At 48.5% G+C, this 72,089-nt stretch overlaps 1 protein-coding gene across 1 annotated transcript; it reads left to right on the top strand.

Moving 5' to 3' along the window:
• The first annotated feature begins 31,299 nt into the window (after window positions 1–31,299).
• On the top strand, window positions 31,300–50,990 carry Noc (zinc finger protein no ocelli). Its single transcript, XM_077686148.1, has 2 exons — window positions 31,300–31,645; window positions 46,519–50,990. The coding sequence occupies exons 1-2, from the start codon at window positions 31,586–31,588 to the stop codon at window positions 47,896–47,898; spliced, it is 1,440 nt and encodes a 479-aa protein (XP_077542274.1). The 5' UTR covers window positions 31,300–31,585; the 3' UTR covers window positions 47,899–50,990.
• The last annotated feature ends 21,099 nt before the right edge of the window (window positions 50,991–72,089 follow it).

The raw sequence follows: 72,089 nt of genomic DNA, 5'->3' as shown, positions 1-72,089 counted from the left end.
TCCCGAAAGCGCTGTTGGCTACAGCAGCATGCTGCCATTAACAGTTACTCTTCACAGTACATGCTTTAAGGGGACGTAAAGACAAAATACAGGTTTGGTTCATTAAAGAGACTGCTTTGTGTCAATATCAATGATTGTTAATGCAGACTTCAAACGCATGATCTAGATATTAGGGAAAACACAGGCAGCAACGGCGATTCGCCAGCCACTTTCTAGCCGGGACTTCGCGAAGTCATTGAGACTTGTTTGTGCGAATTGTGGTTGCGGACCAAGGCCACCTCCAAGAAGCGTAACTGTGGGATTGTAATGGTGCCTCATCTCTATGTTCTATTTGATCGTATGACTTGAACGCTAACGTGCAGTAAACATACCAATAACTGTTTTTTTAGTATTGTCCATATTACACCATTCGTGAGGTCGTGTAGAACTAAATTTGAAAGCTATTCAATATTTCGCATCTTATTATGTATGTATGTATGTATGTATGTATGTATGTATGTATGTATGTATGTATGTATGTATGTATGTATGTATGTATGTATGTATGTATGTATGTATGTATGTATGTATTGTTCGTTAGAAAGGGAAGATCCACCAACAGGCGTAAACTGTCTCGCCTAGGGGGCAGACACCCGAACGGCTGCTGGTGTAGGGGAGGGGACAGGGAGGAAAGAATACATAGGAATAGGAGGATAGGGGGGGAAGGTTGACATTATAATGCATATAACACACTGGGCAAGTTGACAAGGATAAATATAAAACACAAAATAAAAAAAGGAGTTAAACATTGCGGAAATCGGCATTACATAGAAACACTACAGATATAGACAACACGTGAAACTACAGAGAACACTGTTTAACACATCTAAAAGGGGACACACACACACGCACACACACGTAGAGAAGCTGCTTCAGCAGCAGCACTCCACTACAATCTGGGCAGTTAGGTGGAGTTGTAGTGGAGTGCACTGTACAGCCCCGAAGCCCGAAGGTATGTACCCAGAGCCTCGAGCACTTGGTCCCGCTCCCTAGCACTGCCCGGGGGCCAAAGCAGCTCCTCAAGTGGCCGCACTCTTATTTCGGCTAAAAAAACGCATTTCGGGGTTGGAATGATGTTGAGTGAGCTACCAAAAACCACTTCCTCGCAGTTAAACAAGCTGCCCTTTGTCTCCATGGCCTCCTTTAAAAAGCTCAGCCACGAAAATGACACGAATGTCGAGGATTGCGCTGGTGCTTATACGTCCGTAGGTGATAAATGATTTGCTTATGGTATAGAGGATTAAAAATCTTCCGAATGCAGTAATAATCAATCAATCAATCATTTATTAACGATCCGGGAACAGCAGGGGGCCTTTGTGCTGGTGCACGAAAAAAAAACGCGGCGTACGAACACATACCTCCCAAGTAATGCAATTTGGGGCAGCGGTGCTTGCACAGAAAATATTACACACTGTCTTACACCCAAATGTACAGGCTACACACAAACACGCACATACATGCACAGAAACACTATTACAGCACCTTGCAGTAAGGCATTAGACACACGTACTCATATACTATTACACAATTATACATACTTGATAACAATGTGAAGTTGTGCGAAAACGGAGTCACTTAAGATAGCTGATATCCGAGGGGCACAGTGTATAACGAATGTAAATGTGGAGAAGACCAGACATTGAATAATAATAATAATAATAATAATAATAATAATAATAATAATAATAATAATAATAATAATAATAATAATCAATCAATCAATCAAACAATCAATCAATCATGTTTATTTACGTGCCCAGGAACAGCCAGAGGCCTGGGTGCTGGCGCACGGATAGTTACATGAAAACAAAATACAAGAAACATATTGAAAGAAACAAACAAGCGACAACACACACACATTGAAGTAGCGAAAATTACAGAAATAAAGCACAGGCGGAGCCTGGGTACAGGTAAAAAAGAAAAAGAAGATGCCTTTGTGGCTCAGCTTATTGTAATGAATACACAACAAGCAGAGAACAAAGTTTAACAGTAAGACGACAAGAACAATGACAAAGTATAGAGACAAATGATAAGACAACCATGATAAGTAAACAGTTTCAAAAACAGGCAACTATATTGGTTAAACAGAACCACAGAGAAACCAAATTTCAGCAATAAAAAAAAGAAAAACGAACGACAGAGATATCATAGATGTTTAACATACTGTGTTCAACAAAGCAGTACGGTAAATTGTAAAGGAGCTTTGAAAGATGTCAAGGCGTTCAGAGAAGCGGTTGTAGCAATTCTGTATTCTGCGCACAGGAGAATGATTGGAGTTGCGCGCAGCGGTCAAGAAAGGGCGATGCGACCTGGTGGGCTTCTGTGGAACACTAAACTCTAAACAGTTAAGCAGGTCTGCGCAAGAAAGGTCACCATGAACAATTTTGTGAAGAAATGTAAGGTCTGCACGCATACGTCTGCAGGTCAACGAAGGAATGGAAGGAACTATGGGTAAGTCAGAATCAGGACTCGAACTGTGATTGTGATGACGGTGCTTAAATATGGATAAAAACTTCTTCTGCACACGTTCTATTAATTCACTACTAGATTTGGAGATGCCGTTCCAGGCAACAGAAGCATATTCTAACTGGGGGATACATATTGCATTGTATAGCATTAGAAATGGATCTGGAGAAGAGAATTCCTTTGTAATCCGACACACATTTCCAAGACTTCGGAGCGCTCGCCGGGTGATGAGCCTAATATGAGAAGAAAAAGAGAGGGTACTGTCGAAAAGAACCCCGAGGTCCCTAATCTCCTCAACCCTTTGCAACGGAGCTCCCGCTATACTGTAGGAAAACAGTAGACGATGGGTTTTCCGGCTGTACGTGACAACCTTTGTTTTAGCTGGATTTAAAATTAGACAGTTTTTGCTACACCAGACCGATAATTACGACACATCCCTCTGCAAGGCACAGCAGTCCTGAAAACTGCTAATGTGCCTAAATAGTTTGACATCATCAGCATAGAGAAGAAATGAAGATTTTGTTAACACTGTTGACACATCATTGATAAAGATAGAAAACAATAGTGGACCCAGCACATAACCCTGAGGTACACCACTCGTTGCAGTGTAAACACTAGATCTTTTGAAGTTTACATCTACGTAAAAGGACCGGTCAAGGAGATCGTTGGACAACAAGGCAACAAGACTTGCATCAACAACGGACATAGTAAGCTTGTTAATTAATAATTTATGGTTCACTACATCAAACGCCTTACTGAGGTCAAAATAAATTACATCCAACTGGCCGTTTTCACAAACTGCAACCGAAGCCTGAGTCATGAAGCTTGCAAGATTTGTAACCGTCGATCGACCCGAGAAAAAGCCGTGCTGATTTGGTATCAGAACGTTCTTGACGCAGGCAGCAAGAACGTTGTGCAGAGCTGACTCAAAGAGTTTTGAGGCGACACAAATGAGTGAGATTGGGCGATAGTTGGTAACGGCTGACTTATCACCAGACTTAAATATTGGAAAAATTCGAGCAATCTTCCATGCACGAGGAAATTTGCCGAAAAGCAAACAGTTATTATAAATGGAAGTTAAGACAGGCACAAAAAATGTTGCCGTAAGCCTTCATGAGGGCTGCTGGAATTCCGTCTGCACCACAGGAAAATGACGGTTTCATCCGTTTAAGGCTATCATTGACAAGTTTTTCATCGAACATAAGTGTACTAAAATTAGACATATTATTAAACGATAGGCGTTCGTCGGGACCATCTGGCAGTTGAAAGACAGAATGAAAGTACTGAGCAAAGCTCGTGGCGACATCCTCAACCTGTTCCCCATCGGAATTAATCAGACTAATGTGTTCTTTAGACGCCTTAGAACGGCCGCGTACATACCTCCAGAAGTCAGCCGGTTTCTGAGACGCAGAAGCCTCTAACGACTCTATATAGCGCTGGTGGTCACGCCGGTAGAGGCTTTTACAAAGTGAGCGATACCGACTAAAATCCGCTTTCCACTTGTCAAGCCCAGACCGCTTGGCCTTTTTGTGGGCACTGTCCTTAAGTTTAAGCGAACTTCGAAGTTCTTTAGAGAACCAGTGGGGAAATTTGGAATGAACAGGCTTATAAAAAGGGATGTACTTTTCCATGCCACTCCTGACAATTTCGGTAAAACGTCGGACCTGTTCGTCAACATCATTGACATCAAAAACACTAGACCATTCAGCAGATGAATAAAAGTGATAGATAATAATAATAATAATAATAATAATCAATCATGTTTATTTACGTGCCCAGGAACAGCCAGAGGCCTGAGCGCTGGCGCACGGATAGTTACATAAAAACAAAATACAAGAAACATATTGCAAAAAACAAACAAGCGACAAGACACACACAAATTGAAGTAGTGAAAATGACAGAAATAAAGCACAGGCGGAGCCTGGGTACAGGTAAAAAGATAAAAAAAGAAGATACCTTTGTTGCTCTGCTTGTTGTAAAGACCACACAACAAGCAGAGCAACAAAGTTTGACAGTAATACAACAAAAACAACGGCAAGAGCGTAGAGACAAATGATAAGACGAACAAATAACAGTAAACAGTTTGAAAAATAGGCAACTATCAGTTGGTTAGACACAACCGCAGAGAAACCGAATTCCAGGAAAAAAAATATAAAAAAAAAACGAACGACAGAGAGATGTTTAACTTGCTATATTCAACAGCGCAGTGCGGTAAATTGTAAAGGATTTTTGAAAAATGTCAAGGCGTTCAAAGAAGCGGTTGTAATAATAATAATAATAGTCAATGTTTATTAGATTGCCCAGGAACAGCCGAGGCCTTGGTTCTGGCGCACTGAGGAAGACAAAATGCGGCACTAATATACAGCAGAAGCTCACAATATAAACAGTCAACGAGAAGGACGAGCGAAAAAAAAAGCAATAAAAATACACCCGAAGGATAATAACAAGGTATTCCAACCAAAATTAGTCGATTAAGAAACTCTAATGGTGGATCAATGGCAAAAGTATGTGGAACAATGGTCACAGCAGTTGGGTGAAGCAAGCAGACATAAAAACATATTCGCAGATATACGCGAAAACACGAAGCTTCAATTAAACATGAATATATGAAACAAAATACAGGAACTGATTTGTGAAATTACAGCAACAGAAGATAAGAAGTACCAGACACATCACTGTGGCTCCTCGCGGCACAATAAATCGTGCGCGATGGAAGGCAAGTGGCATACCGTAATATATGACAAGTCAATGAAGCAATTACAGCCACAAAGTCCCGAACATGCAGGAATTACAAACAAGAAACAAGAGCTATGAAGCCATTGCACACATAATAACGACATAAAAACAAACAAAATAAAAAAATAGAAATAAACTGTGCCGAAAAGAAGAGTAATTATGGTATCGCAGCTAACAACCCAGTCAAAAACTCCCGAAGGGGGCGTTGAAATATATCAAGTTTCCCAGAATGACAGTTATAGAGACGCTGCACTCTTTGGAGGGGGGAATGGGTGTTGAGTGCTGTAGCATTATGGAAAGGGGGGTAAACGTTGTTGTTTTTTGCGAAACACGAAGGCTGACTAGTGCAAGTAATAATAATAATAATCAATCAATCAATCAATCAATCAATCAATCATGTTTATTTACGTGCCCAGGAACAGCCAGAGGCCTGAGTGCTGGCGCACGGATAGTTACATGAAAACAAAATACAAGAAACATATAGCAAGAAACAAACAAGCGACAAGACACACACAAATTGAAGTAGTGAAAATGACAGAAATAAAGCACAGGCGGAGCCTGGGTACTGGTAAAAAATAAAAAAAGAAGATGCCTATGTTGCTCTGCCCGTCGTAAAGGCCACACGACAGACAGAGAAACAAAGTTTGACAGTAATACAACAAAAACAACGGCAAGAGTGTAGAGACAAATGAAAAAACGAACAAATGACAGTTAACAGTTTCAAAAATAGGCAACTATCAGTTGGATAGACACAACCACAGAGAAATCAAATTCCAGAAAAAAAAGAACGACAGACATATCATAGGTGTTTAACATACTGTATTCAACAGCGTAGTACGGTAAACTGTAAAGGATTTCTGAAAGATGTCAAGGCGTTCAAAGAAGCGGTTGCAACAATTCTGTATTCTGCGCACAGGAGAATGATTGGAGTTGCGCGCAGCGGTCAAGAACGGGCGATGCGACCTGGTGGGCCTTTGTGGTACACTAAACTCTAAACAGTTAAAGGGGCACTGACACAAAATTTTGAAGGCAAGATAACGTCCGAGATAGATTGGTGGGAACACATATACATCATCTGCAAAATATCAGCGGCGAATACAGCCTAGAACATATTTAAAATCAATTTTGAAGTGTGCGAAACGCAACCGAGCAGCCAGCAGAGGACCACGCGCAATTGTAAATAAACAACATCCAAACACGTCACGAGTTTGTGTTTGCCGCTTCCGCACTACCGGCGTTTTACGCGGGCTCGCCCGGCTCGCCGCTCCAATCGGAGGGCCGGAGGGCGGAGCTTCTGCTCTCGAGAACGAACGACCCGATCGTTGGTTGCGGAGGCGCCGTGATTTCGTCAGCTAATCGGGCAGCTGGCCGCGACCAAAGTTCTACAGCGATTCCAGGCACTCTGTTTCTGTTACTGCTTATTACCATTGGATGCGAAAACGCGCCGGAGGCACGAAAAGCCCACTGAGCTAGCCGCACGGTCGCTGTGCAGGCGGCGGCCACGGCCGCGAAGTGGCCCAGGCCGGCGCAGGTAGCTCGAGTGATAGCTTGTTACCGCTGCACGAAATGGTCCCCAAGTCCCGACCATAGTGGCTTAAATGAGAAAGGAGTTAATGATGCGATGGCGGGTTGCATTAAAAATTGTCATCTGCACCGCTTACGAGAGCGGCACTCGAATATCCGCCGCAGTGCTGAGCCGAACACATCTGTAGGTGGACCTGTAGGCAGACCGGCCTGGCTGCTCCCAGCGCGCGTCTTGCCACCCACCGCCTCGAGCGTCGCGCGTCGTTCTTTAGCCGCGGTAGCATTTGCACTCGCAGCGCCTGCGTCACATCCACCATCGCTTTTTATTAAGCGCCTCACGAGATCAGTACGTGGGGGCATTCGCAGAAACTGCCGTCGATGCGGATTCGACAGTGCTACGGCGGCTCTGCTCTGTGATATCCCTCCGACGGTCACGTGGTCAGCTTTGTTCACACAAAATCCACAAAATCCATCGTTTCGCGGCACTCGCTGAAACCGAAACTGCGACTGGCCGCATTTAAAATCCCTCTAATTAAACAACCGTCGCACGCTGAAGCAAATGAGGTTTCTACAGGTTATAAGTAGGTCACTAGCTACTTATCGCAACGAAAAAAACAAGATGCTAAATTTTTGTGTCAGTGCCCCTTTAAGCAGGTCTGCGCAAGAAAGGTCACCATGAACAATTTTGTGTAGAAATGTAAGGTCTGCACGCATACGTCTGCAGTTCAAGGAAGGGATGGAAGGGACTATGGATAAGTCAGAATCAGGATGAAAACTGTGATTGTGATGACGGTGCTTAAATATGGATAAAAACTTCTTCTGCACACGTTCTACTAATTCACTACTAGATTTGGAGATGCCGTTCCAGGCAACAGAAGCATATTCTAACTGTGGTATACATATTGCATTGTATAGCATTAGAAATGGATCTGGAGAAGAGAATTCCTTTGTAATCCGACACACATTTCCAAGGCTTCGGAGTGCTCGCCGGGTGATGAGCCTAATATGAGGAGAAAAAGAGAGGGTACTGTCGAAAAGCACCCCTAGGTCCCTAATCTCCTCAACCCTTTGCAGAGGAGCTCCCTCAATACTGTAGGAAAACAGCAGACGGTGGGTTTTCCGGCTGTAGGTGACAACCTTTGTTTTAGTGGGGTTTAAAATTAGGCAGTTTTTCCTGCACCAGACCGATAATTCCGACATAATAATAATAATAATAATAATAATAATAATAATAATAATAATAATAATAATAATAATAATAATAATAATAATAATAATAATAATATAATAATAAAAAAGTTTCGGCCGCCTTTATTCGGGTATGCTGGTATGCGGGTATCATACTCTCTGCGCGTTTGTATTGGTTTCATGTTCTCTGCGTTTGTAGCTGGTAGCGTGTTAACGGTGTGCTGGCCAGCAGGAACACCTTCACTATACAAACCTCCAATGTAAGTGTGACTATCCCGGGTGGACGACATGGTTACGACCCGCGACGTTTCCCACGCCGAGAAAAGTTACGTCCACAGTGAAAACGGGAAAGTGATGATGTCAATGCACAAGCACAAATGTAAAGCTGAATTCCCTTGTCAACATCCATATATGGTGGGATCCACTTTTTTTTCTGTCAGCACGGGGAAAGGCGCCTGTGCGTCGCGGTATAGACAGAAGCTGTTCTGTTATATCACAGGCATTCCCATTAGAACAAACCATACCCAGAAGTTTGTTTTATTGCGAAAACACGGTGAGCGCCCCTTGCACCGTGATCTTCCGCACAGAAAACATGCAGACAGCTCTCAAGTACATCCACTCATGAAGAATACGGAAACCAAAGAGCTATGATCATTATAATGCCATAGTAAAGAAATCGCCAGTATACTATGGCGATTTTCCGTGGGAAAGAGGTGCGTGCCACTGGAGCTCAACTGTATGTCAACGGAAATCTTGGCACCAGCAGAGGGCCCAGAGCTTGCCTTGTGCACATCTTCACTACTGCATTTCAATAGAAATCCCCGTTAACCACCGGTATATCAATAACCTCTGGACAGCACAGCGGTTTGAGATAGGTGGCGAGGCAGTGGAAATGGTAAGCGAATATATCTACTTAGGCCAAGTTGTGAGCCCGGATCCCAACCATGTAATGTAATGGTAGGAATGGGGTGGAGTGCATTCGGCAGGCATTCTCAGATAATGAATGGCAGCCTACCATTGTACCTGAAGAAGAAAGTGTATGACAGCTGCATCTTACCGGTACTCGCCTACGGGGCAGAAACTTGGAGGCTCACTAAGAGAGTACAACGTATACATTGAGGACGACTCAGCGGGCAATGGAGCGGAAGATGATAGGTGTAACATTAAGGGACAAGAAAACAGCGGAGTGGGTCAGGGAGCAAACTGGTGTTAAATACATATTAGTAGAAATTAAGAAGAAGAAATGGACGTGGGGAGGGCATGTAATGCGAAGGCAAGATAACCGTTGGTCATTGAGGGTAACAGAGTGGGTCCCTAGAGAAGTCAAGCGTTGCAGGGGGCGGCAGAAAGTTAGATGGGCAGATGAGATCAAAAAGTTTGCGGGCATAAATTGGTCGCAGTTAGCTCAGAACCGGGGTAATTGGACATTAATGGGAGAGGCCTCTGCCCTGCAGTGAGCGTAGATAGGCTGATGATGATGACGACGATGATGATGGTGGTGGTGGTGGTGGTGGTGATGATATACGACGCTGTCCATTGACGCCGAACACAAGCGCACCACGGCTTTCTCAAATGCGCGGTTTCCACGCGCTGGATATGTTATCAACCATGGCTGCAAGATTACATAATATATGCCTCAGTGATATCTGCGAAAATGTTTTCGTTACGAACCACATTAATTTCAACAAAATGTTTTGGTAAAACATTTGCGAGTGAAAATTTTCTCGCTTCGCCTTTGTCGAAGCGACCCAGCCGTCCGCGATCTCATCTCAACATACCAGCGGTCCACAAGCCAGTGGCAACCCGTCCCGAAAAATGGTTGGACTCATTTCCTGCCCTGGCGAACTTCATATCGCGCAACGGAGCTCGCAAATCAAACCAATCAAACCGCGAGACACTGGCGTTCGCTGTTTCTGTTCGCTCGCGTGCTCGGAAAAAGGCGGAAAGGCGCGGTCGTTTGCGGCTTCCCGCGACCACGGGTACTGCCGGCCTTCTTCTATACAACCGGCGTATCTCTACCCGCACCGCTTGGCGGCGCATAATTAGACGACTCGCTCTTGCCGCGACACGACTTCCTGGCAGCGAACGTCGAATTGAAAAGTTCGCTACGGGGAGCGGCCGCGGTTCGATTGTTTTCCCCGCGTCGCGATCGACATTTTCGAAAAAGCAATCAAGCGCTCATTACGCTTTTCGGCTAATCACCGCAGAAAGCGGGGTGGAAAAAAAATGTCGCGGCTTCCCGTCGCCGCACGCCCAACTCGTCAAACCCTCTCTTCCCAGTTCCGTATCTTAATTCAGGCGCGCTGTTTTCCTTCACTTCTCAGCGGATTCCTTTGAAAATTGGCCGCTTTGTCCTCGACCCGCGCCGGCGTGCGGCGTGGAGTAAAGGGGGCATTGCAGGCAATAATCGTTACCGCGCATCCCGATAACCGAACTTTGCATCCGCGCCCTGCTTCTATCCCTTTCCCGCGTCTTTTAAAGGGTGTGTGTAGGGTTAACGAACGGGAGAGCACGACGCGATACAAGGCCGCAAAGCTCCCGCTCTTTATCCCGTCATGCCATTGGTTGTACCAGACTAAGTATAATGACGTTTCACTTATCTAGACCAATCAAATTCGTTCCAGTCCAGTCATCTTCTTCTGGATGAAGTTTCCATACGCCCTTCTCTCTCTTACAGTCGTAAGGGAAGCAGGAGAGCTGATTGGCGCGGTGTGCTGTGCGCCAGGGCTAGGATAACGCTTCCGGATTTGACACGAACTAACGCTGTTTGAATTCATTTTTCCGGTGTTACTCTCGGCGCGGCTCGCCTTTGTTTTCTTTCCTCTTCCTATCTGAATAAAAGCGCTCCCGCTGAGTGGCGAATCATCAGTCAAAGCGTCCACCGGAAATCCGAAAGGTAAAGTATCGACTGCTTCGTGGCCCGTGAAAGTTATGACTGTGGTAACTGCATCGCTAGAAAGTGAGAGTACTTGTGCGTTCCTGAGTGCGTGTGAGAGAGAGGGGGAGAGAAGAGAGGAAAGAGGGAGGGAGGGATAGCGTTCAAAACAATCTTACTGCGTCGATATGGGCGTCGGGCAATAAATATACTAAAGAGAAATGTGTATTGGGTCCTCGAGTAATAAAATTTGGACAGTCTTCTTTCCGCCAAACACATTACAACCTAACAACTACACAACTGTTGGCTCGGGTGGTCAGTTGCGCAAAGACACACGAAAACAGCCCCCGATATATGCCTTTGGAGTCTGGAACTTAGCACTGAATCTGAAACAGCAGGGCGCAGGGCCCACTATAGTATACTATAGTATTGTGGAATGGCCGCTCCCCTTGCTGTGCAGTTCCAATCTGCGGAATTATAATCCGATGCAGTTCGGTTCGCTTCGATTTATAGGCATCCAGAAACTAAATCCCACTCCAGGAATGGTCGGACCGCTCAAATCCCCTCCTTTGGTTTAAAAATGACACTCTGTGGAAACGGTGGAACTCAAACGTTAACGTGCAGAAGAAGTGCACACGATCTGAAACTGGAGCCTGCTGGCACCGATGACGGTCGCATAAAGCGCGGGATGACGCTCTCTGCGACCCAATGCAGACACGAAGCCAACAAGTTAGCAGCAGCGGGCGACAAAACGTAGAATGTTTATGGAGCAGCCGCGTCTTACCATCAGAAATCCTCTCGCTTTTCACCTCTCCCCTTTCAGGTATTGCACATCAAGCATGCTCCAACTTTACGTCCCTTGGTGAGCCATGATAGAGCATTTTCCCGAAAGACGCCACGTTTCTTCGCTTTTAAATGCTCTCCTTGAACACGAACTGCAAAGGCTAAAAATTACGTGAATGATAACTACGGGACTGACGAAGTTGTCAGCGATTCTTAATGCACCTCGTTGTAGGTAACCATTTTAAACTTCATGGCGTTAATGATAAATAAACTTATCGACTTCGCCTGCAAATGAATTAATGCATTACTCTAGGTCAAACGTCCATGCCTACACAATTATTCCGCGGGAGCTGCTCGGCAGGATAGCAAAAGAAGAGGGTACTGCCGTTAACGATGATTCGTGATATATGCGTTCAATTTGGCGCGACGCGATGACCTCTAGTAACTTGTGGCGCTAATACTCCGCTCATCACAAAATTATCGACTCCCGGGTCGCCCAGTGCAGTCATATATCATGGCAGTCCACGGATAGCTAGCTGTATGGGTCATACGTAGTTGACTCCGAGTTCCGGGCGCGTGTCAACGTGGTGCCACGGCTGGTTAGAGTTCGCGGTCGATTGCAGTGCGTCGTCGTCTTGTGCATGCATGGCGGGCTCGATCACGTAAAATATGCGTCACTGTGCGTGGACATTGTTGTGTTTGGGCGTCGTGTCATGCTGCATTGTTGTTGTAGGCACGCCGTAGACCCTGGTCGCTGGTGCGCTGATGCGTCTTTGGAGTGTTTGCTTTTTAAAACGTAGAACAACTCTACGTCCAGAAGTTGCCGCTTTCAGTTTCCCTATCTGGCCTAGCGGTTATTACAGATGCGTTGTCGGCAAGACTATGGCCAGGAGAAGGCATGGTGAATATAAGACAGTGTGTCGAAAACCGAGTACCTCGAATACCGAGTCACTTTTAAAGGCAGCGACAGTACACGCGACAGGTTTCCCGAACGACGACCAGGCGCTTACACGTCGCTCTTCCTGGGGAGAGATGCCGTTGCACCGCAGTCGGGTGAACTTCAATGGGAGGAGGTACCATGGAGCCTCTCTAGCAATGGATTGCACAAGGGCCACAACGACGAACCACAGCAGCCTAAGACATGGCTATAGGCTCACGGGTTTCTTCTGGAGATATAGAAGTGCTTGTTGCACTCCTGGCATTTATTGGATAGGGCTGTGACGAGGTTGCGGCGTCATTGGAGCAGTTTCCTTCGTTCTCCGCGAACGTTATCGCGGATAATTTCACGTAAGGTGTCAACAGTGGCTCCAACGGTGTCGACGTGGTTTATTGTGAACCAATTTGCCGATCGTGCTGGCTTAAGCGCGTGCAGAGGCGGTATTCTTTCTCATGGCATCTTCCGACAGGAGTTTGGCCACCGTCTTTGTAGGGCTCCGGATGACGCCAGAGAAGAGCTCTTGTTTCACTTCACGCGTCAAAAACATCAGCTTTTGCTCTTTGATCTGTTGTTCTGTGGTTCTCCTGGCATCGACGAAACAACATCTTCACCTCCTCGACCAATGCAACTACCCAGGTCTTCTCTTGTGCGTTGCGTGTGCGTCTAGAGCAGTAGCTAGCAAGTTCCTGCGTCACACCTGTTGCGAACAATTTCATGAACTGCGTCTTGAGTACAGTCCGGGACGTTAAGAAGCTATCATGGTTTTCGATCCTTACCCGGGCGGAGCCTTTGTTTCTTAATGTTTCCGCGTCTTCCCACCGGTTGAACATCCAGACCCGCTCGACTTGCGCCAACTATTCTTCGAGATTTTCAGGTATACCCATGAGACGATGGTTGTTCCCGAGGCCTCTGCATGGCTGAAGGTACAGAGGCTTTGTTGGTCCTGTGATTGTCGCGGCTGGGTTTTAATGCGTATCATTCTTTGGCTAGTAAGCTGGGGTTTCGGGAAGGGGGGGGCGCGGGGGGGGGGTCGGTCATTCGTGCTTTTCGTGCAACTGTGACTTTTAATGGTTGTATTAATTGATTTATAATGGCATCTCATTTTTATCAGGGTTTTAATATCTGTCATCGCACCAAAGAAGTGACTGCGTCCGGGTTATACTAGTGGAGCGAAAAACCACTAGCGCCATTTGTAGGCCTTTTATAACGGCGAGTCTGAAGGGAAAAAAGAATTTATTACAAAACCCCATATCAGCGCGCAGCGACTAGTGGTAGCAGCGCTGCCCTAAAAACAGAAAAAACCGAGGTAAACAAATACAAAGTCTTCAAAGTGACCCTGCAGCACGTTTTTCTACTTTTTCAAATCTTAAATGCTTGCAGAACGTAGTCACCCAATACACCCAGTATTTATATTAGGGGGTCACAAAGTACCTCAGCCAAAAATTATTGCTTTATGCCCATCGGAAAACGTGTAAATTTGCTCAAAAGGTTGTTCTCTTTTTCCCGGTCTTGACGTTTTTCGACGGCTCGAATTACGTCACTAAGGTCATGTAGCGGCTGTTGGCCGGTTTTCCTTCAGTTGCAGCAATGAACACTTTTCGATAGCAACCCTAAAAAAAGCCACAAAAACAAAGCAGAAATGGAAGGCGTATCTGGTGCGACGAGCAAATCACGCAGTGCCGCTCCATGCTGGCGATAACTACAGCTTTCGCAGTGGTTCCAGACGCGAAGGAAAGAGTGAAAGCGCTTATCGAAAGTGTTGCAGGGTCCCTTTTAAAATAAAAAAGTCTTTAAAATACAAAGATTATTTACTACAAAGCAAAACATTTCCAAACTACTGCCGCTGGTGGCACGGTTCTTAGATGTCAACATTGCTTAGCGCACACGTAGCCTCGGGCAGATTTAAGGCAAAACACAAGTGCATAAACGAAAAGTATCTCTACTTTTAACTATAAATTCCCGCGGAAATGTTTCTATGAAAATAAATTTTAAAAACCTCAATTACAAAACTGTGACGATGAGAGGCTAGATAGAAACAGAACAAAAAATAATGTAAAAACACTGTTCCGCCCTGTCGCGAGCGACGCGAAACAACCAAACAAACATAAAGAAAAAGAAAAGACGCCGTCTGGCGCTGTCGGCAAGAGCACGCCAACTACTGCGTTAGGTTGGTTTAACCTGCACAGATCCGGTCACATCCGCCTCGTCGCCGTTTACTTGAGCGAAAGAAAGAAGAAGAGAAACTGCCTATCGCTGCCGCGGCCGCTACCCCCATGAGAAGCGCTTCTGGCATGGCCAGGAGGATACGTGACTCTCCCGCTGCTGCTATATGACTTCGCATGTGTCGGGCATAGGAAATATTCACACCATATTTCCTCGTCGCGCGTTGAGCTTGAACGCTGCGAAGTACTATGAAAGAAACTCTTGAATAGAAAGGGTTGGGAAGACGATTCAACTAATAATAAAACGCACTATATCAAAATTTTCCGCAGTATAGTTACGGCCACAATTCTTGGTGTTTTTTGCTGCGAACGCTCCGCTTTCAGCCCAGGATACGGTAGCTGCACCCTGAAGCTACAGCATGCAGGCAAGAAAACATCAACCAACCATTAATAGACTATGGTACGCAGCAGTATGCAATGTTACGATTGAGCCCACCGTTGGGCTTTGTTTCAACACTCCTCGGTTGTGCGGCGAAGCCTCCACTACGTGCGCCTTTCAACAACTTTCAAGCATGCCCACCGTGTCGGTGACTCATGCTTTCCCGTCTCGACAAGCCTGGGTCTCTGGCGCCCATCTTTCGGCGCGTTTGAACTTCGGCGGTTGCCGACGAGGCAGGCTTCAACGCGCCCCAAGAACGGAGAGGCCCCGCGTCCGCAGCGGCGTCGTCCTTTCCCCTCTCTCGGACTCAGCTTGCGCCGCTACTACCGACTGCTCACCAACCCTGGAAAGAGTGTTGTGTGTGTCTGTGACGTTCGTGGCGTGTGCACAATCTAGAGGGAACGCTGTTTTGACCGTTGGCGCTTTTGGGTATAAATACGAGCCCCTCAAGCGCTATAACTCATTCCTGTTTGAGCAGTGAATCAATGCTGTCACTCTGCTCGAGTCCTGTACTGTTACCTCGCCTGTCGGGCCATTGTTCTTTGGCTTTGGCTCATCTTTCGCTATGAAGTAAACAGTTACGTTAGCCTACGGCTTCTGGACTTCTTCACGGCTGCAACAGCGGCTGGCCGCTCGCTTCACACCACGCTACCAAACGTATGTCGGAGGCGGCGGAGCTTGGCTCGGGTCGGCCTTACCGGTACCAACAGCAACCAGTCATCATTAGGTAATTGTTTCACTCCCAGGTGATTTATTTATTTGCTTGCGGGAACGACGTTTTAGTGCCTTCAAAATATAAGCCCTGATTGTGGCAGGACACGTTTCCAAAACTTGTGGAAAGGAATAGACGATGTTCGAAATATTTTGGGGGTTCCCAAATTTATTTTTGGCTTGGTGTTTGCAAGGCCCATGTGGGACATATCGATAGATAAGGGTTATGAAGACCAACAGGAAAATTTATGAAAGTTCCTCTGGGCATATTTTGAGACACATAAGTTGACTGTTTTCCCCTTTGAATTTATTTATTTATTTATTGTTATTTTTGTAATATTTATTTATTTATTTATTTGTTTGTTTGTTTGTTTGTTTGTTTGTTTGTTTGTTTGTTTGTTTGTTTGTTTGTTTGTTTGTTTGTTTGTTTAAAGTGTTCCCTAGCAACGGTTACCGTAGTGCAAAGCCGCACACAAATGTACGTGCCGTATGGCCATCTTTTATCCGACGTTCCTTGGTTGGACGGCCGAATTTACGACAGCCATACTTTTCGGGTGCTAAAAAAGACTAGAGCCATCTTGTACGTTTCCCCATTGGGTGTCTATGGAAAGCTTCTGAAGAGACCAACCTGAACCTGCTGCCTAAATTTTCGTAGGGCTACGAGGTTGCCCCTTGCAATTTGGATGCCGATTTTCTACCCAATCGCTATGACCAGGCTTTAATGCATTTATTTGGTTCATGTGTCCTTCAGCCTGGAACCTCTCCGCTACATGAGTGCATTTACCGTGTTAAAAAATTGCTTCAGGACCGTTAATTTTAGCCGAAACAAACTTCTTGCGTAATGTGGACGGGAACATTAAAATATATATCCTCGTAGATATTACACGATGTTGTAAAAAGCGACAAAATTCTTTTGCCAGATAAAACAAGTCCAATTGTTTTTTCTAATGCACTTGTAGCTGCACTGCATCTTTATGTGTTTGTAAAGTGCTGCTTAATGATTGGACCCGGATAAACCGATCTTCAGTGAAATGAATGTTTGTAAGAACTCGTAATTTCTCCAGAAACGTAAACTCCCAGAAGCATGCCACGAATGTACCTGAAAATAAACTCTCATCCCTCAGCGTGCTCTAGGTGATGAAGCGCCGGAACGTTGTACGGTAGGCATGCTGCAATATGCAACGAATTGTGCGAGCGAGATGCGATCGCCGAGAAAACTTCCAAATTTTCTTCTTTTTCGCCTCCATTCCAGGAAGCATTGCCAGCTGTGGTCGGTGCGCAGGGTTTGCTATTCCACTGCACGCGGCGGCACAACGCCGAAGCCGAATACAGTTCAGTTTGTTGTTGTTCTTGTTAACGGCGAAGCTGTTTCGAAAATCGTTATTTTTCGAGTCCGCTGCTAAAAATAGCAAGAAAATTCAGAGCGCATGTCAGCTCGCGCACATGAGCGCGTGCCTCGCGGCGACTGCCCGGCAGTTAAAAAAACTGTGGTTGATTCCTCTGTGATAGAAATAGGTAAACCAATACGAAAGCGAAATGTGCAGCGAAATGTGCAGCAGAGCAGGGTTTGCGGGTCGGCGGCTGTCTTGTGGGTGTGCTTGGGGAGCGACATCCTGCTGGCGGGTCGCTTCAGTGAAGGTATACTGGAGTCATTTCCGTGACGGATATGACGTCAGGGAAATCTTGGTGTATCCCGGCATAAAACACTTTCGTGTTAAAATATAAAACCCGAAAACGAACAACCCGAAGTATAACGTACTCTTTAGTACTAAAGGTTGCTTCCCCTCAAGAAGACCCTTTGTGCAGGGGTGCACCCTTTACAGGCCGCTTGCTTCGTTGTACTGGCGTCACTTCCTTGACGGATATGACGTCAGTGAAATTTTCGTGAATCCCGCAATAAAACACTTTCAAGTTAAAAACAGAAAATTCTGAGCCCTCGCGTGTGCGTGCCTCGCGGTGACCGCCCAGCATCCCCCTGCGCACGTTTGTCAAGCCAAGCATCCCACTTAGGGAGATCTGCAAAGATTGCGGCGACCGCCCGGGAGTTAAAATTTTCCGCACCATATGAAACTGCCCAGTTGTACGGCAGACCGAGAACAATACACCTCATTCACTAGAAACGTGAGAGGAGACTCTGGCCAGCGACGCCTTGGAACACCAGCGCCAGCTGATCGACAGAGCCTGGGACGGATCAAAAGCTTCTCGGGCCCTGGAGGAGGACTCCACCCAAGTTTCTCCCTTTAGTCCCTACCCCAACCTCAATAAAGTTTTACTGAACTGAGAAAGAAAATGCCGAGAACTCGTGTGTGCGTGCCTCGCGGCGACCGGCCAGCGTCCCCGGCGCACGTTTGTCAAGCCAAGCATACCCACTTAAGGAGATTGGCCAAGGTTGCCCAAAAAAAAGGAAAACTCCAGCGTTCGCCGTAATCATGGCAACACTTGCTCGGAACGAGAACGACACGTCATAGCGTTCGCCCCTCCAAGGTGATGTGCAATGATTACCACTCCAAAAAATGGACGATACTCACACTTATAGCAACAATGATGGAGTAAAGGTCGTTGCGGCAGCGAAAAAGAAGGAAATTGGCTGCAATAGTGGACTTAAACCGTCGTGATGGTTGTGAAGGTTGGTTGCGTACAGTTTCGCCACCTTCAAGACTTACAGGTTAGTGTCAGCTTCCTTAATTTTTATATCTTTTGTCAAAGCTGATACGTCAATCCATCATTTTTCGGGAAAATATCAGCCATCACTCGCTATGCGTGATGTGGTGCATACATTGCAGGACTTAAAAACCATGTCGTCACTGGCTCGACTGGCAAAAGAAGTTCGCGGTTAGTATCGTTCTTTCTTGCCTTGAAAGTGGGGCAATAGCAAAAAAGAATTTGTTGAGATTACTGATTGATGCAGCCCGTATTGAGAAGGATACAGTGAGAGGAAAGATTTAAATAAATAAAAAGAACGCGGAGAAGTGGGCCTGAAGGTTTTTGGCCAACTATTCGGCGCGAGGGGATGGTGAGGAGGCGAGAACGAGAACGACGAGAACGAGAAGAAGAAAGAACGAGAATGAGTCGGGTGCGATTACACAGAGTATGACTGCCTTTACAAAAAAAAAAAAAGCTGTGATAAAAATACATAAACAAAAACTGTAAAGCTTTGGCCGCTTTACACAGCGTACACATCCCATGGCGGCTTCTGTGCTACACAGAGCCTTCTGCTCGCGTCATATATTAGCGCTCAGAACATGGAAACAGGTAGTGTAAGCATATATGAATTATTTCCACGTGGTTTTCATGGCAGAATTTTTTCTGCTGGAAGAAAAGAGGCAAAGCGGCAATATATTGAGGTGACCCGCCTCGGTGGTTCAGTGGCTAAGGTGTTGCGCTTCTGAGCACGAGGTCGCGGGTTCGATTCCGGGCCGCGGCGGCCGCTTTTCTGATGGAGGCGAAAAGCGAAAACGCCCGTTTGTACGAGATTTCGGCGCACGTTAAAGATCCCCAGGTGGTCAAAATTAATCCGTAGCCCTCCACTACGGCGCGCCTCATCGCCTGCGTTGCGTCGGCGCGTTAAACCCTACAATCAATCAGACAACCAATATAGTGGGGTGGGCATTGCGCAGAAGCTAGGTAATTAGCACTGTTTACCTAATGCTTCTATATTATCGAAAATAAGGGTGACTAATATCCTCCCCTTTTGTCTTAAAATAACTACAAAAAAGAAATGTAAATATGCTTAGCCCAGCACCCTTGAGTTTGTTGCCATCTACCTTGTTCTCTAAATTGTACGCACGACGGTTTGGTGTGCGGTAGTGTGTTTGACAACTTCCGTGAAATGAGAGTTGACAGTCTCGTGATTGGCCGCATCCTGCAGCTGTTAATCTTATCGTTGAAGAGTATGCTGACTGCTTCCGGGCCGTGGGCTACACACGAGCAGCCAACGCTCTACGGGAGTCGACAGAGACTCGACAGTGACTTTCCTCTTCAGTGAGTATGGTCCATTGAGAAGTGTTCAACAAAATAATAAACCTAGGAACGAGTACTCAAAGTTATACAGCAGACCCGGCGAAGCCCGTCACCGAAGAGTGTCTTATTGCGTGTTCGTCCTTCGCATCACCACAATCTGTGCAACACGCCACAGCATCAACTATCCCAACTCCAACCTTTACTGACTATTAATTTTTAAAATAGCCCTCAAGCATCAATACTCGGTGTGGTCGCATAATTGTTGTTGAGTTTCTTTGTTTCTCTATGCAGCATCTATGTTCTTTCTGTAGTATTTGCTAACTTTCTGACTGATGAAGATCTCGTGTCCCCCCTTGAATACCACGTGCGGTTTTCCTCTCTCCATCATCGTATGCCTCGAATAATTGACGTGGCGACATAATTTTTCTTCTCTAAATATTCAAACCCCTGAAAAAAAAATGAGATCGCTGTGCCGTATATTGAAAAACCCACTTATATAACACGCAGCCGTAAATGACGCCCTTAACAAACGAAAACAACGCACCCCTTGTGGCGATAACCTATGCCTAGCCTGAGCATTAAGCTTCCCTAATTATCTGGTGTCCATGAAGCACAAAAAGACACGCCAGCTTTCCAGCTGGCACACTTAAACGAGGAGTGAGCCTGAATGTGTTGTGTGTATGGTTACCTTACGACGCGGCCATTCAAGTGTTAACCGACTACTCCCATTTTAAATCAATATTTTCCTTTATAATTCAGTTATATCGTATTATAATACGTCACAGCGAAATTCACTACGGCGATGCATATTGAGTTGAAAGTGAGCGTCGGTCCCGTGGGGCTTCTTCTGTGACGTTGTATTTATCACGCTCTAATTTTTAAATCCGAGTACGCACAGACGTGCTCAAGAATGGGTTTTAATGAAATGCGTATTCTAACAGGGAGTCTCTTCAAGTTGAAACTTCGGCCTAACACGTTATACCTTGGTTACGCGGTGCGCCGTATCGTGGAAGGCTACGGGTTACCTTAGACCGGGTAGTTGGCGTGCGCTTCAACCTCGTGCACGTACTTTATTTGCCTCACCTATATCAGGAAAGCAGCCTACGGGGACAGTGCTTTACTGCGCGTAAGCTGAAGGGCCGAATTCGGTCGAAAAAGGCAGGAGGGCATTTTTTTTTTACGCGCGCAAGTACGATAATTGCGGGTGTGCTCGTAGGAATTCTTTGTGACAAGCTGTGCAGTAAAGAAACACCACTCTCTCCTCTGGCGTGCGATATCTGAACTCTGTGACAAAAGGCGTAGCCGCGACAATACCGGAAATAGATGTGTACGAAAAAAAGTAAAAAAAAGAAACAATATGCCAACCAAGGTCGGCCAAAATGAATAGGGGACCTGTACTTTTACCGCAATCATAAATAGACTGTGATGCGTCCTCTCTCTCTCTCTCTCTCTCTCTCTCTCTCTCTCTCTCTCTCTCTCTCTCTCTCTCTCTCTCTCTCTCTCTCTCTCTCTCTCTCTCTCTCTCTCTCTCTCTCTCTCTCTCTCTCTCTCTCTCTCTCTCTCTAATCTAAATTACCTTGAAATCTCACCGATCCATGTTTCTTTAACATCGTCTAAGTTGCGCGGGGCTCAGTAGTTTAAAGTAGGGTGTGAGACCCTGTGTACGCCAACGCGTTCAAATAAGGACCTCACTAAAGTGCATATAAATTACGAACGGGACTTCGAGCACAGTGTGATTGTAGGCAACCTCCTGCCATTCTTTTCTTTTGACCAGTTACTCGAACAGCAATGTTAATGGGGCTGCATTGTAAGCACACCCTTCCCCATTTAGGGCCTAAACACTTAAAGAAATTTCTGAAATAATTTTTTAAACGCGTTGTGCGACACCTTAAAGTTAATGAAGCGTCGCATTCCCATATGCTGAAAACACATCCAATACTAACAACCAGGTGCTTATTATCTCTACGTACAGCCAAAACGATGGTGATATTATAAAAGAATTAATTTCAAAAATTATGTCTTAATCACAAAAGTCCAGTACGTGTCCGTGAGCAGTGAGCAATACTGCAGCGAGACGGCTGCTGGGTGATCAGTCATAGGGTCCGATCCGCAGCGCCACGCAGCATCGCGTATACGGCGGCGATCAGACGGAATCTGCAGTTAACGCCACGATGTCCCCACTCGTCAACAGCAGCACGCAGGGACACATGTTTGCCTGCGGCAGGTAGCTCAACCAGGACAACGGGATTTGGCCAGAGCACTGTAACATGTCAACACCCTCCTTCCACCTTCCCTGAAATATTCCACATACAACAACAACATACCCCCACCCATTTGGCCTATGTTGAAACACACCATTCGACCAGCTGCGTGGAGGAGGAAAAACTTCCCCGCGCAGGTGCGGCCCCGGCTGAAAACGTGTGCCATTCTTTCGTCCAAGCTACTGTTGCCGTCTCGCCACATTACAGATTCGGCGGAGCCCTTGAATCTTGCTGCCGCAGTCGTAGCTTCCAGGTGGTGGCGGTGACGTATTTCCGTGGACGCCTGATGAGCACAGCTGATAGCGGACGGCTGGGAGCCACGGGGGAATTGAGAGATGAGCCTAGTAACGCTATCGCGTTAATACCGCGTCAGGCCAGTGGCGGTACATTGCATTTTCCCGGTCGCCATAAAAAAATTGAGAAGATAATAACAAACAAAAATTACCAAGTAATAATAATAACAAACAAACAATATTAATAAATAACAAAAACAACAGAAGCAAACAAACCTAAACACACACAAAAAATGGCTCGTTGTTGTATAGCCTTGAAAATTACCACCCGTCCGAACAATTTTGGGAAGGGCCGCGGCCCTTCCTAAAGGTTAAAAATAAAGGTGTCCAAAGTTTTAAAATATAGAGAGAAATTCACAACTACTCCAAACAGTGGTTGCTCAATGTGTGCTAACCGTAACTGGTTAAATCGCGCGAAGAGTGTCATCGAGTTCCCATGCGTTAGTCGCCTATGGCACCGCTGCGCGCCGAACGCTGCAGGTGTCTCATTCTTTTCCGCATTGCATGCCCAGGCTTTGTCTAAGCAACAGGGGCACGTAATTGTGTTTTTATTCCCGATGCGCAGGCCCACGCTACGGAACCTGTCATGGGAATTTAGGAGCCGTTTCACGGCTACAGACACCGCTGACACTGAAGCCGGCTTTCTCGCAAGAGTCATTCAAAGCTCCCGCTTTAAAACGTTTGCACGCTTATAGATCCAGTTTTCGCTGAGACCCGCGTTGCAATCCGCTTTAGGGTGGGCGCGTTCGAACTGGACAACTTCCAAACGCTTCCCATTACGAGCGCTTCCGCCTGAGTGCGCAAAGCGACTAGACATGAACCTAGTTTTCAAACTGATATTAGGTACATTTTTAACTCGCCTTGGCAATTGTTTTTTTTTTTATTATACACTATGGTTAGCGGCCTACCTTCGTGTGATTTGAGTTTAGCATATGCGTTACAGCGAGAGTTACCGCTCCTTTAAGCAATCATAACTGGATGCAGTCCGGTAAGCGGTGAGAAACGAGAAATCGAACGTTGTGATTAGAAGCGCATACAACAACATATATAACCGAGTAAATTAAACATTGAGTACCGTGACATTAGTGATCGCCCATTCCAGGCTTTATTTAATTCGCTTTAGTGCATTTACATGGCAAACGAGAAACGGCCATTTCTGCGCAACAAAACTCTCCCCCACTCGAACCCATCGGCTGAATTCAGCCTCAAGATTATAAGTGACGCTGCGAAGCGAAGCCAAAAACAAGCGGGAGTTCGCCGAACTATGATTCCCGCATAATTATGTCTTAGTACGCTGAACCCAGCGCGCGGGTATTTAACCAACTCTTAGAACGCTGAACCCAGCGCAAGAGTATTTAACCAATGCGCTGTCCACATTCGCCGTCGAACGAAAGTTCTGCACGGAAAAGGCCGATTACAGTGAAGTTGCCCTACACGAGCTGAGCCGGAAAAAATGCCGACCGCCCAGACACTTCCACGAAATTGAGAAATGCTCTGCCCTTAACGACGGCTCGAAGCGTCTGACCCGAAGACATTCAGCTGTCTTTAGCAGAAAATTCAATGCACCAGAGCAGAAATGCGCGCCTGTGGAATAGCACACGCGTGTGTTCAACCCAGGTCAACAAGCCGTTTTTTTTTTTTTTATTCTTTCTTCTCCGTTCTGAGAAAAAAAAAAAATCAGCCGGCAGAAGCATGGCTACCGAGGGCGGGCTCCGTACATAAACGGACGTGGCTTTATTCATGCAGTCTTGCCGCCGGCAGTCCTGCTTCCTGCCAGTTATTCTCCCTTACATAAAACTTCCCTGTCTCGGGGCAATAATGTTAAACACGGGTCCTACAAAGGACGCCGTTTCCGGCTAAAACAAGGAGCTTCGAGCATATTTGCCAATGTCACCACTGCTCGCAAAGGTGCAGGTTAGTTCCCTAGTTCCACTGAAATTCGCTATCTGTCGGTGGCAGCGTCGTATAATGTTCGCTAAAAGCCGAAACGTTCTTCTAAAGGCATTTGTTCCGCTTGTTAAATTCGACCTCAACATTTACTAGCCATCCCGCTCAAGGACCCTAAAGGAATCTGTTGACAGTGTACTAGAGAGTGCGCACGGTTTTACAACCACCGCCGAAGCTGAATAGAAAAAAAAAAAAAAAAACGGGCTGTGCAGGAACGCTGTAAACGAACATCGTAGCTCGCAGTGGGGCAAGGGGGAGCGGCTGAGCGGATGAGGGAATAAAGGCGCGTAAGCAAGGGAAATAAACCCATCCGATTGGCGGGAGCCCTTTCGCATTTCTAAGTCTGCTCATATCCAAGAGCCGCAGAAGAGAAAGGAGCAGATAAAGCGCGGAAAAGAGCGTGGCCCCGGGTCCCGCTCGAGCACCAAGAAGACCTTTACTGCGCCATTATTTTGGACGCCATAATTCCTTATCCGACAAATGTTTAAAACAGGGCGTTCGCTGCCGCCTGCGCTCTCATGCCGGTGTTAAAAAACGCGCCGAGTGGGAAGACGCGGCTATATGCCGCGGACGCGGCGGCGGCAGCGCAGCCGGAATCGTGCGGCATACGGTCCTCTTCGGGCGGAGCAGACGACAACACGTCCCAGAGGAGCGCCATAACGACGGCACTTTTACGACCAGGGGTTATAAAATGTCCCTCCTGCCTCGGCGTATATATCCGTGCGCACATATATATTTCATCCTCCGGTATCTATCGGCCGCAGCAGCATACGGTGCATATGTTTCCAAGTTATAAACAGGGCCGTTTGCCAAAACTCGCCCTGCAACCTAGCCGCCTATCTCCGTCCCGGCGCTTTTTTTTCGCGCGGGCCGCACCTGGCGCCCGAAGCTGAGCGCGGCCGTTTTCGGCGGCCGCCCGTAGATGGCGCGACCGGTCCCGTGCGCGCTGCACAAAACGACACTCGGCGGCGCCATTACTGGCGCGCTCCTCTCGCGGCCTAACGGCGACGCAACAACTACGAAGCGCGGACTCTTAATTCGAGATTTATAACCGTGTTCTCACCAATCGCGGCGGCTTTGATGCGCTCCTCCGGCCCTCCTCGCTCTTCATGGCGCCATAAATTACGGCATTCCCGGGCTGCAGATATGACTTACATCGAAACCCCTAAGTTGTATATATCGCTGATAATAATCCCTGCCTCGGTGCGGCAATAAAGCGCCAGATTTATGTCTCCATTATATTTCACTCTCGTTTCCTTTTCTCGCCCGTATGTGATCCATAAAAAAAGAGGAGGGATGCGGCGCCCGGCTGTGTCTGGCCTGTTTTTGAGCAGCGTTGCCTTTTGTGGACTGCGGGCCGGGCGCTATACTAACCCGAGACGTTATGTGGACGTGCCCTCTGGGCCCCGCAGACAACGCCCCCCCCTTTCTCTCGCTTTACGGCCGGCATAAACCGCGTCCGACGGTCAGGGAAGAAACGAGCTCCCAGCGGCGCGCGCGTGAACATGCATTTACATAACAGTCGCTGGCAGCGAAGGTAGTGGACGAGTTTATGTTACGGCGTCGCCTTTCCGGTGAGAAAAACAGGCGCGCACCCTGTCAGTCGCACGTTAAAAGTCCGCACCGCCGCCATCTATCGCGTCGCGGCACCTTCTCGTTCGACTTTCCTCCCCTCCTCCGGTGCAATGTCAATAGTGCCTTGTTCCGCTCCCCTTGTGATTACGCCTGTCGTGCCGTATACATTGAGGGTGCGGAAAACAAACCGGCGCGCGACGACGAAGCCTTCGCGGCCGCTGTTGATACTAGACCAGAGACGCTTTTTGTCTCCTTTTTTTTTTTCATTTTTATGCCTATAGTACCTGCAGCGGAACTACCGCACGCAACAGCGTAGATCTCGCTGGTTAGCGCGTCTTCTCCGATTAATGTTCTCTTGCTTCATCGACAAGAACGGCATAGATTGGAAAAAACGACGCAGTGCCTAACTATAGCTGCCCCGTTTTCACGCCCATTATTCGTCTCTCCGCAGTAACTGCCATCAAATTAGCGCCTTAATTAAAAATTAGTTGGTTATTGCATGGACGTTTGTTTGTCGCAAAGCTCGATTTTCAACTTCCTGAAAACTTAGCTGTGTTGGAAACGTTCGCTCATTAATGCCATCAGTAGTCATCAATGGCATCAGTCTCTTTCTTGGGTAGCATGCTGCTTGTTCATGCTGTCTTAAAACCACTTATCACATCGACGCACCCCTATACGGCATTGCAATTATGTACTTTTCTGTGGGCCTAATGCCTAAAAAATCTAGGATGGGTGATACAAGCAAGAAATGATTGCTTTCTGGAAGCAAAGAAAAAGGAAGTTGGGAACAAAAATACAATCGCCCAGCCTTGTTTCTTGGCGGTTGCTTTGTTAGGCGGCTGCCAATCGCACGAACAAGATTCTGTGGCGCCATAGAGAAATCGCCGGAAAGTGGCTGGGGCGTCACCTTTACTGCATCTGTTTTCCCTAATATCTCATTACTTCTTTGAAGTTTGCGATAAAATTGCTATTATTGCTATCGGGACAAAGGAGCATAATTTTCAGTGATCGAAACTTGTATTTTGTCTTCATGGCTTCTTCAACAAGAGACGCCACAACAGAACGCAGCTCGCCTCCGTCCTTAGAATGTGTAGGGTAAAATAGCTGCCCCGACACCATCTTATAGCTCGTATTCACTGGCGAGGCACGCATGCCGGCAACCATGTGAACGCGCCGTTACTGGTTACGTCGGGCTCCGCGGGATGGCGGTACTTGTCCGTGCTAAGCACATGATTTGTGTTGGACGTTCCAAACTCTACCCCACCGAACTCAAAAGAATGCCTCGAGTCCAATGTAAGTGCGATTAATAACATCCCTGTTGACACCACCGTTGAGAATCGGGTTGAAACGGGCAGACGACGCACGCCGCTGCTTATTCCTTCGGCGTGGGGGCGCACTGGCACAAGCCGCGCATGTCCGTGGCGCATCGGCCATGCCTGTGGCCGTTTCCAGTGTTGCCAGGCGAAGAAATTGACCGCTAAACTTTTCCATGAATACCATCTTATACACGACGTCGCGAGGCATAAGTAACACGCAGGCGTAGTGCTGTTGAAGCACCAGCTCAACGTGCCGCTTGCACGGAAAGTGTTCGCGTAGCGATCGGCGACGTCCTTACAAAAAGAGTAGAGGGTAAGAACCTGACGCTCTCTGTACCCTTGCTTACGCACGTGGTTCTGCGTTGCAGCTGCACTCGCAGTTTGAATTTGCGTTACTCGTAGCGGTTTCTCTAAAACAACTTCATAGCAATCACGCGGAATAGCTTCCTGCCTGGTCATTGACACGTGGAGCTTATACCAAAACAACGATATCCCGCAGCAGTTCCGTATTACAGAGAACCCCGTTATATATCGCCATTACAACTCTCTCTCATATGGTGACATCAGAAGCAGTGATTTTTCTCCTTCAACCTTCTGTCTTTTGATGTAGACAAACGTTGTCAGTTCTTTCCTGTAGCTTGTCAAGTTACGGACACTCCGCGGCTGTAGTTCTCGGCTACAAACGTATTTCCCTGCGGTAGAATAGCTTTGCGTAATATCTCGGAGTTATTAGGCAAAGCCGATCGTCCGAATTTTCGCCTGTTGCAGATTAGTTTTGTTCCAGTTTAACTTGTTTGTTAAGTTTTATTTTTTCACTTAGCCTTGTTTCGTCGCGCATCCGGTATTAAGTTATGTCATTTATTTTTTACCCTTTACCTCCGCTAGATATGGGACATAGCAGTTTTGAATAAACCAAACTTAATTATACTTACGGTACCTCTAGAGGGGCCATGCAGAAAAAAAAACACAAGTTTGGTTCATTCGAAAGATTGACTCGTTAGAATCATACGGACACCACTTTTAACGTAAACTTCGCTCAAATATGCTACATAATTAGGCGAAAAAGGGAATGGCCATGCGTCTTATTAGCTCATTTCCCGCACTAGAACCTATTACGTAATATGCACAGCTGCGCGATTGGCTGAGGCCGTCAAAAGAAAACGCAAGTTAGGCAGGTCTTCAGACATGCCTTTTGCTTGCAGAACTAGCTATTTTCACCTAAATGTAATTCATATTCATTTTATAGCAGCAAGAATGGTGAGGTAAACAATGAAAGTAACGAAAGTACTCGTAAACATGGAAGCACCAGTGCGTACGGCTGTTGGTACTGCGCACACTATGCTTGTTATAGCTGCACAGCAATCCGGCTCTTTGGGGTTGTATCACAAGACACTGGCCGACTGGCGCAAGCGACATAGTCTTACGTGACCCTGTTTGTCGAGCATACTCAATGTTTCCCGAAACGATTACTGCCTACCGTAACAAAACAAGCCAGGTGCAAATAAGGTCAGAAACAAAGTAAAGGCGGACAGCGGTCCTGTACAGTATAGTGGCGCCATTAAGGAGGACTGATGGTAAACAAGGCGTTCCGCAGTACGCTGCAGACTAAACAGCGCACTGACGTTCGCTTGAAGACCTGTCCTGGTTACGTCATCGCAGACGTCACAAAACACGATTTGGCGCTAGAATTGAAATTTTTACTTAAATTATTTAATTTCTCAATGAATAAAGCATCGTTTGCTGCTGGACAAGTGCTGGGGCACTATAAAACACTAAATATATCGAATAAAACAAACTTGTATTTTGTCTGCAAAGCCCCTTTAAGGCATCACCCTACTGATCACGAGATGGCGGGTTCAAATTCTTGCCCCGTGGCTGTTTTTCAGACGGAGGCAAAAGACAAATAGGCCTGGATTTCGGCACAGGCACAAGATGGTGGGGGCCCAGGGGTATAAACTAGTATATAGACCAACGTTTCGATCCACCTCAGAGCCCAGGTGCAGCTTCGGCGCATAAAACTCAGATCGTATTTTTTAAAAAATATATATATATATATATATATTTTACAAACGACAGAAGTCGGAGCCAAAAAACATCTATTCGCTCGCTACTGGGCACTTAGTCGTGCCAATTTATTTTTGTTGAAGGAACACTGAACTACGAAAATAAATTGGCCGGTAGCGACAGACTGCAGTGCCTCAATACGGACATAGAACTCGCAGAAGCAGATTTTTTTTTTTTAATAACGCGGAAAATATCAAAAGCGCGAAAAGGGTGGCGCCGCCCAATATACTTATGTTGAAACGGGACTGCCCTAGTTCGTTAGGCGTTTTTGAAGAAAACGACACCATAGTGGAGACATGCAAATGTAACATAAGTGTACCCCGCAACCTTTTCCTCCACGCGCTTATTACAAAGACTTAAATTTCAGATAGATGTATTTTCAAACAAGGTGTCTTAATATCAAAGTCGATAAGCATGTTTCAGCTCAAATTTCTGGGAGATGTTTTGCCTTTGTGTACAAGCGAGGTAAAGATTGTGGGTGAACGCAAGAGCGACAGTTCGTACTTAGTACTTGGGCATATTTAATGCTATAGCCAGTGGCAAAATGGCTGTCGCCTTTTTTTTTTTCTTTTTTGCTGTCCAGCTGCAATATTTCCTAGATGCTCTCCGAGATATAAGCACCGTATAGGAATTGTAAGCCCGTTTGGCGCTGAGTTCACTCCATGGAGGAAAGGCGGTGCCCTTTGTGACGAGCCTATTCCCTTCGTGATAAAAAAAAATGGGTCGGGGGGGGGGGGGGGGGGATGAAAGAGAGACATTCCTGCTGTAATTATTTATTTCGAAACAAAGCCGCCTGTGCTGCTGTTGAAAGAGCTACAAAAGGCCAGATACTCCTCTAAACCTTTTATCAACACCTGTTCAAATTTCTTTTCTTCTCCGAGGGGCGAATAGGTGATTTTATGCGGTGGCACATGGTAAGAGCTACCGCTTCTTGTAAGCATTGATTCCAGCCATGATCAAGGAAATACGACGTGCTGGGAAGAGTTGATAGGGGAAAAAATAACAAAAGCAAAAAAGTGGTGGGGCACAGAGTGTGAAAGGCTCAAAGAGCAGCCATTACGATGCTTCGAGGCAAGCGCACGATGTGCTGATTCGTACGGACAAGGGAAGCGGGAACGGAAATCCTCTGACGAGCGCATCCCGACAGGGCGGCGCGAACAAAAGGCCACCAGCCGCGATGCGGTCGCTAATCCTCGCCAATCTCACACTGTCACAAGGGCGGCGATCACACGCGCCGCGGGCAAGCCCGGATCAGCGAACGGATCTGCTTATCCCGGCAATCCACGACTAACCACCGCAGCCAGCGGGGCCAAGACAGCGCGCGGTCATTAGGCGCGCACACAAAGGACACCTGGCGGAGGAGAGACAGCGCGGGTTCAAAGGAGCCAAGACGGGTGGATCGTCTCCGGTGGTCCGGCTCGTAGCGCCCAGCAAGCGAGGGTCACCCTTCGCCGAGAGCCGCCGCGGCGCGCCTCTTTTCCTCGGGGCCACTCGATCGTCGCCATGACAGTCGCGTCTGGTTCTTTCTTCTCCGGCGCGAATGATGCGATTCTGAAAGATTAGCGTGACCGAAGAGGAAGACTCAGGGAGCGGACAACTCTCTTTCTCAATTCGACGCATTCATCCACGAAAGAGAGGAGCCGCCGCCGCGGGCGGAGGCACTCTCCTCCTCCTCGCACAAGAGGCAAGGAGGAAAGAAAAGCTCTTCCCTCCTCCGCGGCGACTCGCCAAAGAAAGACCGCCCCGGCTCTGACAACAAAAGCTGACATAAATCATGCCTGATTGGCAGCTCTGACAACGGGCTGATGGATAGCGTTGTAAAAGTTGACAGCTGGCCCGACGCCAGATCATTAGCTCGGCCGGGCTTCCATTGGCCGCGCCGACCGCGGAGAACCGTGGAGGGAAAGGAGAAACCGGAAATTGATGGGCGTGACGTCACGGGTTGGCTCCTCCTTCGACACACCGGATGTTGGGAGTTCGCGTGCACGTGACGTCTCCGCCCGGAGAGGCGCGATCCGGCGAACGCACCGCGCGCGCAGAACTCGCCGCGACTCAAGAGCGAGCGGAACGTCGTTACGCACCGTGCTCCTTTCCGCGATCTCTCAGCGTCTGCGCCGGCCTGTTTTTTGCTCAGCTGTGACGGACCATTCTCGCGTCTAGACTGAGACGCAGCTCGCCGGGACATTTGCCTCCACGGAGGCTGGATTATCATACTCTGCACGGGATTACTCGCCGCTGTCTGCGTCGGAGAAGTCCCGCGCTCACATCAAGTTTTCTTCGGCCTCGTCGGGGTTCCATGACCCATCACCATGCTGACGTCAAGTAATCAGTACCTGAGGCCAGAGTTCCTGTCTCCGCTTCCAACAACGGTGAGTGACCCTTGAGATCTCGAAAACGCGCTCCAGACAACTTAGTACATCGGAGTGGCAACATCATCTGGCAAGCCAGCCCGATGACGTTGACACACTTCGTGTCGCATGGACAGTCGTTGACAGTCTGCAGGCTTTAAGAAACGGCAACAGACACTCCGTTTAGCGAAATTTTCTGCGACTTTTTATGCGTCCTAATTCGAGTTATCTCCCTCGATAACTCGACTTAAGGCGGACGAAAAAAAAAGGAAGCAAGCAAGGTACTTTGAACTCTCGAGCCTCCAGCAGTTTTCACAGTCATGACTGTGCAGCACTTGTGTACATATCAGTTGCCCGGTATTGACTGCCAGCGATGTGAGGCATTAATAGAGTGTGAATGTCGTGTATATGTGGAATAAGCGGGGCTCACGCGGCGAACCAGGCCGGCTCGTTGGAGAAATGATTCGTTGCCCGTCCGGTGGCGCCAACGCGCGGCCGCGGAGTGCACTAGCGCATGCCTTTGCTGAGCTTGTGCAGAGATTTTGTCTGAAAATTTCCGTGACACGTGTCTGTGGCTTGTGCAGCCCAGTGGTGTCCATATAATCGTTCCCATTAGATACGGTGTGTTTAGAGGCGATTTTACCTTTAAAGTCCAAAACGACTGCTATATGGAAAGGAGTTGCCGGTGACCTCGAAACGCCAGCAGCTCTTTTACGAAATAAGAGATTGGTAGTAATCTGATCAATTCAGAGAAATGTTGGTTTTCGCTGAATGCAGGACTTGTGTTTGCACGACTATGCAAGCCAGTGTGATCAGACATCCCCCCCCCCCCCCCCCCCCCCCTCCTCAGAAAAGTAAAAGACGGGAGAATTAATCCTGACGATTTTTTCTTGATTCCTGCAAAGTTAACGTGATGAGGCAGCTGTGGCACTGACGTCAATTCTCTCAAAAGTTCAATGCAGATGCGTTTTGCAGCTTAGCATACGAGCATAAGACAGCGCTATGCCGTAGTCGTGTCGTTTCCATGAGCAGTTCGGTTCTCTTTGGCCTATTCAGTTGTCCGCGTCTCTCGTTTCTTCGCCGTAACTTTCATACCTGCGTCACCGAAACGATTTCGCTTTCAACCGGAGTTGGCGAGAATTCCTGTTAGCACGTGAAGCCAATTTAAGCGAACTTGTCTCGCGCGCGTACCAGCGTTGGGGGTTGCTGAAAGCCGCAATGCGTATGCTAACAGCTGAAGTCACCTCAGAGTTACACATTCACGTATGAACAGCCTTGCAACAGCGAGCTGACGTCAGGCCCCGCTGGAGGTAGTGTGTTTTTACCTGGTCGACGTCCGATTATACTGAGTTCAGTCGGCGCGCACGAACCTGTCGGGAGTGAATTACGGCTCGCACCGAAGCAGAAGGTGTAGAGGGGAGCAGCGCCTTTTCGCGAGCCGTCTGTAACGACGCCTTTTGATGGCACCTGTTATTAATGTCCCCGCATACCTGAATAACGGCGTTCCTTGGAAGCCTTTCGCTGCTCGTCCACTGAATGACGCGTTCATCCAGCTGCGAGAAACGAAATGGCCTCAACCGCTCCTATCGGGACTCGGGAAACGAGTGCCGAGACGTTCTTAGTGGCTGTTACACTATCGGGGGGCAGCGCAGCGGGACAGCGAAAATGATCTCCTAGTTTCGTCATCATTCTCCTCATGCACCAGGGTCGCCGAAGTGAACCCCGATTTCAGGTCCAGTAATCGGCCCGATGGTCGAAAACCGTTTACGAACCCCGGTACACATGTTAGTACTGACTGTTTTTTTCCGTGCACGCTGCATGATGCAGATAGTTCAGGCGGAATACGCTCTCGTAAAATTTTACGGACATGTTCCTGCGTACTCTTGGAATGGTGTTTTTAAAGAATGGTGCCCCTCTGTCCTGAAGTCGTGCGCGGCGAAAAGTAATTTATGGCCCAATTTGCCTCATACACGATGTGAATCTGCTGGCGTTCTTTATTGCACGCCATTGGCGATGAATTGATACTGTCCACAGCAAGAAGCGACGGTCAGTAAAGCGCAGCCGCGCATCAGCGGCCTTTGTCCGCGTGGAGAATGACCACGTCGTCGTTCAGCGGGACCGAATCGTTAAAATACTTTCATGCGGAGAGCGGTATTTGGTTCAGAGCGTGAAATGCCATTTCTGTGCGAGATTTTACAACAACGGACCAGACATTGTATCCCGTGGATTCGCTGCAATAAAATAACTGGAGGAGGCGCGGAAAGTATGGGACGCGCCGTAGTGAGTGGCTGGGGATAAATTTAAGTCGCTTAGTGTTCGTTGACATGTGCCAAAATCTCTTTCACGTGGACGTTATCGCTTCCGCCACTGAAGCAGCAGCCGACGCTGCCGGGTTTCGAAAATACAACAGCACAAGAACGGAGCTCTGCGGCGTTTTATGCGTTGATTTCTAGTTCTGTGTGAACCGCACGAGAACCAGCACGCGCAACGCTACATTTTACTATCACATCATCTTGACGTATGTATACATTCACTCGACGGAACTGAGCTTTGCAAAAGTTCGTATACACGCCATGTGTATAGCGCACGCCCGGTTGATGTGCGTATGCTTCTCACTCTATAGTGAACGGAGGCAGGGCGAGAACAGAGCGCAAAATCCGCGGCTGCCGTGGTAGACACGTAGATAATATATAATTTATGCGACAGTGTACGTAAGGCACTGTAAGCGGCAGTTGGCCGGTGCGCTCTACTCATGTTTGCGTAAGACGCTCGAGTGGTAAATGCTGATGATCGCCCCAGACATCGGATGCTTCAGCTGTGGACGTATTTTGAAGCACCTTCAGAGTGCCTTTCGTGCGCATAAATGCGCTAGCACACACACGCATACCGAATAGTTCTTTGGCAGTGCGTATAGCCACAAAGACAATGGCGATGAAAATTTACAACGAACAAGTAAAATGAAGCAAAAACCCTGTCTCTGTCTTGCGTCCGCGTTGACCACGTGGCCGCGAGGCAGTGTGTGCAATCCGCGTGGGCCGTATACTTGAAGTAGCGTAGTCACATCTCATCTGTGTATAGTCGGTATCACGAGATTCCGGGCGCGTCCCGTAGATCTGCATCCTCAAACTAGAGTCAGGATGCAAAGTTACCCAACCGACAAATGTTTTGTTTCACACTGACGTTGCGCTGCTACCGCTGCGTGCCTCGCGGTTTATTGCCAAGTCCGCTCTTTCAGTAGCTTATATATATATATATATATATATATATATATAGAAGCTCTAAGTGCGTCCACCAACCATGCTGCATAACTTAGTAAGGCCGCGCCTGGGTTTTGCAGGTTTATCTCGCGATTACCCAGGGCATATCTGCCCATAATATTAAGCCATAACGGTAGAATTGGAATGCGATGGTCGTCGGCTGAATTCTGAATTAAATATACTGTTTATTTCTACCGTGGCGCAACGGAACCACTTGAATACAGAGGACACCTTGAAAAAGAAAAGTCCCGTCCTACGCGCGTTGTGTTCGTTTCGAATCTGGAATTTGTGTGTTATTTTATGCCGTGGTGCCATATATATATATATATATATATATATATATATATATATATATATATATATATATATATATATATATATATATATATATATATATATATATATATATATATATATATAGTCCCGTACGTCACGACGACGGCTGCCGTCGACGCGGTGTGAAAAGGGACGAGAGATACAATGGCCGGGCGCGTGTATAGTGAGGCGTCGTCGAGCGCGGGACGATTAAGCCGCGCGCTCGGGGGCGCAGCGCAAATTGATCGGCCCCGCTGTCCTCTTCTTCCTGTTTTTCCCGCAGCCCGCTTTGAATAAATTGCCGCCGCTTGCTGCCACTCGATTTTTCTTCCCGCCGACACGATGGCGTTGTGAACGCGGATCGCCGCGGAGGAAGCCCACTGTCTGGGCCCGACCGCGGCGGTCGCGTTGGGCGCCCATGCTTCCAGGCTGCGGGGGAGAAAAAAGAGCGCGCCTGAAGGCGGCAAGATATATTGCGCGGGTATCCGCGGGTGCAAATCTTTCTTTTTCCCCCTTTTTTTTCTTCCCTCCCGAAGGGACCTGCCTTGTCGGATCGCGATGCCCAAATACTCGGGGATTACCTCATTTCGCGCCGAGTACTTGGGCGTTGCATCGCGCAAAACTGCGAGCTTTATCAAAATGGAAATCTCTCGGCGACTGGCGGTAATCGAAAACAGTTCTTTCCTGTACAGTACGTGCTCGAATACGAGCCGCGTTTAGTGGCGGGGTTATATTTTGTCAAGCCCTAACGAGGCTCACGGAGGACGAGTTTAATGCTCCCGATTTTGTCGACCATTATATACACACAGTGACGCAAGGAGCGCCCGTAGAAAGATCAGCTGCGCTACAAGTGGGAAGGTGGCTTGCGGGAGTATAATTTTGGGTTGAAAGTCGTCTTCGCAGAGAGCTTGTGAGGGCCTTCTGCTTTCATTGGCTCGCGGTTGAATCACGTTGTGCGCTCGCGATGTCACGCGACATCTAATCACATGCGGAACGATTCGTCTTCGCATAACCCTCTGAAGCGACAGGAGCGTATTCACGTACTTTCAGCAATTCAAGTAAAGGGTGAATATTATTGAGTGTGTGGCTGTGTGCCATCGTATTTCACGCGTGAAGGCGATTTCATACGACGTCCCCGCCCGTGATTACTTTCGGCTCCTCACTGTCGCTTAATATGAGCCCGCGTCATCAACGAGAGGCAGCGTGCCTGCCTCGAGCTGGCTACAGTTCTCGTATATCGATTAGCTACACACCTGAGCTAACAACGCTTAGGTGCTTGCCTGGTGCACATGGGATGACGTTGCCACCTAGGGCGTAATTTAGAGGTTTGTCCGTTTTGAGTCCGTCTCAAGGTTTCCCCCTTTCGAGTGCTCCTTGATTATATAAGTCAAGACGACACGGACGTCACGCCAAACAAGCAGGGAGAGGGCTAACAAGACAAGCGGTTTCTGTGCATGGCAGAGGGCCCACAACCACAACTACGACTGGAAACGGGCGCGAAAAACAAGGCGTTTTTGAAACGGGAACTGAGGATTCCGCCCCTACTATATATGCTGCGAGAGCGGACGTAGAATGCGGGATGAAGTTTTCACGTCTGGGTATGCGCACCCGACTGACTTGTGAACAGTTGAGCTTTGATCGGCTAAGCCTTTTTTACAGTTTTATAGCTTTTACGGTGTTGGTTACTTTTGAGCACCATCCTTCGGTTCAATTTTTCTGATAAAGATCGCGGTTCTATGCGTCAGAGCTACACCATGAGTTGTGCGACGTGTTTCGAATTGTTTTCTCTCCTTAAATATTGTACATGTGGGCTTTTTTTTTTTTCACTGCCATCATTTTCGAGTCAAACGATATGGCCACTACGGCCTACAATCAAAACTACACCCTCATGGCTGAACAACACAACTCTGCAGCTGATACAGAAGCACGGAACGGCTAGAAGTTTTATTCAAGGGCGTCTTTTTTTATTCTGGTGTTATACCATTTCTCTGGCCAGAAAAGTAATGATTTCGTGTTTCTGCGGCCATTTGCGACGGCACCTATGTGCTTGGCCAATTAAGCGTTGTGAACAGCATTCCACAGGAGCTAACGATACAAAATGGTCATTATTTTCTTGTGCGTTCGTTTTCTTTCTTCTCTTCAGTTTACAATTTATTCCGCTGCCTGGGGTGAGCGCTGTCACGATAATGTTTTGCTTGTCTCCTAAATCACCCGCGCTGACAACGTCGCCGCCGGCCTCAAACCGACGGCCACACCGCTCCCATAAACCCGCTTAAGCATGAATAAAGCGATTTCTCTCTCTCTCTCTCTCAGCTAATATACCGCCGGTGCCAGATGAGATCATGTGAACGAATATGTGCGCATATATAGCATGGTGTAGCCCCACTGGTGCTGAAAAGACACTGAGCAGTTTTCATTCCGTAGTAAATTAGCGGATTTGTGTTGTCACTCGAAGCATGCTTCCACACCTTGGCCAGTGCATGCTGGGCAGAGCTGTCAGGCTTAACTTCTGAAAATCGCCGCTTTGATTTTACATTGTCTAAGCGGAACGTAGCAGCCTTGAGTGGTGCGCAAGCACGGATTGTAACCTGTTATGATTGCGGGAAGCGTGTGCGAATGTGAGCCCATTGTGACGTCACCTGTGCGGGACATCACTGTGTGGCCGTAACCGAAGTTCGGGCCAGCGAGGCGCACTGGTAAACAACTTGTAGTCGTTCTTTAGAACCGGTCCCCGCGGCGAGACAGCTATGCTTTATTTTCGCAGCTTTAAAAAGAAAACGCCACAGAAGTACGGTATACCTGGCACGTTACCAGACGTCAGATTTCTGTACAAACCACGCTGAATGCAAATACTGTCGTACTCTCGAGACCTGCTGAGTTGAGCCAGCACCATGAGGAATTTCAGCACGCTCCACTGCACTGCTACTTTGTACAAGCGCACAGTTTTTTGTTACATTAGATTATACTATAGGGCGGTTTGCGCTGCGAGAAAAATATTTCATGGTGTGTTCTTCCTACGTCATGGCTATATATATATATAGCTATATATATACATAGCTATATATATCATGGCTATATATATACAAGACTCTTCGGTCTTGTTTACTTGGAAGATTCGATGCGCCGCAGCGACGAAGTGATGTCGCGAACCGAGTGCACACAGTAGAGATTGGGAGGTGGCTGGTGGTGAAGTTTCTGGGAGCGCTATCGATTGCCGTATCAATCGTTTAGGGAAAAAAACGGAAAGTGGCGGGCATCACTGTTGTTATGTCCAAGATGGCGACGCCAATCTTCGTTGGGGTCCCGTGCAACTCGACAAAGCGAACTTCGAGATCAGTATAGCGGTACATGTGTCCCACATGTCGCAATGTTTTGCTCTATTTGCATGAAGCTACCGCTACAATTTTACACTGCAAACGTGCGATATTAAAAATTTTAATGTCTCAGTTCGACTTACTTACTACATTCGGTGATACAGTCGTCCAACTGAAAAACAAAAGAGCGCTAGAGGGCCACAATGAACTTTTTAAAACACAAATTTCAGGATTTTGTTTATGTCGACCACAAGTTTTGGTGTGGCTCATGGATAGTAATGGTCATCGCATTCGCACATATTTCTAGACTACGCCTGTATCTTGTCCCTAAACCCAAATGACACAGAAACATGTTCCCTTCAGCTCTTTGTTTTCCGTTCGCCCGTCGTTTGCTGTTGACTGTATACACTGGTAATAACGGTTCAAAAGAGCAGTGATACAACGAAACGCTATCGCATTCCAGTAGATAACCGTCGTTGAATGGAATGCAGGGGCACGAACGTTCCTTGCAGTCGCAAAGTTTACTTCGGCTTGGGCGCCGCTCGTCCGCCGCCACAAAACGCGCGGTTTCGTTCATTTTGTTTAAATAGGTCGTGTTTTATCCACTTCGGCCGCTAAGGCGATGTTCAGACTACCGACGCAAAAGCCATATAGTGGTCTATGGACGTAAAAAAAATGGTGGGTCACGCAATTCGGTTGGCTGAGTCGTGAAATGACGTCATTCGTTAAAGTTATTACGACAGTTGCGACAACAGTCTGAACCCGGCCTAACTGTCCCGGTACGAACGGCATCAACTAAGCACTCTTATGCGTCCAGTTACACAACTGCTTGTACGCAATCGACCAATGCGTTTTCATGAAAATCCGTTCGCGCAAAAAAACAGTAAAGTGGAAGTGTGGGCCTGTTGGTTCATCATGTTCAGGGAAAAAGCGTTGTTTTTCACTGGTTTTTTTCCCTGAACAAAAAAACGTTTTCGCATGACCCGTCGTTACGCACACCTTTACATATATGTGTACGTACGCTTGTTGCGTACACTGCAATAAAATGGAAATATTCGTAATGTGACCGACGCACTGGTTAACATAAAGTTAACTAATACCTACTCCCACCTACTCCCGTTGAGGACTACTCTGTTTGTAATCGCCCGGCCGCGCACAACTTGCAAACATTGACAAAAGGCTGCTGGCAAGTCTTTTCCGCTCGGCTTTGGATTGAACGCAGTAACTGAGCAGGAAGGCTATAGTTAGCTCAGTCAAGAAAGAAAGAAGTTGTCAAACAGTACTAGCTGTTAATCGACCAGATTTAGAGAAATCCCCAAAGTGAAGTAAGTTTGTGTGAAGGAAAATTTGACATTCACCTCGATGGCGGTGGTCCCGGGTTCGAATCCTGGACTAGGATGAATTTTTCTTCAACTGCGAAGTTTCCAAGGAAGCTGTACAGCTTTCCTTTGTAGCCGTACGGCTGCATTGAGGAGGATGTCAAATTTCCCTTCACAGCAGTAGGTATTGCGGATTTCGTCTGCTCTCTGCCGAAACTTGTTTTCCGCGTCTTTCGATCGAGCGACCGCTGCCACAAGCTTGTTGCGTGTTTTATACTGCGTATCTCCGTCGCCTCCACCTGTGATTAGTGGCGTAATTTTTGTTCGGAATAACTCGCTCACTTCTTATAGTTAACGAATTGCCGAGTGTTCGTACGAACATGCAAGGCTTCCGGTGAATCACTTTGGGCGCCATTTCCCAATTAATCCTGGATACGTCCGTGCTTGCGGAGCCTCTTGGGCGTTGTCCGAAGAGGTACATTATAATAGACACATTATTAATCACGAATGGCGGAGAGTTTTAGCTGGCCGTATTTAACGGTCCGCTCCGATAGCAAGCGGGGGCGCCATTACGCATGCCTGCCGCGCTTGGACGCGAGCGGCATTGGCTGCTGACGCTCAGGTTGTGCTGAGCGGGCCGCCGGGAAGTTAACACCTCGAGGTTTTAAATTGCAAATAGGGGGCGGCCTTTTTTTGTCCCAACGCCAGTTGTTATTCGCCAGTGCGGCGAACACAATGAGACGCCTCTCTCATATCGAAAAGGTCGAGACGCCATGATGAGTAACAATAAGAAATGGCGAATTAAGTGATATGTCGCCGTTAGCAGTTTTAACTCGCAAGGTTGAAAGGGACCAAGCGCGCAGTTTGACTGACAGCTTCCCAGAACCGAAGGCAGCTGTCTTCACGCTGCCGGTGATGGAGTGCCTCTCCCTCCCGTCGCAGAAAGACGCTGCCTTTTCGTGCTGAGGCCGACGATAGCTGGCTGCAGGGGCGCCATAGCGACAAGCACCGCTCCGGATTTCAAAGTGCGTGTGCGCGTATGTATATATGTATATATATATATATATATATATATATATATATATATATATATATATATATATATATATACAGCAAGAAAGGTTCCTGGGTAGTAAGTTAAGCCTGCAGTTATAAAGTTACAAGGAAATACAACATTTGTTCTTATATTTCAGCCGGGGACCAGCCTTTCTCGAAGATCAAAGCTTGGCATGGGGCGACAGAGTTTAAATACCTTGTTAAACTCTGCTGAGGCCATGTACTACCTTCATTTTGGAGAAAGGCCGGTCCTCTGCCGACGAAACATCAGAAGACTGCGCACTTTAGCGTGTGCGTCTATATTTATATATTTATAGCGTGTATCGAAAGTATTCACCTGAAGGTGTACAGTCGTCAAAACTGTTAACAACAACAAAGAACGAGGTGCCAGCGTATGCACAGAGCGGCAGCTTACGATAGCACTCGGGCTGCTAAGCCAGGCTGTGCGCATGCGCTGAAACACCCGAGGGCAGTAGGGCAGCATCGTGAGTGCCGATAGCCAGGCGCCAAAGATGCGGCTTAAGCTATCGTGAGCTGCCACTCCGTGCGCAGGCAGGCACCTCGTGTTTTGTTGTTGTTAACAGTTTGGACGACTTTACATTTCAGTTTTCTATTCATGTCGAATTTGGCGCAGTCAGTTTATAATTCCGAAATCATTTAATAAATAAGCCCAAGCGTCGGCGTAATTATGTCGGTGTAAGTTTTAATATTTTAACATTAGGGGTTCTGGTGTCTTGTTTCCCCCCTCTATCTTCGGGTTTTCTATGCTGCTGATGCAATGGCGGAAAGGCGATGCAGTCAGTTGGGCTACAGAGCGTTACTGTAGTCTAACGGGAACGAAGACCACTTGCAACGCTTTATATCGGCCGGGCATATTTTTTTTTACCTTAACACGTCCCGCACAGATACGGGAGAAGTGGCCATCGCCCTCGCCATCATGGGTACACGGGCCAGCGTAATCATATCGGATTCCAAAACCGCCATGCGCAATTACGCAAGAGGGAGAGTTTGTATGGAAGCGGCGCATATACTGCGGACCCGCTCTGAGACGACATCAAGACAAGTCCGTCTGGTTTGGACACCAGCGCACTCGTCCCTCCCGGGGAACGAGATGGCACACGAGGCAGCCCGAGGATTCTGCAACCAGGCTGACTCTGAGTCCGAAGAGGTGCCGTCTGACACGTGGGGGAGGGATCGGCTCTGGACATATAAGGAAATTACCCAGCACTATAGGCTGAGTCGCCTGAAACTTCCGGCAGCTCACAGATCCCTCACAAGAGGACAATGAGTAGCGTGGCGTAGGCTGCAGACATTCACTTTCCCCCACCCCGCCCTATGCCATCGACAGTACCCAGAAAGGTACCAGGACACATGCAAATGGTGTGGACTGCCAGCTGCTTCACTGGCCCACATGGTTGGGTCCTGCCATCTCAAACCCCAGTCCGCCAACCCCGGATTCCACATCAGTAATTCCGAGCAGTGGGAGGCCGCGCTGCTCAGCTGCATTCCCGAAGTACAAGCTGCGGTCATCCAGCTGGCTGAAGACGCCGCCAGGGTCCATGGGCTCCTGGCCGCCGTCTGACGAAGCGCCCACCCGGAACGTCTCTCTCGGGTGGTTACGCTCAGCAAAGATGACAAATAAAGTTCTCTCTCTCTCTCTCTCTCTCTCTCTCTCTCTCTCTCTCTCTCTCTCTCTCTCTCTCTCTCTCTCTCTCTCTCTCTCTCTCTCTCTCTTTGCACCACTGATACGTCTACCTGTGCGGGAAATTGGTGATCTACGACGTTATAGAAGGAACAGACATAGCTCTGCTTTCGCAAGTAGGGTAATTCGTAATTTGTTACCTAATGTTTCAAGCAATGAAATTACTGGGCCTAGACCGTTGACGCATCGTCTGCGATTTTTTTGAACCTAGCTATGATCACCGAAATTGACATGCGGCGTTGGGGACGCAGAACTTGGCGCGGTTTTTGATCGTGGCAGACCTAGCATGTTCAGGATTATACCAGTCTGTACAGTGTTTCGCAGTTTCGCTGTTGCGAAACTGCGAACACTGTACAGTCTTGGTATCAGGCAGTGACGCCGTCGCTGCCTGATGGTTTGTTTCAGATTATTTGCTTCGGTTGGGGCCAACGTCAATCTCTTACCAGCACTTCATCCCTCAGTAGAATGTGGTGGTAGTCGATATAATGTGATTTCAGCTCTGAATTATTGGAACGAAGGGACAACGAAGGCAACTCCGGGCTTCGTAGGTCAAACCATACACGTACGTTGAACTATACGTAAAGAAGAAGCGAGACTAAAGCAGACTCTCAGCGACATGTCCACGCAATCAGAGATTATGGCTTTGGCAGGTTAAGTGCATTGAACTGAATGGGTTACGTAGCACTACCTTTGTTTGTGATTGGATGCGAATATGTGTCGCGCTGGCTTCCGTGGTCGCGGATTTTGTTTCCTGCCGTGTAGGCGTAGTAGAGAGAGAGAGAGAGAACACGCATGTGGAGAAATCTCGGCGAACGTTATAAATCCAGAAGTAGTCTTAACTACAGCTACAGAATATACGACTGGGCACACTATGTAATGAAGGCTTTGACTATCAAAACAAAAAGACATGATGACATCCGGGCGTTCTGCTTAAAGAGGAATTTTATCGAGCTTTTCTCATCAGCCCATTTGGTAGTGATACTTAGTAACGATTTAATACGGCGCACAATGTTCGTGAAAAGACGCTTAAGTTTGGTAAACTAAGCTTTTTTTTTTTTTTTTCAGTTGAGCGCGATCGTCGAGTCTCCGCTTTGCTCTGCGGTATAAAATATCTAGGCTTTGCATTCTACCTCGCTAGTTGACTAAACAACACTTCAAAGGGGGGAAGAATGTTCGAGGAACAGTGCGGTTGGCGTGTGCAAAATGTTTCAAGCGAGACCCAATCCCGGTTCGTGTGCGACGAAGGCCGAGCCATTTTGTTTAGCCGGCGCTATAAACGTCCATCAAGGTTAGCGCGTGTGTCACATCGTGAGCGATCGTACATTGTGAGTAGCAATGGAAGAGCTAACAAACGCGGCAATCGAGAACAGTTGTCTTGTCACCACTTTTCTGGGTTCGAACTAAGCACTTCTCGGTAATCGTACTATTTCCATCCGCGGCGATAAGGTCGCCAGAGAAAGCGGGGAATTAAAGCAGACGTCACAGTTCTGAGAAGCGCGTGACTTTCTCGGCGGCCGCGGAATCGATGCGGCGACCTACGCCGCATGCATACATAGACCGCGGATGACGCACAGCGAAGACTTGTTTACCACTTGACTTGCCGGTCGCGCGCTCTTTCGCCTGAACCGCTCGTAATTCACACCTAGAGCAGAAATAAGACAAGGCGTAACGGTAAATAACATGATATGCCCTCGGCGGCAGCCGACAGCGCCACTGGGGCGATAAATCAAACAATGGTTTTCAAATTTTGATCGAACGTGCCGAGCCATTGTTGTTCCGCAAGCTGTTTTCTTGCGGCTGTTGAACCCAGCCGCCTACCGGTCGGAACAAATGAAGAGCGGAGAAGAAAAAAAAAAAAAAAAAAACAGGCGCGCTATATTGCGTGCTGTGCACTTCATTGTCTCGAGCGAGATGTGCGCCGCTGTTCCCTACGCGCCGAGTGACAGGAGCAAGACATTTCTACGGACCAGACAAAGGTGCCGAGACGCCGCACATGTGTTACAAAGCGCGGGCAAATAATGCCCGCTTCCGAGAAGCTACGCCGGTGATGGATCGAGCCGTTCGGATGCTTTGGCCTCTTATTATTCCTGCGCTCAGAAGATCAGGAGAGAAGGAGGGACAGAACAGAGACAGAGAGAGAGAGAGAGAGAGCGCGCGGGGCGTTCGACGCCCGACGTTAGCACATTGGTCGCTGGGCCAGTGACGCGTGGAACTTCTTTTCCTTGTTGCGCGGTTAAACGTACCAACGGGAATTTCTTGCAGATGTTTTAGCTTCCGCGCGAACATTCATTTGTGTATGTGGACCTCATTTTCGAAAAGGCGGTATGAATAGCAGTCAACGCAGGGAGTAAGTTCTCCGGGACATCCTGAAGAATGGCCGCCATAGAGGTAGCGTAGTGTAACCTACAAGCGCCATGTATGTTTCGTAAACTGATTTTGCTTGGTGAAGCAGGCCGTGTTTCATGCCTTATACGGCGCTTGTGCGTTGTATGCGTCTGCTAGCCTGAGCCGTTATTAATGCGACAGAACTAAATGGTCCATTAAGCGAAAAAGCCGACATCGGCGTCTGTAGCAGCGAAACGTCACCTAACCCCCCCCCCCCCCCCCCCCCCTTCCACTGACTGCGGCGCGTAGCACATATTCGCAGGGGCGTATTTACTGTTGTTTTGCTTGCACTCACCATAAGTGCCTAGGTGCCCTCGGAAATTTGGTTATACATCTCCGCGGGGATTTTTCTGGCCATGCTTATGGATGTTAACGCGCCCGTTTCGTTCCGTAACTTCCCGTAACGTAACGATCCAGGAAGACTCCGAAGGAAGGTAGCTGGCTTGTAGTAGGTAGAAGAAGTGATGTTCCCTACTGGGAAGAAAAATTCCCATTTCTAGGTTCACAAATTCCCTATTTTGTGAGATTTTCCCCCGCATGTTTCTCAAGAATTCCCTCCAAATTTCCCTTCATTCTCGTTTTGTAGCTGATAGATCTTTACGTGGATTCCTGTTCCGTTTGGGGCGTTAGCCAGCGCCACCTATGCCTACTTTACGTAGCCGTCAGGACGCAGATGTCGTTCAGAGATTCAGAGTGAACTAAATTCCACTACATCGCCGCTCAGCAGCATTTGACTTTGCAGCTCATGTTCTGCACCAAACAGCATGCTCACTATACGTGCTAAATCTCTAAGTTAAAACTTCCCGTATGAACAATAGCCACACATGGTTGGGTAAACGAGGTATTTAAGCTAAGCTCCGGGGCTGTGGGCACGTCTTGTTAACAGCAAGCGGACTAAGGCGTACCCAAAGTAGTTTTTTTTTTTGTATATTGCGCAGTATTAATACATGCGAACAGGCTTCAGTCCTTCAGCCGCCGCTGTTTCATGCGTTACTAGATCTTTCTTATGGACTATTCTTTCCTCTATGCTCTTTCGTATTTTATAAACTGTATGGGAAGCGGTCTAGAATGCTTGTGGCTTGCGGGAGCACGACTGCGGATATTTGAACATAGATCCGACGAAGTGTAGCGGAACTTTTAAAAAGAAAACAGAATGATAAATGATGCAAGGTCCGGATTACTGGCATTATTTTTCCTTTTTCCTCCGAGACTCTTAAAATTCCCTGCATCTATTAAAGATTCCCTTTTTCCCTTTTGACCAAAACTACAGCTGAAATTTCCACGAAAAAGGGAAAATTCCCCGCACGGAACATCACTGGGTAGAAGCTTGAGATTTCGGGCCCTGTGTGGCGCACTCGAAGTGCATTGCAACTGCTATTTGCAGCTTCGCCCGATGCTCGTCGAGTGCCTTCGCGCCTGTCTTTACTTGGGGTGTGTAGTGCTTTTTGTTTTGTTTTGGCGCTTTCAGTGGTTTATGTTCAGTGCAACGTCAGGGCGCCTCATTTATGTTTGTTTTTCTTTTCCTTTTCTCTTCTTTCGCCCGCAGCTGGACGCCAAGAAGAGCCCTCTGGCACTACTGGCGCAGACATGCAGCAACATCGGCGCTGACAACCCCAACATCAAGCCTATAATCCCACCGCTGGAGAAACCAAAGGACCAAGACAAGAGCAAGGGCAAGTCATCGTCGCTCTCTTCTTCTTCGACGTCCTCATCGAGCCAGCTGGACGATAAGCCGTCCTTCAAGCCCTACGAGTCGGCGAAGAAGGAGGACGCAGCCTCCAATGGTGACGTGGGCGGCGGAAAGAAGTCCCCTTCCTCGTCGTCCAAGTCCCCGCCGCGGGTGGCCAGCTCTTCGCCCGCCGCGTCCATCGCCTCCAGCGGCAAGGCCTCGCCCACGGCGTCCGAAGGCGGCCACTCCAAGTCGGACGCGTCTTCTGGCTCCGCGACGGTCATCACGACAACCAGCTCGTCGTCCTCCTCGTCTACGCCTTCGTCGCAGAACACGCTGAGCGGTCTGGGCTACGGCGGCGCAGCGGCCCTGGGCCTGGACCTGGCGCGCGACAAGGACGCGCTGTCGCAGCTGACGTCGCTGAGCGCCGCCTACAAGGGCCTCAACCCGCTGGCCAACTGCTGCTCCCCGCTGCTGAGCGGCCACCTGCCGAGCGCCGTGGACAACGCGTTCCAGGGGGCGGCGCTGGCCAGCCAGGCGCTCAAGCTGGGCAGCTACCCGGTGGGTTCGCCCCTGTCGCCGTACGTGGGCTACGCGCGCGTCAAGACGGCCGGCGGGGGCACGTCGCTGGTGCCCGTGTGCCGCGACCCGTTCTGCACCAACTGCCAGATGAGCATGCAGAGCGCCCAGCTGGGCGTCTGTCCCAGCGGCTGCTCGCAGTGCAGCCACGACCGGCTGGGCCCCGGGCTGGGCCTCAACCCGGCGCTCATGCCGCCCGGCCTGGGCTCGCCGCTGTACCCGGGCTCGGCGGCGCACTCGATGCTCACGCGGCCCAACGTGTGCAGCTGGATGGTGGGCGACACGTACTGCGGCAAGCGGTTCTCCACCTCCGAGGAGCTGCTCCAGCACCTGCGCACGCACACCAACCTGTCGGTGACGGACTCTGGCGCGCTGCCGCTGCTGTCGCCCAGCCTGTCGGTGCCCTCGGCGCCCAGCGGCCTGAGCGCGGCCGCCGCCGCCTGCCACCTGCACTACAGCACGGCCCCGTCGCTCACCACGCCCGCGGGGCTGCGCAGGACCTACCCGACCAGCCTGAGCCCCGTCGGCTCGCTCTCGGCGCGCTACCACCCGTACAAGCCACCCATCCCGGCCTTCCCCGGCACTCCGTTCGCGCCCCTACCTCACCCGTCGCTCGGCATGTACTACTCGCCCTACGGACTTTACGGACAGAGGTTAGGGCCTCCCGTGCACCCATGAGCCTTTCCCCCGTGGACACTCGCCAGTGCAGTGCCACCTCCCCCGCGCTCTACGGCTGCTCACATGTAAGAAAGTTCTCTCGCGTGGACTCTGTGCGTCAAGGCGTGGCCCTCCTCATCCCGAGCGTAGCACTGTGTTATGTAACGATCTCCTTCGGGCCCTCGCCGGCTTTGTGCGTTGCTCCCCCGCCGGTGTTGCTCTTTCGTTCTGTCCCCTCGTTTCTCCTCCTCAGACCCGCGTGTTCTAGACTCCCGTAGCGGCTTGTTCCAATCTCCTCGCAACAGATATACTTATTGACAGGCTTATTTGTGCCGGAAATATATGCAAGCAATATGCATCACTTCCTCCTAGTTTGCCGCTGTAGCGTAAGCAACAGGGAATGCACGCATTTAGCCGCCTCTGTGGCTCCATTTAAGCATTCGCAATAATACCATCTGCAAGCTTTACGCACCCAAAAGCGCCGTGTGATTTCAAAAGCGTAGTAGCCCACATCACTCGCACAATGTCACAGTTTCCGTTTTGTTTTGTTTTCGCGGCCTTCTTTGTGCACAAATGTCAGCTTCACGCCTCAGTAGTGGATTGAGGCTGCGCTAAAATAGCCGATTGAAGAAACAATGCGTGGTTCGCAGTTTTGTGAAGACACGAAGCCCTGCTTGTGCCTCGCCGCGTCCCTCTTGACATGGCTTTGACTCTCTCAGACGTTCTCCCACCTGTTCACTGCAGTGTCGCTCCCTCGATGCGTGTGGCGGTTGTTGGCGTACTTGGAAGGGCGGGTGTCGTTCTCCGATGCTACGACCCTGCGCTGTTAATGTTCACGCTCACTTTCAAACTTTAGCCAAAAGTACTACTCTGGGGTCTTCCAGCGCGCTCTTTGTGAAGTCGTTATTCTGTTTACTTTTATTTGGTTACACACTTTCGTGCTGTGCGTTTGTAAGAAACGGGGGGGGGGTGTAATCAGGTCAGCTGGCAGTTGGAACGGCCCATCATGCATCGAGAGGGAGGCCGAACAACTCGCTGGAGTATTTGCACACCATGACGGTAGCTTGTCACATTGGCTGTAGTTAACGGCCGTTGCTGCTTTGTCTTCACTGTTACTTATGACCTTTGCCACTGCTCCGCCATAGGGCACTTAGCCTTTTGACGCTGAATAGTCGCACGGTTTCTTCAGGGAGTTCTGTGCCAATTTGGCCAGCGTCAAAGTTCAATTTGCAGTATAGCGAAAGATGGGTCCTTGTACGTTCTCTCTCTCTCTCTCTCCCTCGCTGTCAAGCTCAATCAGGAGTGCTGCCTATTAAATCTTCGTTTCTTTTAGGTTACTAAAATAGTGAGGAGCGGCCCTTGCAAGTATCACCGCGAAGGTATTCCCACTTCTATTTCGTTTCGCGAGCTCAAGCCGAAAGGGAGAAGGGGCTGCTTCTGCACATGCGTACATGTTCACTGCCATCGTCGAGACCATCGCTAAAATGTCGCATTCAGTTTAAGTATAAGCGCCAATTTCACCGCCTCTTTCATTGTAGACTCAGGTTGGGCTCCCGCGTGAGGCGCTGTACTGCAACGCGCGGAGAAAGCGGCAAAGTGCGCAGTACGATATTCATAACGAAAGGAAAACAACGGCTAAAAGCGGCGCGCTTGGTCGGGTACATTTTTCAGCCGGCAACGAGCGAGGCATCTCCCTGATTGCCCCATCGATCAGGCTGACGAATGGCGGCCGGCGCGACGCGATGGCCTCGCTAATCTAAATGTAGCGTTTCTCCGCATGGGGCCAGATTAGCATACCCCGTGAATCGCGTGATGCGAATGCGAGATTGGCCGGGAGCAGCATGCAGTCCTGTGCAGGCGCGCACTTTATAAACATTCGTCGCGGCGCAGCGTTTTTGCGACTCGGACACGCGCAGAATTCGACCTGCTCGCGGACGGATGGCTATCTTGAACGACGAGCCGCGGGCCGAAAGCGCACCTGCTCGTCGTGCTTGCGCTGTCCGAGCATACCGTTCTACGGCGGCGCTGAGGATAGCATATTAGGTCCAGATTAACCGGGATTCGTTTGGTCTTGTGTGCTTTATCGGCAGCTTGTTTGCGTGCTCCTTGATCAGCTGGCTACGAGATAGAGAGAGAATCTCGGGCTGTAACTAAAGCCCACGCAGCTGTTTTTTTTTTTTTTTACCGCAAAACGTGAGAGAAGAGAGATGACACGGATTTACATTGATGCAGTTTGTTCAAGTGACTCCTGGGCTTCAATATCAGGCGCGCGTTGTAGGCTACGCCTTTTACAATGCGTGACACCGATAGACTAGTGCTTTATAATATAACAGCTGACGTACCGTAAAAGGGAGGGCTAAAACTTGGATGGATCAGCAGTTTTTCCGCGTCACTCTTTTGGGACGCAGCGACTGCTTAACTTTATCTCGATCCGCATATCCTGCTTGCGGCTGTGGGCCAGCTGTGTTCGAGTCCGCCGTGGTGTACGCGTGCGTTTTGTCGGGTCAACGGGAAAGCGGCAGGGGCTAAAGCCACTTACGCCGCCATGCGTCGGTAGGGCCCGGTGGATTTAAACCGATGGGGCGGTGTGTTGCTCCTAGGCCGTTAACCTGAGGGGCCATTTTTCGAGACAGGCACTATCGGCGCAGTGCAGCGTTTCTTCAACGTGGTGCGATCTCTCCTGACGTCGAATGCTAAGTCAAGGGTGTCCAAAGCGTGTTGCCAAAATAACCCTATCTGTTTTTGGGTTTTTTTTCTCTCTCTCGCTCTCGCTCTCTCTCTCTTTTACTTCGAAATGTGTTCCAGTTACACTGTCTCGTCTCTTTATTCATGTGGGAGGATTGTAACATATACACTGTACAGAAATATGCCTGTTCGCGTTTTTGTCTCGTGTGTTGCGCGATTTCTTGGAAAGTTGGTGGTCACTTTCATTGTTTTCTTCTTGTGTGTGATGATCGAGTCGTGTACATTAATAATATATTTGAAGCCAGCGCGTGCGAAACGCGCACGCGATAGCCTTTGTTTTGTATTATTATTATTATTATTTTGTTTATTGTTGTACATACCCCTTGATGCCGATGACCCTGCAAATACATGACACTGACGAAAAACCTGAGCATTTGTTGCCTCTCACTCATTCCTCGTCTGCTTCTACGAAGAAGAAAGATGGGAGCTTTCAAGCACGGCAGTGAGCTCCCAGGAACAGCGTGTGATCCTGGTTGGCACGCTAGATAGGCTACTGAAAACTGACCGCAAGCTGCTGGTGGCACTGCGGGTGTGCCTTCCCGCTGTCGTGGGAGCTGGATCGAGTACTAAAGGCGTTGTCGCTTTTGCCATCGCCAGGGTGCATCTGGTGAACGACCAGGTAAGGGAAAGCAACCAATGGGGAGAAAAGTTCTGTAAACGAATATCTGGCATCCACCTGAAACTCAGTCATGCGGCTACAAAGGAGGTCCGTCGCAGTCCTTGCGACTGGCATCCTGGTTAGCTTAGTTTATAGAGTGGCTGCCCTGTAGATAGGTAGTGGTCCCGAGTTATTCAACTCCGAAGTTTTCTGAGAAAGGCGTAGCAGCTTTGCTTCGAAGCCGTATCGCTACATTTCAGGTGGATTTCAAGTTTTCTTTGGAAGTGCATCTGTCCAACGCAGTTGGTAGCAAAGCAGTACTGGCCTTCGTCATTCGCGGTCCTTTCTGGATGCACTCGCGTAAGTGGCACCGAAAAATAAATCGGGGTCCTTTCACCTTGGGAAGAGGAAAGTCCAGCGGAGCTGGCAAATGTAGGCGCTTAGCTAGATTTGGTAGTGACCATGTTGAATTATAAGGACAGTGGCCCGATCTACATGTCACAGACAAAGGACGCACACGGTTGGTGAGTAGGGACAATGACGTTTTATTATAGCCAGCGCGGCTACGCGAACTCACAGCGCAGGCTCTAGTGCGCCGCACAAAGGAGCGCGCGGCATTGCGCAATGGCAGGGGGTGGGGGAGAGAGACGCCACGCGTGGCGATCAGTATACACAACTTGGGAAAGAGGCAACGGCGGTGGAGAGGAGTATTTATGGGGCTGTAACCATACTCCCTCCGTAGACGGCCATGCTTCGCTGTGCAACACACAATCTCACAATGTGGGAAAGCAGCTTACTAAGCTTACACTGATCTTAAAGCCGGCTCGACCTCAGGACACAGACGCATTGCTGGGAAGAAATTTTTTTCATGGGCATTGTAAGGCATCTCATATCAAAATATAGAGGTCCTAAAGCCCCTTTTTTTATTTTTGTGAATTTTCCCATACGCTGCCAAGTCCCCGAGTTTTCGTTCCACAGGAGCGCGAGAACTGGAGGGATTATTCATACAGCTTCGCTGCAATACATGTCGGATGCGCTCGCTCTGCTTCCGTGCGCATAAATCTTGGCCATTGCAGTTAAGTGCATGTTAGTGTACCAACAATTAAAAAGAAGTGGCAGAATATTACGTTTCAGGTAACCCCCCCCCCCCCCCCTTCCTCCTTCACGGCTGGGCTAACGCATTATTTTGGAAGGGCATGGGGTTAAGTCTAGGCACATTGTTCCGGTGACCTAGTTCAGGCACTTGGGGATGTTGGGGCACTGTCCGGGGTCACCGTGAAGTCGGAGAGTCTTGTGCAAACGTGTAATGATCTCCGACGCTTGGGCTCGTTTATTTCTAGAGGAGATTGACCACGGCGCATCTGCTATCTCCACGTTTTCTATTTAGTTTGTACTACGGTTTTTTATCCCCGTAAGGGAATAGATATCTGATGGGACCCGCTTCTGACTCAAAGGATGCTTTCACACGCCAGGTATATGGGAAAAAAGAGCATGCACATTCATGGGCTCAAGCTAGCGCCCACCGGGGTTGGGGAGGACGGAGTGAGCGATTAAGACGTTACCGGTACCGTCGTCCTTGCCCTGTCAGGTGGTGCACCACAGTGGTAAGAGACGTTGCCGCGTGGATACGGCATGAAATTATGAGCTGATGGACGACATCAAGCCGGGACGAATGTCTGTCGCGTAATTGTCGATGAACTTGTAAAAAACATATGCGAGCTTCGCATTCATCCCACAGATGCGGTTATGAAAGCTTGGAGAGCACATAGCAATGCCAAGTGCACTGCGTGACCGTACGAAATAGAAAAATCACTCTGCTGATTCAGGTTTAGCTGAGCTACGGTACTGGAACGTTTCTGGCGCGTAAATACGAGTCTCTTCTGTTGGGCTTCCAGATTTATTCATTCATTGCCAAGCACCGCGGTACGGTTGCCCCTTGAAAGAAACCGCGCACCAGAGTGTAAAACTGGTGAGAGATCTGCGGGGAGTCTGGGAGGAAGGGGGGGGGGGGGGGGGGGGACACTCTTGCGCACAACTCCACGTTCGGGACATGCGAAGGAAAGACAGGAGCCCGTCTAGCCCAATACGCGAGCGATTTGATTAGGGCAATACTGCCATCGAGTGTTTTCTGCTCGTGTGAAACCTGTTAGAAATTTCGGTAACGTTTTGACTGCTGCTACGAAAGGAGGCTTTGCTAGAGGCTTTGGCGAATACTTTCTGGCGAATTTCAGCTGTAAAAGGGCAATACTCCGAGATCAGGAACGAAGTGCACGTCTTTAGACGAGTTAGTTCTGCGTCTTAGGGGCCTGCAAGAGGGTTTGGTTTTGGGCAGAAGTAGCTGTGCTGATCATGTCAGAAGCAGGATCATGCTCACAGGAATATGCTAGCAAGGAATATGCTGTTGTTCTCTCATTTTATTATTTTGTCTAACAAATATTTCCTTGTAACCCCTGCTGCCCACTACTTGGTGATTTTTGACACCCCCCTCTCCCGTGTTCCCTCTCTAGAAAGAGCGTGCCCATGGCTGTGGGGGCTTGTATTGAGAGCGAACTCCTCCATTTTTTTCGTATAATCCTAGCTTGCTTGGCAGGGCTAAATCGGTACCGCTCTCGCCGTATGCGTGACCTGGACTGAGCTGCCCATTCATTTTGCGCGACAGATTATCTGGATGTTCCTGCATTAACGGAGAATGTCGGGAAGTGTTCTGCACCCTCTTTGTAAGATAAATGAGCGCGCGCCTCTTTCGGGCGCAAAGGTTGGTAAGGATGCTTCTATATATGCGTCACAATCAGTTATCATATATACATGTTACTATAAGTTATGGTATAGCGTATTGACTTTCGTTGCACAAACTCTTCGCTTAAGCGTCTTGGTACCTGCAGTGGGATCTAAACGTTTGAACGGAATGAAGCACGTAAAGATCCGAAAATTGTCCAGGACCGAAGAGAGACTCAAAAACAAATCTTAATTGTTTTGAAAAAAAAAGTAAAAAAATGGTGGGCAGAACCACTAATATGGGGGAGGCTTGATTACTTAGCAAACGTTTTTGTTTTCACTAGGTTGCACGTGTTCGCGACATAAAACATAATTGACACGGGGCGCAGCCAGAAGGCGTGCACGAAACTGCTGCGTCTCGCCAGCGGCGGTGTCCGCGTGATTTGCTGCGGGAGCGGCTGTGTTCCGTTCGATGCGGCATCCTCCCCCACCTCTACTGCGTTTCCACTGCCGCTCACCATCCCCCCCGCCTTTTTCCGTGGTTCGCCTGCTGCAGCGCTCTCTCTCTCTCTCTCTCTCTCTCTCTCTCTCTCTCTCTCTCTCTCTCTCTCTCTCTCTCTCTCTCTCTCTCTCTCTCTCTACACCGATTTCCTCACGCGAGCATTTATGTTCCAGCATTATTTCGCTTTGGCCGTGCAGCTGAACAGAAACAGAAGCAGACAGACAGTTAGACAGACAGACAGACAGACAGACAGACAGACAGACAGACAGACCAAATTTTTTACGTTTAGGTAACCCAAGAAGGACGTTTGTAAAAAAAAAGGAGTGAAAGGAGCAAAATGGTGCGGAGGAGGTTCTGCCATGCTCAGCAGGCCTCAAACTACCGCACTCCGGGTTCCCTTAAAGGGGTCGTGAAGAGATTTTCAAAAAAACTGTGTTGTGCGTGCGCTTATAACCGTGGAACCTTGATAAACAAACAATGCATACCCGTTTCGTCGTCCGATATCGGGAAATAGGTAAATAAATGCAGTTACGGTTTCACCGAGGCTTTCCTCCTCAACTCGTGAAGTGACGTTTCAGTAAGTCAGTAAGCAGCCAATCACAGTTCTCCCTCGTCTGCACAATATGTCGGCATAGGGCGGGCTTGCAAAGGGTCAGATAAAGCTACAACATCGGCGCCATGATGAAACTCGCCCTGCAACTGAACGGGAGACGTCTGATCTCTGATACGACTGATCAACATGGTCGAACTTTCAGTCAACAACACCGGCGAGTGGCGCAGGCAGAAGTAACCACGTTTAATCTAAACTGGGCATTCGTAAACTGTTTACGCTGCTTTCCACGAGTCTAAACTGTCGTTTTGCTAGCCGATATTCTTGCACAAGTTTGCCGACGTCTGTCTCACGTAGCCTGTAATGTGAGTTGCGCGAACGTGAAACTTCTGACCTGACGAGATACATGACCGAACGCTTAAAATGAGAGTTTATTACATAAACACGTTTATCGAAGGAACTTCGAGTAGTCGAACTTAAAACCCACTCATTATTCACTCATCAAGCGCAAAAATAACTAGCGAGAACGATACAGCGCCGAGTCGCCGAGTCCCAACATCACGCAGTTCGACGATTGCTTTCCTGTTTCCTGCAATAAACAATGCTGTTAACGCTGTTTTGTTGACTGTATGCGCTCCGCTTTGGCTTACTGCAGAAGCGCTCAACAGTAAGTTGGCGGTTGAAGCTCTGGGTAGATTAGAATTTATGAAAACACGACAGACTTCTGGGTTACAAATGCGAAGAGGCTCTTATGCAGCAGTTTTTCGGCGCGCGCGCTTCCCGCGGCGATAGTGTAGTGGATAAAGTGTCCGACTAGGCTGGCCGTAACGTTGGGCTGGCCCGGAGGCCGCAAGTTCGAATCGCACACGGAGCACTTTTTTTTTTCCTTGAGCGGTCTTGGGCCATTTTATACAAAAAGATAAAATTCCGAAGAGAATTCGGCAAAAGAACGTGAAATTCGGCAGGTAAACTGGCTACAAACTGTACAAACACCCAGTAGGTCTGAGTTCTGCTGCAATGGTTGCCAGACAACTGAAGCGGTCACGACACCGCTCACGTGGATAGAAAACTGTTTTTTGGCAACGAATAAAGGAGGCATTATTTTTAAAATATTGGGTTTGCAGATTTGCAGAATATTATACACAAAGAACATTGAACTGCGTTGAACTCTGGAATGTACTTCACATGACGTCATTCTAGTTGCGCTGCCGACCGCCCGTGCGCGCATAGTCGCTTGCGATGCGTCCCAAAGCGAGAATTTCAACGGCGCCTCCTAAATTCCAGAAGCAATGAATTGTGAAAATATTTGGGATTTATGTTCTTAAAAGGTCGTTCAAGCAGACAAAATTAATCAAAGACAAATGCATTTTCTCTTCACGACCCCTTTAAAGGGACACTGAAGTGATATGTAAACATTGCGGGATTACCTGCGCAAATTGTAGTCCGGAGTCCCCAGACCATGTTTCGACCACCCTGGGCGCGTTTACGCGATTTTATTTAGTAGAAAAATTAATTCGAAAATGCTGTCCTCCTCTCTTTACGCTCGCCCATTTTCTGCGGCGTTTTCGTGTGACGTCGAGAGGAGCCGAGCTCGCAATTGGCTGCGCTACTGCACGGCTCCCCTCCCTTCAGACAGTCAGTCGGCCCAGCGTTTCGTCCGCCGGCCGCCGACGGGTCGTCGCAATTCGTTCGCTCAGTTGAAACGAAGCCAGGACACGTTTGTGAATGGTAGAATCTGCCTTTCTTTACTTGGTTAGTTTGTACACTGTATCTAGCTCCAAGTCAAGGTCGCTTCACACAAGCGCTGCACAAGCGCACATGTGACGCTTCGCTGACTGGTACGCCAGTAGGAAAATATAAGGCCTCTTGAAGGCGGGAGAAGAGTCAGCGAAGTCAATATAGGTACTAAGGAAATAAAATCAACTGATATTTTTACCGTACAGCGTAAAACTAGGGTGCGGGAAGCACTTTTTTGCGCTGGGCGAACAAGCACAGCGGTCAGCAGCACGACTACGCATCTGCGAACGCTTTTCCGTCTACGAAATGCAATTGCTAGACGTGAGCTATTGTGGAAACTCGGGCGACGCTTACTGCACGAGCGCAATACAACAAATAGTCACCTAAGGTGCTTGAAATGCCAAAACTAAATAAAAGTGTAAAGTGGTTGTACAATATATACCCTATATTACCAAGGCAACCGGAACCAGGTCCGTGGCCGAGTTGTTTGGGGCGCTAGCTATGCCACCGCAAGTATTTTGCAAGTCAGGAGTTCGAATCCCCGCGGGTACGTGCTTTTTTTTTTCTGTAAGTTAACTTTTTCGTTTTCCGCCGATGTTTTCTATATTGAGTTCACCTTTTTTTGGGCCGCAACGTTCATGGCTCCACGAACTAGTTCACAAAACGCGCGCAGGCTGGCACTGGCGCGCTAGCGAGTTCTCGTTGGCGTGCTGTTGCCATAAGCACCGACTGCTTGCAGGCAGTGAGCACAGGCCAGAATGAACAGACCCTTGGCCTGGTGCGAACACGCTTTTTACGATACAGGCATGAGGGAGGCAAGCTCCAAATATGGGGGAAAAGCGCATGACATTTGGGCGTCTGCGGGTACGCGGAGGGCGTTCATGCACTGCGTAGGTTTCGGCTAGTGAATGCTACGATTCCAAGCCGTCCTAAGAGGCTTATCTTTATGCATTTTTACAGCTGACAACATGGCAGAAGCGCGGTACGATGATTACTGAGTTATTGAGAATGCCCATCCAACAACGCCAACGGTTGTGTTTTACAGAACCGAAACCGAAACCGAAACTTATTTGGTTGCTCACCTTGGGCATCGTCCAATCACGGTGCCCGCTCCTCCTAACGTCACAGCTTTAGTTGGTGTGGCCGCCGCAAACCGCGCATGGTAGTTTTTCTTCTTTCGCGCTTTGTAAAATAATTACCGATTTGTCAATCGTAAAAACGATGAAAAGTGTGCTAATTTGAGCCAGTCTACGCAGTGCAAGCAAAAACGGGAGCTTGACAAATTCACTTCAGTGTCCCTTTAACTGCGGCTGCATGTTGTGTATATAAGCAGCATGATTTCACCTATTAAATACTGGTATGATGCTTGGAGCCAAGCAGCGCTTCAGCTTGTTTATGCAAACGGCAATTTAAAAGCACGTGTCCATTCGGATGGAAGAGCTAACCAAATAAAATTTTGTGCGACTCACCAAAGGCGCACACTGTTGACAAGATGCGCGGATATTAACGTTAATCACCAGCCAAATGGAGTAAGGACCTATCGTATACGGCTTTAGGACATTATAAGCGTCGGCCTTACGGGGAAGTATTTCGCCACAGGACGTCGGTAACTTCCGGCGATGGACAGCAGTATAAGGGGAACGAACTCGCAAATACCTGTGCGTTCAAATTAAATACGTACTGTTGCGACCGGGTGGGGGCACCCGATCCGAGCTCCGTGGCCTCCGACATACGAGTGGTAGCGTGTATGATGCGAGCGGCCAGCAGCTGTTGCAGCCGTAAAGAAGTCCACAAGCCGTAGGCTAACGTAACGGTTTACTTCATAGCGAGAGGTGAGCCGAAGCCAAAGAACAATGCCCCGACGGGCGAGGTTACAATGCAGGACTCGAGCAGAGCGACAGCATCGATTCGCTGCTCTAACAGGAATGAATTACAGCGCTTGGGCAGCTCTATTTATACCCAAAAGCGATAACGGTCAAAACGCCAACAAGCTGGAACACGCCACGAACGTCACCGACACACACAACGCTCTTTCCAGAGTTCGTAGCCTCGGCGCACGTTGAGCCCGAAAGAGGGGAGAGAGGAGGACTCCGCTGAGTTTGCGGGGCCTCTGTGTCCTTGAAGAGCGTGGAGACGAGCCTCGCCGGCAGCCGCCGAAGTTTTGAAATGCGCCGAAAGCGAAGCGTCTGCCTCGGCTTGTCGAAACTTGTCACCGACATGGTGGCGCCTGTTTTCGAAGGAGCACGCAGTGGCTTCGCCGCACAGCCGAGGAGTGATGCGGGAAAGTACGGCGGCGCTGGCCGATTCGTAACAGTACATAGTATACCGAAGCCAGCGGTAGCAGCATTAAATTAAAAATACCCGCGTGAGAAAAAAGACGCCATTAACACTTCTTTTTACTGTTTGCGTTGAATATCCTGCGGCAATTTTCGTAAATGTTTCCCCAACGTTGCCGTGGCTATTCGGTCACATCATCGACAAGTACGAAACACAGTGGGGGAAGCACCATCCACTAAAATCATGCTTTAATTTTACTCTGCAACCATAAATGCCTAGCGAACTAAACGATTCTGTATTTCACGTTTGCCCACTTTTTTGCATGCCAATTCCTCTGCATTCCGTGCGGAAAACAACAAACAACACAAGCACTAAAAGTATAGGTGATTGATCTTCTTCACATTTCTGTAGTAAGCAAACACGATTTACTGTAAAATTTCCTTCCGCAAAATCATGCCGCCACCTTGCCTGGGGTATTTTATTTGACACATATATGCTTCAATCGTTCTGCATGCACTAATGTAGCCACCTTGCTTGCGCGCGTACAAAATCGCCTTGTGGGTTTGGCGATACGTTTCTGAGGGCAGCAAAATTGGGGTGGGACTTTTTACGGTCCTAAGTTTTGCATCATTAGCCGAGCTGCAGTAGAAAGCTACAGGATTGCTAATCGGACGTTTTCTTGTTCAAGCTATATCAGAAAAGCAGTTGCAGCAGACAGGAACCGCCATTCGTGTTCAGTAGAGCAATGCCCAATGGAGGAAAATCATGGTGCTTCTGCCGGTGTTAGTCCGCCAACCGGCTATGTTCCGGCATGAGTGGGACTGGAATGGGCTTGTGTCGCTGCGCAAAGGAAGTTCGTTTGTCGACAAACATGTTACGTTGACTTACAATAGTGTCCATTCTCAGCACGGAATCGCACTTTTATTTTATCTTCCCCCTCCCTCCTCTTAGCTGAAATACCTGTGTCCCCATTCAAAACTATACGACGAGCTTTAAAGTCAAAGAACCGGTCGGAAACTGCCGTACTTCGAACAAGGAACGTTTCTGCCTCGAAGAAGAAATGATTCGTGCCATATTTCTCGACACTTGAATGTTTTGGCTTGAAGCGGCTAAGGCCCTTCATGTGTCCGCATATTTACGCTGTCTTTGGAAAGGGCGTCACCAGGCGACGCCGCAGGGTTCCATGTCCGCAGTCTACGTAACTCAATTCCGGGTAAAATAACCGCCCAATGGAGGAAAATCATGGTGCTTCTGCCGGTGTTAGTCCGCCAACCGGCTATGTTCCGGCATGAGTGGGACTGGAATGGGCTTGTGTCGCTGCGCAAAGGAAGTTCGTTTGTCGACAAACATGTTACGTTGACTTACAATAGTGTCCATTCTCAGCACGGAATCGCACTTTTATTTTATCTTCCCCCTCCCTCCTCTTAGCTGAAATACCTGTGTCCCCATTCAAAACTATACGACGAGCTTTAAAGTCAAAGAACCGGTCGGAAACTGCCGTACTTCGAACAAGGAACGTTTCTGCCTCGAAGAAGAAATGATTCGTGCCATATTTCTCGACACTTGAATGTTTTGGCTTGAAGCGGCTAAGGCCCTTCATGTGTCCGCATATTTACGCTGTCTTCGGAAAGTGCGTCACCAGGCGACGCCGCAGGGTTCCATGTCCGCAGTCTACGTAACTCAATTCCGGGTAAAATAACCGCCTCAGTTTTCGTACTTATTCAGGATACGCAATGAACGAACTGCCGCCAAAATAAAAAAAAAAGTCATTGGAATAGTCCAAGATCTTGGCATCTCGGCCAAAATGAGACGGTTCACGCCGCTTCGAGTGGGGCGGAGGGTTAAGTTTCGGCAGACGGATGACGCTGTTGCCTCAAGACAGCGTTTTACCACTCTCCGCGGACGGGGTTCCCATGCATGGGAGGAAATAGTGATTTAGTGCGCAGGCACTGAGTGGGTGCACCACAAGTAACCTGTGCGCTTTGGAGCCGGTGTGCGTTATGTGAAGCCAAGCACGCTGTTAAGCGCTAACCACATCGAGTGATTTTGCGAGCGATTTGGGAAGCGACGCGACTAGCGACGGACTACTTTTCGCCGTGGACCAAATCACTCATCGAATCGCTCGGTTCTGGGTCGCCATAAAAAGTCCGATATTGACGAGAACAAGCAAAATGTATTTGGATTTTCGTAATGACGCAAATGAACCAAATGAGGCTTGCCAGCGCACCGAGAAGACATCTACAGCAGATCGTCTTATAATTATTATTCGATTTGGAAATAACAATGATAGGTGTGGTCACATGGGATCATATCTGGCTACCATCGTGCAAGATTTGAACGCGAACCAGCTAGCGGTTGAATGGGAGAAAAAATGTAGAAGTGGCTCACATAATCTCGCATCCACCATGTATGTATGTATGTATGTATGTATGTATGTATGTATGTATGTATGTATGTATGTATGTATGTATGTATGTATGTATGTATGTATGTATGTATGTATGTATGTATGTATGTATGTATGTATGTATGTATGTATGTATGTATGTATGTATGCATGCGTGTATGTATGTATGTGAGCATGTATGTATGTATGTATTGGGCTTTTTTATACAAGTAAAGAGTACTCTACTTTTATGACTTCTTTACTGCACATTGATTCGTCGAATAATGGAAACAAGCTGGCGGCTGTGTCCACTTCGGAATTTTGAAGCAGCCCCGCTTCATCATAGGTTCAGCGGGAAAAATATGCAAGCAACATGAAAGCCAACATATAAATCTTTTCATATTTGTAGTTGTTCTTCTTGTCACTGAAAATTAGCTTACTGGCGAGAAATTCGCGCATAAGGCCAACAGATACTGACGTATTCCAACTTCGGGACGCAGGATGGCTTCTAACACTCTTCAATCTGACTTTCCCATTCACAATGTGGGATACTTCCTTCAACCCAGCGAATGACTTGTTCTTGCCCTGCTCCAGCTCCTAGCAAGCTTTTTCAGCAACCGACCCACTGGTCACGGCAGCAAGCTGTCCTTGACGTCCATGATGATCCCGATGTTTCGAAGCAGCGCTTTGCCTCACAGTTTGCGAACAGGCGGGATGTGAAGTCTTAGCCGGCCTCGCACAACGCTTTCTTGTGCTGCTACGCTGTTAATAACGACCTGCCCACCAACAAATTACATGTGGTAGCAGTAGATTACTTTTTTTCAGCCATCCTCTCCGCCGTGTCATGCGCGGCCTTTTGTGGAAGAGGAGTAGCCGATCACGGTCACGAGAGAGAGAGAAAGATAACTTTATTGGCTGAAAAAAAAAAAAATGGGTCGAGGGGAATCGAGGTCCTGATGCGGTGGCGGGCAAGGTGCGAAAGGCCCGCGTCCTCCTGGACGTCTTATGCATAAGCTAGGTTGGCGGTCCCGTGGTGACCGTAGGCCGGTGCCTTCTGTCAACCTCTCCACCTTATTTACGAGGCGGACCTGCAAGTCCGGGTCGGGGCAGCGAATCGAGGCCTCCCACCTCTCCGCAGAAGGAAGTTCGGGGAAATGGTGTTGGTGCATATCCAAACGAGGCGGGCCAGGTTGGTATGGACGCCACAGGTTTGGTAAAGGCTGTGGTGGATATTGGTCATGGTGGCCGTATTGGGGAAGGCTCCCATCTGGAGTTGGTGTCAGACGCGACATTGCGCTAAGAAAAGGGATTTGTCAGCTTGACAACGACGGGAGGCGTCTTCAAAACATGGCCGTCCCTGCAGCTTTGTGTTCGCTTCCAGAATTGAGTGTCTTCATCACAGCTGAGTTCCTTTCGTGCACAATTAATGCTGCGCATCATAAAGGACATCAGGATTTCCAGGTTTGAATCTTTAGTAACAAAAGGCGCATGCAAGGCAAACCGAAACAAAACACGAAAATAATTCTTTCAGGCCTTCACGGATAAAGATAGGCCAGAATGTCACTGTATGCATGCCACAATAAAAGCTTGGTTAAATTGCTGCGTGATCGATGAGTCGCGGTGTTAGTGCAGATGGGAACGATGTATATGCGAGTCGCAAAGTAATTTTTTGTTTGGATGATTGACGAGATAGCAAAGCTCAGGTGGCACTTTCAACCTGAATTACGTTCATGATCTCAGATTTTAACTCGTCTTTGTGTGTGTGTGTGTTTGGGGGGGGGGGGGGGGGGGGGAGCGGGGGGTCTGGTTGTTTTCTTTACGAAAATGCAGCAGAAAGGCAGCTTGGTCTCGCTGCCGGCCGGGATTCGAACCGGCGTCCCGGGCAGCTCTCCAGTAGCGGCGAGGGAGGGAGGGAGAGCGGCGGGCAGCAGCGCACGCGAGTGGCGACGCAGAAGAGGCGAGACGAGAGCGGAACATAGGTGGAGACGCGCCTGTCAAAGCGTGGATGGGCGCCGGGGGAAAAATGACACCACCGGGAAGCGATCAGCGCGCGCTCAAGCAGGGGACACACGCAGGCCTGACAGGCTGCCGCGAACATCTCTCGGTCGCCGCCGCAACGACAGGGCCGCCAGACAATGGGCCTTTGGCGCCGCCTGAGTGACAGGCCCGGGTCCGCTGGCCGACGCGCGCTTCCAGGTGCCTTTTGTTTGACCCGGAGACTACGAGAGCGGAGGAAAAAGGCGGGCACAGTCCGACAGACAGCGACGGCGCATAAAAATGAAACACTTTGAACGGCAGCCACGACCTCCGCGCGGAGGCAGGCGGCGTATGCTCGCTGGGTGTCCCACCGGCCTGTCTTCCCGTCGCACGGCCGACGTCTTGTAAGCCGCGCAAAAGCCGTGTTTACGAACGACAACAAGCGGAAAGTAATTCCGCCCTGAATGCGTCGGCCACATTGAGAGCGCTTCCGTCCTGTCTTCCGTCACCCGCCGCGTGTTTCCCTTTGTGAGAACGGCTTGCTCCTCGCGGTTCCTTCGTTTCCCATTATTTCCTCCCACCGAAGCGGCAAGGGAGGGCCCCCTCCGGCCGCAGAGGGAAGAAGACTGGCGGTCACGCAATGTAGACTTAACGAGCCTGACGTGGGATTTCTCGGTCGCTGTTTTTCTGTCCATCTTCAGCCGCGAGTGCGTGCCGGCTGCACAGGAATCGCTCCGCCGTGGTGAGATTGACAAGCGCCCGCTGCTCCCCGTTCGAGGCGTCATTTTCGTCGCACTGGCCGTTCGCGGTTCCGCCGACTGGCCTTGATTGTCAGATGAAGAGCCGCTCGACTGTGACCGCGGCACATGCATGCATGCTGCGAGCGAGCGGGGTGGTAGCGCTCCAACCTCCGTCCCCCGTGTCAGCCTCCAGCTTTTTTTCTCTCTTTCGCCGCCAGGCGACGACAGCGGCGTGACTTTGACATGTTTCCGAAACGAGTCCCGCCAACTGTACCAAGTGACAGGTCCGTCTCGCATACATTTCCTGTCCGTCACGTTATCAAGGCGTCTGTCTAGGTAGGCTTCTCCAGGGCGGCAAGAGCTGCGGAAAGAGCTGAACACGTCAAGCTATTGAAGAACCGGAGCACTCGTGTTTTGTGATGATAGCACCCACGGCTTTTGTGTGTTCACTGTAGCGCCTTCCTGCGGTTCCGAGTGATTCGGGATAGCCGAATAAGGCCTGAGATCCCGGCTTCTCACGTTTTTCCAGCCACCTACCTTTGGTGGTGGTGGTGGTGATGGTGTATGAATGCGTGTGTGTGGGTGTGGGTGTGTGTGTAGGGGGGGGGGGGGGGGGGAGGGGGAGTTGGCTCTGTGCCCGTAATAATTTACCAGCGGGTAGAAATCCGAGACAAGCACCAGCTCATATATCAATGTCGAAGTTCTAAACGCTTTGCTTTCGATTCGGTTGTCCCTTTGCTGATAAAAGTTTTAGCGTGATAGTAAACGAGTTAGCGCAGCCCATTGTGCTGCTCTTCGCGACCCGCTACCGAGTTCAAAAAGGAAGGGAACGTGGGATAAAGAACGTGCACTTCTTTACCCGAGGTGTAACAAGGGGGCAGTCGAAAGCAGTGCCTCAGTCCAAGAAGTGACCCGCAGGGGTCACTACTGAGATTTCCTTCGCCACTCTAAATTGAAAAAAAAAAAAAAACGACGAAAGCGTTCTATTCAGAAACCATGCGATAGCGAGAGAATGTAGTTTAATGATGCTGAGGAGGTTTTGTCCAGCAGCGAGCCTAACATGCTTCGCCAGGAACCATGTGAGGGCCATGTTAGCATGCCGTATACCATCGGCGTGCAAATGCAGAGCCTAGATCGGGTTACGAAGCGAACGTACTATTACCTCAGATGCGTCGTGCCCTTGTGCATGGGCTGAACCATTCAACGCAGGATGATGAGCGGTGAAATTGGAGGCTTTGCGCATAATTTTATCCAAGCAGTTGTAAACTGCATTCCGGCGAGCAAGGGGCGGTGGAGGTATGTACACTGAATTAACATTTTTAGGAAAGTTTAACTCCACTTAGCTAATCCGGGAGTTGCTTGCTTTTTCTCCCCTTTATAGCAAAACCATGCACGTACAAAGTGAAATTCTGAGCGTGACTCAATAATTCTATACTCGAGTACAATTAGTTAAAAGCGGCAACGGAAGTTGCCGCTGTGCCGCAACACCGCAGCGGGATGTTACTCCGCACGGCGCATGTAGGGGGTTGCTGGGAATATTTTGAACATGGCTTGAGCCGTTTTCGTGATTTTTTGGACTTAATATGCTTATAAACTACTGTAGCGTCGACAAACAAACTACATGAGAAAAGGCAGACGATATCACGCATTCATAGCAATGATCTTTCAGAACGCGCGCGCCCGTTGACATCCGGGTCCGTCGCTTAGGCGGAGTGATACCGTACATTTAACTTGTTCCCGAGTATACATACTGTCACGCTCAAGGCATGGCTGACCAGAAAGGCTTCGTGAGGCTTTTGATTACTGTTAAATTCCCAGCGTTTGCGCACCTTCTCTGCTTACTGTCTCCGCAAGGAGGATGCAACATGCTGTCCGTATACTGCTGCGTCAATCCCTGTGAGAGGGATGACGCCCGTTTGGCTTGTGCATCACTTTCAGTTGTTTCGCCACGTCTGCCGTTAAATATTTATATCAGTACCTCCATTTCCTGTGCACTTCGAGAGTGACTTTATCCGGGCAACACCACAGGGCCAGGTTATGGCTATAACGCGCCCTTAAGCAATGTAGATTAGTTGAAGAGGCCACATTATCAAGTGTGATTCACGAGAAAAACTGTTTTGTCGCGATAACAATGCTACAAATTTTTTCGCAAACTTCAAGCAAATAATCTAGCTGTAACGAGAACAGATGAGGCAGCGGTGACTCACCATGCAGGCGCTTTCTCTCCGGGACTTTATGGAACCACAGGGACTTGTTAGGCGGTATGCAGCCGCCCACAAAGCCAGCGTGGAGAAACGTGAATGTGCGATTGCAGTGGTACCTCTAGTTTCGTTTTATCATAGCACTTGAATGCTAGCCTGCAGTTAGCGCACTAACATCTTCGATCAGTTTCTTCGGACTAGCCTGGACGCGATCCGGCACTCGATTATCCCATGTGTTCTTCTTAAACTTCCGTTTCGAAGGCAAGCCTCATACTGCCCGTGGAGTGTCCATGACGGGTAAATTGGGGAAGCCTCCTTAAAACTATGTGTTTAGTATTTCCCCTGTCACTTCACTGCTGACGGCGTGTAGCGGGAAATTAAAAAAAAAAACGATCTTTCTCACCTTTTTTTGATTAGAAACACGTCTCCCGAGACTGAATCGGAGCGTTTGAGTTTTTGGCTTGTTTTTTAAAAGATAAAATACGCCATTATATAGTAAACCAATGGCTACTTTTTTCTTAAAATATACAATGGTGTATTTTATTTTCATGGCCACTTGAACATTTACCGCACATAGGATGCTCTGCTTTAAAGTTGACTTGTGCTCTTTTCGTCAGCGTCAAATTCATAATAGCCATCTTAAAAGAAGTGCCCTTGCAGTGGTCCTTGCTGTCACCTTAAACGGGACTCCTTGGGGTCCCGTGATGACAAGGCAATGTCGGTTACGGGCGTATAGACGGGGACATGTTGACTTCATCATCATTGGCATCATTGGACATAGCTGACTTTGGTTTAAGATTAGCTTCTTGCATAAAATTGGATGCCCATACGGTGCACCGGTTCGGAATAGTGCGGGGCGCGAATCCAGCCTTTGCTACTGGAGGTGTTTTTCACGCATCGGGTGCTTTAAAAGAGTTGCGAAGGATTTATGAATTGGTGATAGATTTATGAATTTTCATGCATGTGTGGAAACACCTGTAAGCATTTTTAATCCCCCTCGAAGGTCAAATTTTGAAACAATCCGCCTTATTGAGCCTCTACGTCCCTGAAGGAAACTGCGCTTCAAATTTCAAGTGTCTGCACTGCAGTTTGGGCTACCGTATGATGAATCATTAAATAAGTCGACAATACGAATTTATGTTTTTAATCACGGTAGGGATCAAAGTTGTAAAAAGTGTTGCTTTTTTACACTTCAAGCACGAACGAGTTCTATAAGGAGTTTTAAAGATGTTGATCGACCAGAGACAAAACAATATTCCCACAAGAAGTCCCGATCCACCCATTTCGGGGCTTATGAAAGAAAAGTTATCAGTTCCCTGCTTGGCATTTGCATCAGTACCATTTTAGCACAACAATCAAAGGCATAACGGATTATTAGGGATTCCGGTTTATTGAGCTTCTGCTATTACGGGAGGAATTTCCCCATTGGAAGTTTCTAGGCCTTGTGATAGTTAGATCTATCGGTCGGTCGGTGGGTTCAGTCTGACAGTGAGTTGTGCTTATCGGTATAACTACCGTATTTTAGCTGTTCTAAGCACCTTCCCCTACTTCTGGAAAAAAAATTGGAAAAAAAGTTTACATGCGAATCTAAGCAGCTCCATTTCTGAGCAACCATAGCAAGGTGGATTTCAGACGTGTGGAAGCGGGCCCAAGACAACGCTGTGGCCAAATCATTTATGAAGTTTTCAATGACAAACCACTTCAGCGGAACAGAAGACGACCTGCTGGGGGATACTGAGAGCGGTGGCCCAAGCGGCACAATGAAATCGAATGGTAGTGAGGGGGTCTGAGTATAAGATGCAAGCGGTGGGTTCACTGTCTGTACCTATTTTTCCTTTGAATGTTTGCAAAATAAAACATTATTCCTTGCGCCCATCTCGTCGAGCTACGGCAGCGAAAAAAGTGGCGGGAGAAAGGTGGTAATTTAGGTTTCTCGAATCTAAGCACGCTCCTCACTTTGGGCATCGGGATCGCGGCAAAAAGCAGGTGCTTAGGATCGAGTAAATACAGTAATTATATTTCTGAGCACATGCTTGTCTCAGCCCTAACGACTGGAACATATTGCAAGCACTGATCGTATTTCTGATTGAAATAAGATGGAGAAACAGGCGCGTACAAAATGTATGGTTAACGCTAAAAATATAAGTGGTTGAATTGTTATTCTGAGGGGCGCTTTCCTATTTCTCGACGTTTATAGGCCTATGAGTTTTTTTCATTGATTTAAAACTTCCATGTAATCGCTTCCCCACCCTAGGCGGTGTGCTTCTTGAACCCTTGATCGTATTCCCAGTCTTGCCTTGTTTTGTATATTGGAAACTTGTTAACTCCCACTGTGGCGATGACGCATGGGCCTCCTTTCACGTCACACAAAGGGTCAGCGACCGAAAAAAGCGCCGCGGTGTCACCCGGCGCAGCATGCGAAGACACCTGGTATTCCGACAAATATATGCCCGCATATTTCATCTGCTTTTGCGCACCCTTTGCGCTAGTCACGGCGTCTTCTGGTGACAGTCAATCAACACTATCATTTTTAATGTCATGTAAGGACGATTTTTTCTAGCACTAAGAGCTTTAGCTGACAGGATTAGCTTTTACTTTTACAAAACGGGGTTACGCCAGGTTTGATACGAAGAGGCGAGTTTTTTTTTTTTTTTTTGAATTCCTATAAAACAGACTAAACAGCCACGTTTACCCGGACGTGGCTTCGGCGGAAAGGTTTGAACTCCTCCCCTCACCGACATCCCAAATTTCCATCGTATGACAGCCCATTAATGAAAGCTCCAAATGGATCACCCCACACTATGAAGAGGACACACGCCCAATTCGCGCACGCAAAGTTCATAATAGAACAATGACAGGGTGGGCCAACACAAACGGCGCCCCTTGCTTTGACAGAGCGCGTGGCCTGGCAGCTGGAGCTGCAGCCAGAAGCGGCTCGGGGAGCCAACAAAGACACCCGGGCCGAAGCTTGACAAGTGGCGCGCCGTTGTTGTCCACAAGCGCATTGCCGAGCACGAGACGACGTTTTGCGGGCATGTTCCCGTGGCTGTTCTCGCCGTCTACCCTGTTCTCGGCATCCCATTGTCCACAGCAAGTTTCATGACGGTTTTTTTCCTTCCCCCTGGAAGAACGCTGCGCGCAGGTGCGGCTGAAGTCAATGTACTTCTGGTCTCATAAAAGACGACATATTTTTCTCTCCACACACTTGTTGGTGATCTAGCGCAGAACTGCGTAGTGGTAGTTGTTGTTGTTGTTGTGGTTGTTGTTGTGGTTGTTGTAGTAGTAGTAGTAGTAGTAGTAGTAGTTGTTGTTGTTGTTGTTGTGGTTGTTGTTGTGGTTGTTGTAGTAGTAGTAGTAGTAGTAGTAGTAGTAGTAGTAGTAGTAGTAGTAGTAGTAGTAGTAGTAGTAGTAGTTGTTGTTGTAGTAAAGAACTTAATATAGCAGATGAATGCAGATACTCAGTCCAGCAGCCCAAGTGACGCTTTGGCGACCTCTGCCCTGGAGAGCAGTAGTTGTTGGGCGTCCAGGACAGTGCTGGTCGTCTGGTTCACCCACAGCTCGGGAAGCGGAAGAGGCGAGGAAAGAGGTGGGATGGCTGTTTTGTGAGCACACCCGATGCTGATGTGAGTGGGCTCATAACTGCCTAGTGTATAGGCTCGAACTTAATAAAATTGAAGAATGCGGCGTCAAGTCTGAGTGCGCTCATCGGTTCAGTGGAGTTTAGAACGCTCGAAGGGGCTCGAAAATGGAGGTTCGGGCCTCTGGTACCACGTACTGTGTTTCGTTAACTGTTTTTACAATAAGTTACTTTCGCATTTGTAACCCTGGGCGGAAGTTTTATGCGCGTGCACGGCCCGTCCTTCTACATCATGACGGAAGAATGTACCATTCACAGACCCGGATTACCAAAAAGGCGGGTGGTGTCACGCGGATACTGCTTAAGCTTGCCTGGCGATGTCGGATTTATGAGCGAATGACAACGTGACTGTGTGTCTTATCACGTTATGGGGACTCAAAGGCGAAGCAACTGCCAGATCGATGTGCAAGGCTAATCCCGGCGAACAACACTACGCGACGACAACGACAACTTTACGCGCTAAGCCATGTCAAATTCGGTGAAATCGGAGTTGAAAGATGTCTTTTTTTGAGGCGCCATACTCGAACCGTCTTAACAACGATTCAATGATTGTTTTAGGTAATTGCAGAAACGTTGGCCAGTGGACATCTGCTGCAGCGCATTTTCAACGAAAATGAAAGGTGGAGAACGAATTCCTGTTTGCACTGACTAGCTGGTAACAACAAACAGGAATCTCAAAAACACAGCCAAGTTACAATAACTACAATCCGTAAGCCTGGCAGGTTAGACAGCATGAACAACTGTATGGAAGGGGGGGGGGGGGGGCTCAATCGTTAGGAACGTTGAAATAACTATTTGTCAAAGTCTAATGTGTCCCTTGCACTCTAAAGTTTAGTTTATGCAATCTCCCTTTTTTTCCTGTGCAGATGAAAACTGTATGCCTCAGTTTATTTAACCCCAGGCGCCTTTTTTCTTTCGAACGCTGTTGCATCCGTCATTCATCTTGCAAACTACCGTAGATCGAGAGGGCAACAGGGGAAGTTACTCACACACAATATCATAAGGGATAAGAAATGTTCGTTCTAACATCATAAGGCTGTTTCGTTGGCAGAACTTTTGTTAGAGGTAGAGCTTAGGTCTATGTAGAAACAACGAGGCTGTGTTAATACAGTCTATACGTGATGCACTATGCGTAAAACATTTAGTCGTGAGGTGTTATGCGTGATCACCAATAGAGGTGATGAAATTTCGTCTAGGTTGGTTAAGAATTAGAAGAGGTGCTGTGCGTTCCCCTTACACAGTAGGGGAATGCTTGCGTGGTTCGAAGCGGATACGCTTCGGTATAGCATTACAACACGGTCTTGGAAGCATGGCGTCTGTCAGACAGTCGCCAGATGTCATTTCTCTTTTCGAGTGTATCCCAGGTCTCGTTAATCGTGATCTAAGGACCAGACATTTTTCGTGAGGTTTCGTCTGCCTGAAGTGAGCCACCGTCAAAACCGCGTATTACACACGAACACGCGCCCCTGGACTTCTGAGGTTGGACCGTGGACAGTCTTAAACAACTCAAGCATTGACATTTTTTCGGGTGCCAATTTCAAGCTCAATGGGCAGAATACTTTGGGAATTGAATTATCCGCTTTATAACCTCATCTCTCGACACCTGTCTAACACTATCATTTTTTTTCTCTTCTTACTTTGTTATTGTATATGTTCGGCATGCGAAGCAGTATTCGGCTCATGTCTGTTGTCGGGCGCGTTAAAATACATAAGTAAATAGTACTGATCGGAGTTTTCGTCGGTGCATCCTATAAGCAGGTATCTGTAACGAAACTTCTGTGCCTGTCCATTGTGAACGCAGATTCCGAAGATCAGTTGCACCACAAGGCTACGGATATTCACCAGTGGACATCGAAATCCCTTCTGCCAACAGCAGCCCAAATAAGGTGTACCGGCGAAAGCAGCGCCCAAACAAGGTGCCTGCCAGGCACGTGTGCGACCGACATTGGGCTCCGCTCTGGCCGCGTTCGAACGCGAGAAGCGAGGCCTGAAGCGGCTGATGCGAGTCGCGTCCCATCTCTCGGAGACGCGGCGCTCGCTTTGAGCCGTTGACAGGTAGTTGACAAGGCAACGACAGGGGCAGGTTACAAATGAGCCGCGAAACAATGGCAGCCGGCCAAGTTCCGACCGGCTTCACGTGCGGCTGC

This window comes from Haemaphysalis longicornis, unplaced genomic scaffold (genome assembly GCF_048455015.1).
Source record: "Haemaphysalis longicornis isolate Haplotype H1 unplaced genomic scaffold, Haemaphysalis longicornis Haplotype H1 scaffold_1, whole genome shotgun sequence".
NCBI lineage: Eukaryota > Metazoa > Arthropoda > Arachnida > Ixodida > Ixodidae > Haemaphysalis > Haemaphysalis longicornis.
The sequence above is the reverse complement of the archived record's forward strand: the minus strand, read 5'-3'. Positions and strand labels throughout refer to the sequence as shown.

Coding starts and splice junctions, on each gene's coding strand:
- Noc (XM_077686148.1), top strand. CDS start 31,586: ATGCTGACGTCAAGTAATCAGTACCTGAGGCCAGAGTTCCTGTCTCCG. Junction 31,646..46,518: donor TGTCTCCGCTTCCAACAACG/GTGAGTGACCCT, acceptor TTTCGCCCGCAG/CTGGACGCCAAGAAGAGCCC.